The 60948-nt window shown below is 32.0% G+C and overlaps 4 protein-coding genes and 4 pseudogenes across 4 annotated transcripts in view; 5 read left to right on the forward strand and 3 right to left on the reverse strand.

Annotated features, from left to right (window-relative positions):
• Positions 1-294, forward strand: part of LOC120147303 (L-type lectin-domain containing receptor kinase VII.1-like) — a gene marked incomplete at its 5' end in the record, with an annotated part of 2230 nt that extends 1936 nt beyond the window's left edge. The window contains one exon of the mRNA XM_039160710.1: positions 1-294. This exon is cut by the window's left edge and continues 1936 nt beyond it. Coding sequence (XP_039016641.1) covers positions 1-173 — 173 coding nt within the window.
• A 7692-nt stretch (positions 295-7986) lies between these two features.
• Positions 7987-8786, forward strand: LOC120147304 (transcription factor bHLH162-like). Its single transcript, XM_039160711.1, has 3 exons — positions 7987-8146; positions 8256-8582; positions 8691-8786. The coding sequence occupies exons 1-3, from the start codon at positions 8024-8026 to the stop codon at positions 8784-8786; spliced, it is 546 nt and encodes a 181-aa protein (XP_039016642.1). The 5' UTR covers positions 7987-8023.
• A 12526-nt stretch (positions 8787-21312) lies between these two features.
• LOC120147354 (eukaryotic translation initiation factor 3 subunit D-like) lies at positions 21313-24281 on the forward strand. The gene is made up of 2 exons (XM_039160750.1): positions 21313-23115; positions 24076-24281. Exon 1 carries the CDS (start codon positions 21380-21382, stop codon positions 23111-23113), a length of 1734 nt encoding a protein of 577 aa, XP_039016681.1. The 5' UTR covers positions 21313-21379; the 3' UTR covers positions 23114-23115; positions 24076-24281.
• A 5347-nt stretch (positions 24282-29628) lies between these two features.
• LOC120147324 lies at positions 29629-31040 on the forward strand (annotated as a pseudogene).
• A 9926-nt stretch (positions 31041-40966) lies between these two features.
• On the forward strand, positions 40967-41323 carry LOC120147305 (dof zinc finger protein DOF5.3-like). The gene has a single exon (XM_039160712.1). The coding sequence runs from the start codon at positions 40967-40969 to the stop codon at positions 41321-41323; it is 357 nt and encodes a 118-aa protein (XP_039016643.1).
• A 2852-nt stretch (positions 41324-44175) lies between these two features.
• On the reverse strand, positions 44176-45162 carry LOC120147359 (annotated as a pseudogene).
• A 3530-nt stretch (positions 45163-48692) lies between these two features.
• LOC120147361 lies at positions 48693-50567 on the reverse strand (annotated as a pseudogene).
• Positions 50568-51048: 481 nt separating this feature from the next.
• On the reverse strand, positions 51049-55729 carry LOC120147360 (annotated as a pseudogene).
• Between the last annotated feature and the right edge of the window lie 5219 nt (positions 55730-60948).

Below are 60948 nucleotides of genomic sequence, written 5' to 3' on the forward strand. Positions count from 1 at the left end.
AAACCGAAGATATGGAAGCATATTTGTTATCAAAGGTGAAGTCTAGGGATATGTGGGCTAATTACTCTCGAAGCTCCGGGAACGCGTCGCACCCGACACTCGACGATATCCGACAGTCACATTCGTCTTCCATGTCTCTGTCATGGAACAGTGCCATAGTGGAAGGTAGATGATGCATGTTGAGGAAGGGTTGTAAGATTAAAGAGCATCAATCGTTTGTAGTTTTTTTTTTAACTATTAAACTTTTTTTTTTTCATTCTTTCACGTTAGTGTTATGAAAGAGCCTTTTTGGTTATTGAAAATGTTAAAAGCCTTGGACATTTCATTGTACATATGTATGTTAAAGTTTCAAACTTCAAATTCACATTGTAATAAGTTAAAAGGATGAGTTTTAGATTATTATGTCAAGAAAATTGTCTTGTCAGCGCACTGATAATCATTATACTCTCAAGTCTCTAACACCAACATTAAAGATTTCCATATAAACTCTTATGCGAGATTGGAGAGAGATTCCTCAATTCTCTCTTTCGATCTTTCTGCATCGTACATCACCCTCCTCTTCAACTCACTTGAATCTTCAGTCACAATTTTCCATCCAAACCATAAGAGGTGAACTGTCAATAATCCACCATCACCCTTTCTTCATCAATATAGGTTTTAATGAGTGATTAAGAGTTCAATCTACTATCATCAAAGTGATATGGGAAATCTACCTAATTATCTCTACCAAAATAATCTGAACATTCCTCATATGACATTGAGTTAGCTAATATTGCAGGCTATTTGGGTGTCTTCGTACCTACCCGATACCTAGTTCTTTGATTACTTGCACCAGGCAAATGTTTAGCCATTTCGTGCTAAAATATAGTGTCGTTGGATCATTGCAACTCTCTTTGAACCAACAATTAAGCCCAAATTTTGTAATTGGATTTCCCTGAAATCCATTAATTTTTGTATAGAGGATTCATTAAAGCTGCAATTAGCTGCTCTGATGTATTGACATATATGATGAACCGAGATAGTATTATTCATTTCTACCGAAACCCAAATGTAGATAATTCCATAATTCTGCAAAATCAAAGTTCATCTCATTGTTCCATATCCATGACCCTTTGCAACATCTTTGTGTTTTTTCATCTCATTTAAGCCAAATTAGCAAGAGGAGCAAAGGTAACAACACTTTTGTTTTAAGACGTTCTTTAATTGGTTGTAAGTTGTAACTGCAAGCCAGAATGTTAAAGCACCTAAAGCTGCTACTGCAACATTATTACAACCTCTATTCATTTTTCTTTTCGTCAATAACTGTCCGGATTCAAACTTAAAGCTACTGTCTGAATCATTGGCTCATTATTGACAGCAATATTACAAAGCAGGTAGAGAAAATGCAGTCTACGTTTCTAAATATGTGAATATATAGAATTGACTCTCGATCACTATCATCAGTCCGACCTTACCTCATTTCTTAGAGCGGACTTACTCAGAGTGACCTTAGGTTGCTGGTTCGAACCGGCAGGACGGAATTTTCTTTTGTTTTGCATAAAAAAATCACCATTTGCATTAAAACTCACTAAAAACCCATGCAATATCTCCATATCACATTAATACATATGAACCAGATTATTCTGCTCCAATAACTACTTTATTGAGAATAATTAAATGAGACACGTAACAGTTTATTTTATGAAACTAATTATTTGTTTTTTATATTTTATTTTATCATACTTAATTTTAACTTTATTTAATTTAAGAAATAATATATCTCTGAGATTTAAAAAATTAAATTTTAAAATTTTAAGAATGAATAATGTAAGTTTTAAAATGTTAGAAATATGATTACAAAAAAAATATAAATTACCTACATACATTTAGAAAATCTAAATATGTAATTGTACCATTAAAAAGGTTAGATAAACAATTAGATTAGATTTTAGATTTTATTATTTATTAATTAATTAATCTAGATCAAGATTTGTCGAGGGCTTATTATTGAGGCCCTCATTTCAATCCAATTTATTTCATTGCAGTTGTCAGGATTCGAATTTTTCACCTTTGTTTAAATAATTCGATACTTCAACCAACTAGGCCAACTAATTGTTGGTTACAAAATATAATAATCGATACTGGCTCTATCTCTTAAACACAAACACAATTTTAAGAATATTTTTGTCAAGAAAAAAAGATAGTTTGGACACTCAATGAAGAATTTATCGGAAAAAAATACATATACATTTACTATATGAAAGTACAAATTAACATTTGTTAATTCTGAATAAGATAATTGGATAGACTATAAGTTTCATCACTTTCATTTTAATTTTGAACATTTTTTCACTGAATTAAAAAATATAATATTTGGTTACTTTCGTTTTTATTTAATTAAGATTTGATTACTTTCGTTTAAATCTTTGTACATTTTTTTAGACACGAAGCAATTAAATATTTCGAATAATAAACATAAAATTAGAAAGTTTTTGGAATACATTATATATAAAATCATTGTTCAATGACCAATTTGATGTTTTAGTGATCGATTTGTTACTTTTGAATTTTAGTGAGGAAAATGAAAACTTACAAAACATTAGTGACCGTTTGTATAGTTTACCTATTTTAATTTTATTAATTCATTGTGCCACATCAGTCATCCATTAAAGGTCTAACCTCAGTTAATCTTAAATAATCGCATCTTAATTAAATAAAAACGAAAGTAACAAGATATTATATTTTTTAAATTCGGTGAGAAAAAATGTATAAAATTTAAACGAAATAAACAATCTTATACTTTACCCAAATAATTTAAAAAGATAAAAAAAAATTGGAACAAATGAAACAATATTTAAACAGAAAATCCTAAAGTTGCTTGAGATACCTTTTTAGTTGACCTCCGTCAACCACGTGTCGCGTGCAATTTAAATAAAGATACGATTTAAGGAGAGTTCATTTAATGATACTAATTGGTGAAGATATTTCAAAGATACGTACTTAAAAACATCAACAATAAATTATTAATCAGATAAGATTTATTAGTAAATTATTAATCAGATAAGATTAAAGAGTCAAAATCAACCACTTTAAGCATGCTGATTACTTGAACCACTGCTATAAGAGTGATGAGCACTGAAAAATTCATTTTAATTTAGTTTTATTTGGTGTTGTGATTGCCCCCAACATGTTTGACGACACAAGTAAATGTGTGTTTTGGTCTAAATTCTACAAGAAATAATCATGTTCATTTATCTGATTAAGAACGAAATTAAAATTGAACTATAAAAAGTAAATTATTTAGTTTTAAAATAAATAGGTTTAAATTTAACGAAAAATATGCGAGTTATCAAATCCTTATTTTGTGTTTTTTCCAAAATATAACAATTCATTTGTTGGGCTTTATATATCTATTTTTTTTTACTTAACGGTAATTTTGACATGTTACCATAAGGTAACACTATCATTGAGAAAATAAAAAAGTACATCGTTAACATTTCTGTTATTTTTTTAATAGTAGGGTATTAAATTGAAACCTAAATTAAATATTAAGTATAATTTTAGGAAAAAGTTAAATTTAAGTATCAAAACAGGATAAAAGTAATAATTTAAATATTAAATATGTACTTTACCCTATTTAAAAAGATTAAAGAACAATTTTACCAATTTAGAGGACTTACCCGGACACGCCTTCTACTAATTGGATCCCTTTTTACTCATGTTTATTATTTATGTTTTTATTGTGCATCAAAAAAGGTTTTTACTCTTTCCAAAAATTATAAATTTATCTTTTACTTTCTTTAAAAAGGTTTAAATTTATTAAACAAAATAATGATAAAATTATGTTTTCACCCCTAAAAATTTTTAATTCAACCCCGATTCCTATAATATTTGTTAGACAAAAATAAGATCCGAGAAAATAAAAAATAATAAGTTGGAATAAAATAATTGAATCGAACAAAAAATAAGGACGATAAGAGATCCTTTACTCATTAGTAGTCATAAAATCAAATGAGAATAGACGTTGAGATATGTTTACATAGTTTCTTTAAGATATATTCGTCCGCCCCTATGTTTTGGAGAAATGGTAGTCGATTGTCTCTCAGGATACAACAATGAGATGTACACAATAATAACACAACTGTAGTGATTAGCGAATTGTAACTGATCCCTTTTCCTATAACCAAAACTACTTGAGATTAGAGAAAATATTTTTTGTGTGTCTTAACCTTATAGTTTTACACAATTTAGATAGAATATTCACATTGAAGAATATTGGAAAGTTTGAATAATGGAGCATTAAATATACGCCATTAATATATAATATTCTCGTATGAAAATCGAGGAAATATTAATGCATGATATTTTCGTCTTATGAATTAAGGTAACAATTACTTAAAATAATGTCTGATTAAAAAGCAATTAGATTCAACTTAGTTTTCCTTTTTTTTTTTTAATTCTAAACAGGATTTTAAAATATATGATCTAATTTGATAAAGCAATTAGATTCAACTTAGTTTTCCTTTTTTTTAAAAAAAAAATCCAAACATGATTTTAAAAGATATGATCTAATTTGATAAAGGAAAAAAATAATTTTCCATATCGGGCTAAAATATCTCTAAGCCCAATCGAATTGAACACATTACTTTGAGTACCAATTTCTCACTCAATCATTTTGAATAAATGATATATCATTGTAAAAGTCTAATGGAATAGAATATAAAATCATAATTTTATGATTCAAATCTCCACTTTTACCTATTGAAAATATGCCTCAAAGTTTCTAAAAATCTATTTTTTTTCAACAATCATCGCATGAATGAAATTGACGATTTAATCAAAATATTGGCTGATGTGGTAATAAAATCTACGATTGATAGTAGCAAGGGATAGATAGGCATCAACCATATTTCCTTGTGAATGTATATTTACTTAACCAACTGACCAGTAGATGTGAAGTCTTTGAATTGTCTTATCATTTGTGTAAACAATAGTATATCTCACACAACTACATGCGTGACAAGGTTTTTAGTTCTCATGGTTATTTCCATATAACCGTGGACATCTCCTAGTTATGCAAGATCTTAGAGTACTATACATCATTAGTTTCTTTAAAACATCTCCACTTCAGCCTCACATAAGTGATCATCAAAAGCATTGCTTAATCTATCTCGTTTTTCATCACTGTTTATATAATAAGAACGGGCTATGGATAAGATTCTACCACATTTTGCTTAAAAGGTCTACGCAATTAGGTTATCCCTTTTAATCTATATCTTGAGATCTCCAGTCAACTAAGTTAAACTTTTCTTTACATAAAGCATTAAATATTCGTAAGTTTTAGTTTCATTCCTTTCGATGTTTTATCAACTTGATCTTGATTCAACGTTTTAGTTAGCGGATCTGCAATATTATATTTTGATTTTATAAAATAAATAGAGATTAATTTCATTTGAGATAAATTGTTTAATGATATTGTGTTGACGATCCATGTGTCTCGACTTATTATTGTACATCATGGTTTGTGTCCTAGGAATCGTTATTTGATTATCACAATGTATACATATTGTGGGTACAAATTTTGACCATTATGTAATATTTGTCTTCTCTGAAATTGGTAACCAAAACGTAATTTTTTAAATTTAATGAGCTAAAATGTATAAATATATATGGTAAGTGACAATTCTGATGGTTAACTCTAGTTATTACTTGGAAAAATAATCTTATTAACAATGTTCAGATATTAATAAGTATCATTTTAAATAAAATTTTAAATATAAAAATTAAATAATAAAAGTTTAATATTATTTTTATTTACAATATACTATCAAATAATCTGAGACAGAGTCATAATTAAACTATGAGGGGGCAAGTTGCTTAACTTTAAAATAAATGGAGTCTTAAAATGTAATTAAATCATAAAAATTAGTAGATTAAGAGTTTGATTTTATTAATTTTAAAATTAGAAGGTCTTAAATAGTAATAAAATTAGATAAATTTGGGGTCAAGGCTTAATTCCATTAATTTTAAAACTGAGAGTATTCCAAAACAAATTATACCAAAATTTTTTGAAAGGGACAAAAACTTAATTATAATTTCAAAATTTTCAATGGTTTAAAATGTAATTAGAACATAAAAGTTAAGGGGTAATCGCCTCTTCCACTTATAACGTAAATTCGTCCCTGCAAATAATAATATAGTTATAATATATTTTCTTTTGAAACAAAAACATTGTACCAAACTTCTAAGGTCATGGTCAAAATCAAATCAATAGGTGCTCCCAAATGCTGATACTCGTTTCCTTGGAAAGTAATTAGTTAGGTGCGTTGTCAGAAGTTTACTCTAATTAAATTATATATTCATTCTTATGTTTACTATAATAAATTTTACGTCGTAATAAATTTATTAAGTGATTTTGGTAATTAAAAAAATATGTCTTTTGATGTATTGAGTTTGAGCAGCCACGTTTGTAATGTGTGTGCATGGTCAAAGCTAAAACATATTATAAACATATATTATCTTATAATCACCTCGTACTAACAAAAAAATCATATGAAAATTTAGCAAATCATATATCTTATTATTGAATTAAAATTCATAATTATAATCATATACATCATATATAAAATTATCATAAAATATAATATTCAATTAAATAACTAATATATTACATGTATTATAGGCTTTGTATTAACTTTTTTATTCTTAATGATTTAAAATAATAGATCTTGAATTTGTTTTTCATATCAATCGTTACTTGATTTTATCACTTGCCACATGTATATGTAAAAACTTTGGTGTGTATGTATCTTTCTGAATAATTAAAACAGGTCAATGGCAGTCCACTAAGCCCTACAGAGACTCCACCACCGGTTCATACCTAGCAAACCTTCTCCCAGGCCCCAGCTATCTCTTCATTTAATCATTTATATATATTTATAATCTCCGAGAAATAGTAAGATTAATATTCTAATAATTTAATCTATATGAATAAGTTATGAAATATGATTATAAAATTATTAAAATATTAAACGTGCAAAAACATATTCATATGCTGGGTGGATGAGCGTCTTGTATATTGACAAGGGTTAAATCCTTTAACTAATCTTTCCATTATAGTAAGTTATGAATTTAGTGGGTTTATTTTAATTTGGTCATATCTAATTATGTATTAAGTATGCATTGTACGAATTAAGTGATCTCGGTGAGTTGTTGTTATTACTGGAAGTCTGAGATTTAAGCATCATGTATGCGTGAGTATAAACGCTCATTATCAATATAATTGAGAATCTTTGAATAGATGTTACCTTATGTTCATCCTATAATTAAAAAAAATTATTTATATTTTGAAATTTAATATTTTGATCATGTTTTAAACTATAGTTCAATTATGTTAAATTATCTTCTTACGTCAATTTCACGAGTCTCTTATCTATTCTTATTTGATAATACGGGGAGTATGGTAAAATAAATAACAAAAATACATAAGATTTAGAGATAATCGGACTAGAATTGACGACTTCTATCACGTCGAGATTACATTCTACCGTGGAGTTATAAGTTATAACACTTCCCTGTCACATCAAAAAATAGAACTAATCTTAAGTTAAAGGATCGAGAAACGCAGTAGCATTGTTATTCTCAAATAACTAGGAGCCAAACTTTCTTTTCACCGTAATATGAATACGAAAATAATGAAAGAAAATGGATTCAATTGTCAATTGCTCTTATCTAAAACAAGATTCTATCGCTAAAATAAGATTCTAGCCATCTATGCAGGATTCAATCTGAATTTATCGATTAATAGATCGGATATCATAATTATAGTATTTTTTTAATTTTAAAAATATGAAAATTAAAATGAAATAAATAAATATATAACTTACCTATAATATAAGCACTAATATCAAAATATGACCTGTTGACTAGGAACTATTGAGTCAAACGAAAGTAGTATAAAGCATAACATCTGTTACTTGAATGAGAATCCAATATTGTGGTGAGCTGCTTTAATTTGCTTCTCAAAGAAAATACTTGGATATCCATGGACCTCAACAACCCTAATTCCTCAAAATTAGATAGGAAATTCATCGAGAGAAACAGGAGAAATCAAATGAAAGCTCTCTGCTCTAAGCTCAATTCTCTCGTTCCACATCAGAGTTCTAGGGTTTCTCTCTCTCTCTCTCTTAATCTTTCACCTTCAAACTTGCTCCAAAAACGTGCACAAATATTTGCTAAGTCTGGGTTTTTCCTCCCTTTCTTTTCCTATAATGCAGGAAGCGGCATCATCACTGCCTGACCAACTAGATGAAGCTGCGAATTACATAAAAAGTTTGAAGGAAAACTTGAAGAGAATGAAGGAAAAGAGAGACGGCTTAATGGGATTGATCAAAAGTCAAGAAAAGGGTTCAAAATCCCCTCGAATCCAGATTCAAGAAATGGGTTCTTCGTCTTTGGTGATTGCGTTGAACGCCGCCGGGTTCAACAGCCAGTTCATTTTCAATGAAACAATCCGTATTCTACACGATGAAAGGGCTGAGATTGTTAATGCAAGTTTCTCTGTTGTCGATGATGATACTATTCTACACACCATTCATCTTACGGTACACTCATTGTTGTCCTTTAATGACTTTAATTTCATTTACCCTTTTTCTAATGAACTTTTTTTTTATTATTGATTTCTGGGAATTTTTGGGTTCAAAATGGTGTAGATTGGGGAGGGATCACCAGATTATGGAGCTGCCAGGATATCTGACAGATTGAAGAAGTTTGTGCACGATGTTGGTGGATATAATAATCTGAATTAATCGGTGAATAGATCATGTAGTATTGATTAATTAGAAAAAAAGCTCTTAAGAAAGATAGAAATGTGAAACGCCATTGCCGGCTTATAATTAGCATATCATAAAATAATGCTGCTACTCATATTGTTGTTATGAACTACATATTGATTACGATGAATACAAGGTGATATTTATTTAAAACTTTTTATAATCTATTGATAATGCGCATATATCCGGCGGTTACAATTACTTAAACTCAAATTTCTAAAGAGAATAACATTCCTTTTTGCCTTGTTTAATCTATAGCTTGGGTTCAATTTAAACATTTATGTGTATGTTTACCTTATTGGGTTATTAAGAAAACTTCTTTGGGTACTCTTTCTATAGCTATACCTAGTAGATCTATATATAATTCTATTATCATCTTACCTGGGGACGGAGATAGGATTGATCTATGATAGGACAAGTTGTTTAACTTTAAAACAAATAGGGTCTTAAAAGTAAATAAATCATAAAAATTAAGAGATTAATGGTTTAATTTCACTAATTTCAAAATTCAAAGGTCTTAAAAAGTAATAAAACCAGTCAAATTTGGGATCCGTGCTTAATTTTATTAATTTTAAAGATAACAGTGTCCTTAAAAACAATTATACCAAAAAAATTGAGAGGGGTAAGGACCTAAATATTATAGTTTCAAAACTATTAGTGACTTAAAAAATAATTGGACCATCAAAATCTGGGGGACATTGTTCCTCCCATCTATAACGTGACTCCGTTCCTAATCTTACTTATAATTACTGTTGAATATGATAAAGTTTAGAGAATACTTAAAAACTATTGGTCTATCACCATATGAGGTCTTCTTGTTATAGCTCGTAACAAAATTGAGTATTTGTTAACTTTGGATTAGGTAACAAAATTTATTTTAGTGAAACATAACACCTTGTATTTATTGATATTATTCAAGTTCGATCGTTGCTTTATAACGAACTAAATCAATTAATTATTTTTATTTTAAAGATTTTTTTTAATTTTTAGATAATAAAATATTATTGTATTAAAAGTGTTCAGACTCACGATCTCAAAGATTTTATAATAAAAAAATATCGATCAAATTAAGATTTGTACATTTCTTTTCCCAATAAAAGAAAAGAAATATTCATTTTTACTCGTATGTTTCCTTTTTAACCATTTTGTTTGCATCAATATGGAAATACCAATGAACCAACGAAAAGAAACATTCCATGACTGACTCGTTGGAACCGCAATAATTGACTCATGGTTATTGGCAACATCTTTTTGCAAAAGTTACATTCTCGTAGAAAGATGTCTGCAACAAGTTCAATATGAAAGCATGTTTACAAAATTTTCACGGAAATTTCCTTATGTTCTTTGTAGATTAATATACTATGAATATATATATATATATATACTGAGATGGAAGGTGAAGTCAGTTATGGAAGTCGTGTTTCGAGGGAAGAAGCTTGTAGGAAGTTGGTTCATATAAAATAATTTTTCTTTTTTTCTTTTTCTATGAAATTGAAAAGAATAAATTCGTTCATCGTGTTTTGTATGACACAAGATGCATGACGTTTGTCACTTTTATTTGTGTTGCGTGGAATGAACTAGAAACTTTGATGACCATTCTATCTTTTTTTATTTAATAATCTGAAGGAAAAAAGTATAATTTCGTACCTTTTAATTTTTTAATATAATTTATTAAAAGTTGTGCTTCTAACCCACCCCGATCCTATCTATAATTTAAAATACATTTATAAACTGTTTAGACAAGTGGCAAATAGGGCTTAACATAAGAATATTGGCAATATTGGGTTGTTGATGTAACAGTACGCAAGACGTTGTTTCGGAGTATTATTTATAACAAAAAGTACATCAATACAAAATTAAATGAAGTATTATATGTTATACTAATAATTAAATTATTGACTAAGTTTAATGTCACGACTCGTGAGTTAATTATATATCAATTTATTGAAAATTAATCTTAATTTGAATTATTTTTAATGTTATTATGATGGTATTTTGTCTATTTATATTTTTTATATAATCTTTAAATAATTAATTAATTTTTTTAATTTGTCCCTACTTTTTTATTGCACCAATTTTGTCTTGATGTCATTTAACTACATCAATTTTATCCTTTAACCAACTATGCTCGTTACTGTTAGAGTTTGACTAAAATTTAAAGTGACACAAATTAATTAATATATAAATTTGGGAAACTAAAAAAACCTTGTTTGATTAGAAGTGAAAACTTTATTTTTTTTCATTTACGTAGAAAACATACTTTGAGTAGATTTCTAATTTCTAAGTTTCCTTTGCAATCAAATATCTATCACTATAAATAGATACTAAAGATTAGAGTTTAAAATTAGGTTGTCCATGAGGACTCATATTGTATTCTTCTTCTCTTGACATTAGTGAATTTTCTCATCTTCTGCTCGTGGTTTTTCTCGAAAGAGTTTTTAACGTAAAATCTTGGTGTCTGTTTTATTGGGCGATCATTATGCATGACGTTATCTTATAATAGTTACAATGCTAATGTGATAGTTAATGATGTTGATGTGGTGGTCCACTATACTGATATGATAGTCTATGATGCTAACATAGAGTATACATTTGAATGATTATGTGGCATATGGACTAAATTAATTATTTTAACTAAGTTTTAGGACATAATTGATTTTAATTAAAAATACAAAGACTTATTTAATCTCTAAGTAAAAAAAAGAAATTAACTCTAAACAATATTTTTTTTAATAAAATACTTTATTGTAGCATGATCTAAATGTATTATCACTTTAACTCCTACTAAATAGGCATGAATTTTTTTTAGTTAATATTTTTTTTCTTCATTTACCATTTAGAGTAAATGCGGACAATTTAAGCATTTCATTCATCTAGAGTTACTACACACTACAGGAGGGCTGTTGGCCTACGTTTTAAGCACAAGAAGAAACAATTTGGGTTATTAATTATACTGATATTTATAGTATTAAATATTAAAATAACTAATAATATAACATTAAAAAATATTAGTATAAAATAATAAATAGTATTACCAACAATCAGATGATCTAGTGGGATGAGGCATTAGATTCCTTAAGCAAGGTTATGGATTCAAATCCTGACGTTTGCGAATAGAGTAAACTAGGTTGAGACAGTCGTCTTCGCCTCTGTAGTACCCGATATGAAATAGTCGTCAATAGATTAGATAACAGTGATTAATTCAAAAAAAAATAAATAGTGTTAATTATACTAATATTTAATTACTAAAATATGAATATTATTTATATATTATTAAAACATAAATAGGTTTTTTAAATAATATTTAACAATAAAGTATATTAGAAATCATTTAATTATAAATTTATTTAATTGATACAAAATATCAATACATTTTTTATAAGAAATGATTTTTTTTAAAATATTATTGTTTATTAATAAACAAAATATCCACAGATATGAATAGAGTTAAGTTGTATATGCATGATATGAATAGAGTGGATAGGGTAAATAGACAGCTTTGTATTGATTGGGGACTCATTTAATTGGGTGAATCCACGAGATAATGTTCTCGAACTTTTTTATTCACGAGATAATGCACATCCCATATTAATTGCTGAAATGGGGTGAATTCTACAGTGGCATCCGAGCGAGCTTGGAGGTTGCCATGGCATCCGAGCGACCTTGGAGGTCGCCATGGTATCCGGGAGACCTTGGAGGTCGCCATGGTATCCGGGCGACCTTGGAGGTCGCCATGGCATCCGAGCGACCTGTGTGGTGTTTTGCAAAGGAGCAGGTGTTGGTCGCCATGCAATCAAATAGTATTGGAGCATGCTTGGGGGAGTTGTGGGATGCATGTGAGAGTTGTGCATGGGACGTGGGAACTGTGCATGGGCCATGCACGTCGAACGGTGTAGGTCGCCATGGAGTCACGGCGTGGTAGGTAGGTCGCCATGGAGTCTCGGCGACCAAGCTTCGTTGCAGCTAGATTCTAGCTGGGAGATTCCTGCATCCGTAGCTGCATGCGTTGCATCCATAGCTGGGAGATTCCTGCATCCGTAGCTGCATGTGTTGCATCCATAGTTGCGTTATTGCAGCGTTAATTTAGCTGCCAAATGCAGCAAATATTATTGTTCAATTGCAGTCTTTCAATGCTCAATAGTTATACGATGCAATGCTAATATTATTTGTTCAACAGTCAAATTTAATGACTCTGTCTAACGCTCAGTTGTTTATATAAAGGATATGGGGTTTAGGGTAGAAGCACAAGCAGAACCAGAAGCATAAGCATATATAAACTTTGCCGAGAGAAAGAAAAGGAAGAAGAAGAAAAGAAGATAAAGGCTCAAACATAGTTCGTGAGGTAATTTTTTTATTGTTTAATTTAGTTTATTATATGAAATTATTAGTTTGTTAGTTTCGGGTTTAGAGTAAAACTAAAATCTAGTTAATTAGTTTGTTAGTATAAATTATTAGTTTGTTAGTTTAAGTTATATTATATTAGTTTATTAGTTTAAGTTATATATTATATTATATAAAAAATTAGTTAATTAGTTTCTTAGTTTAAGTTATTAAATATAAAAAAATATTAATTAATTTGTTAGTGTCTTTAAACGTATATTAGGTTGTTCGTTGAAGTTGAAGTTATATTATAAAAAAATTAATTAGTGCTTAATTAGTTTGTTATTTTAACTAAGTTATATTATAATAAAAAGAAATAGTTTATTAGTTTAAGGTATATTATAATATATTAGATTATATAAAATTAATTTGTGGGAGCTATTGTTGTTTAAATAAATATTTTGTTTACACATACATGACATTATTTCACAACATTTGCCCACGTACAGATTGATTCGAAGAAAGAAACAAGGCAGGAAAAGAAAGTAAAGGAAGAAGGCATAAAGACGTGAGTAATTTATTATTTTTTGTTGTCCATTTTTTGTTGTTGTGTATGTGTAAATTAGTTAGTTAGTAAGTTTATATTAGATTATATAAACTAATTTGTGCGAGATAATTTTCGTTTTAAAAAATATTGTGTTTAAAAATATTTAGTGTTGTTTTAAAAATATTTTGTTTAATTTACATTGTATGTGTATATTAGTAAGGAGTAAAAATTAATTGAATGAAATAATTCGGACAACGCATTATCTCGCGAAATAATTATTTCGAGAACATTATCTCGACAGTTTTGCCAAAAAAATTTGTTTGATATTTTTAAAAAATAAAAAATATCATCAAACTAATCATTATTATTAGTAATAATTACTAAATGATTAGTATCAAATCTAAATCATTAAATATTTATAATAAATAATTATTAGTGATTATGACTAAATCATATTATTATTAAATTATTAAATATCAAATCATTAGATTAATAGTAATTATCAAATCATTATTAGGTTTATTAGTAAGCAATCAATTAAGTTAAATAATAAATTTTATTTGATCATTAATATAATAGTATATTATATTATATTTAATGATTTATGAAATTATCTTATCTAATTTTTTAATCTAAATTAATTTATTTTTTTATTTGTAGAGAAAATGAGCAACAACTTTTTCACGATTGTCCATTATAATGGACAGATTATGGAAAATGAGGTCGGAGTAGTTTTTCAGTCTGAAAAACCAATAAATATGATGTTCAAAAAAGACATCACATTTATAGAAATGAAGCATAAGATAGAAAGAAAAATTCGAGCTGCAGTTGATGGTTTGAGGTATAGGTTTATGATATGCTCTAACCCAGTCAGATATGCTGCAGTTCCACTTGAAGAAGATGATGATATTGGAACCATGGTTGGATTACATGAGTCAACCAATATAGCAGTTATTGAATTATTTGTTGATGTGCGTAACATATGTGATGTTCCTGGGTCATCAAGAGGTGTGGCTCAAAATCCATCTGAAATGGCTTTATATAGTCAGTTTGAGGAGCCGACATACATGTTCCCGAACAGTTTTATGGCACTATTGGAAAGTGTAAATGAAGTCGGGGGGACATCTGCAGCAGCAGAGTATGAGACGAGAAACATACCGGAATTGGTTGTTGATATTGACGCTGAAAATCGATGGGGAGAAATTCATGATGATTCAAGCGAAGATGAAGAAACTGAAGAACCCGTTTTGGGCGGCGACGAAAATATTTTTGGTGGAGGTGCAATTGATGAAGTTCCGACACCGTATGAAGCTACTCCTCACATGTACGAGATAGACTATGATGCAATGAGGGCACCTGAATTCCCAGACATGCCACATTTACCTCCGTACCAAATGACTGAATCATTCGATAATTCTAGTGAATTTTCAGTTGGGGTGCAATTCAGAGGAAAAAATGAAGCTACACTGGCGATTAAAGAGTACTGCATCAAATGCCATGTTGATGTCCATGTTGCAGAGTCCAACCAGAAAACCCTATACGTAAAGTGTGTAAAATATGGCCCAGAGTGCAAGTGGAAGATCAGAGTGTCGAAAAATCAAAGGCACGATGTTTGGGTCATCACGAGGTACAATGGTTCGCACACATGTTTGCGAAACTCCATCGAACAAGACCACCGACTATTGGACTCCGATGTAATATGTGAATACGTGAAGGCAATGGTTGAAAAGGATCCAAGGATATCTTGTTCAGTGTTAGCTGCATCTATTCGAAGCCAATTTGGATATCAAGTAAAATATGGCAAGGTGTGGAATGCGAAAATGAAGGCAACGAAGTTAACGTATGGAGATTGGGATACATCGTACAATGAGCTACCACATTTGCTACAAGCAATGAAGCGATTTATCCTAGGAACTGTAGTGAAGTCTCAAACCATGCCCGCATATGACGAAGAAGGTCAACTTCTGCCAGAGAAGAAAATATTTCATAGACTATTTTGGGCATTCAAGGCATGTATTGAAGGATTTCCATTTTGCAAACGTATGATCCAAGTAAATGGTACGTGGTTGTGTGGTTAGTATAGGCATGTACTTTTGATGGCAGTTGCTCAAGATGGTGAGCGAAATATCTTCCCAATTGCATTCGCCATTGTTGAGGGAGAGACAACAGAGGCTTGGGATTTCTTTCTGACCAATCTACGTCAATATGTCGTTCGTGAAGATGGAGTTTGCTTGATATCCGATAGAGGAACGGGTATTTTGGCGGCAATTGAACGACCAGGAAGTCGTTGGATACCTCCGTATGCATATCCGACATTTTGTATCCGTCATATTGGCAAGAATAGTATCGACCAGTTTTATAACGCACATATTCGTAGCGAGATAGTCAGCATGGGTAAGTTTTATTTTCAATATTTGTGTATTTTTTACGTGGTTTTTTTTAATTGCGGTTTAACACAATATATTATGGAACAGGATACAAACTACGTCGACCAAATTTTGACAAGAGATTGGAGAATTTGAAGGTATTTTACGATGATCAGCGTGTTTGGAAGTGGGCTTCAAAAATACCGCGGGAAAAATGGTCGCAAGCATACGATGAAGGTCGGAGATACGGACATATGACCACAAACCTTGTTGAGGCCATTAATTCGGTACTAAAAGGTACACGCCATCTCCCAATAGCGAGTGTGGTGAAAGAGACGTACTTTAGACTGGGTAAAGTTTGGTCGGACAAAGGCAAGGAAATTGAGAGTCTCATAAATAAAGGTAAAACTTGGGCTCCTACAGTGGTGGAATCAATGGAAGCAAATGAGCGATTGGCAACATCAATGGTTGTTCATAATTTCGACCGAGTTGGTCATACTTTTGTCGTGTCGTGCATACGTCGTAACGTCGGAGGAGAAGACCAAACATTTAGAGTTGATTTACGACACAAATGGTGTGATTGTGGTCGTTTTCAGGCATGGAAATATCCATGTGCTCATGCAGTCGCTGCATGTATGTATGCTGGTGTAAGCGCATACACTTATGTTGATAAATGCTTCCACCTACGTAGGATATTAAATGTCTACAGCTATGTGTTCAGACAGATCCCGAATGAATCATATTGGCCCAAAAAGGATCATGATGAATGACTACCAAATCCAATGCTTCGCAGAAGTCCAAAGGGTCGACCTGAGTCCACTCGAATTCATACCAGTATGGATTTCCATGCTATAAAGAGAGGTCAAGCAAAGAGATGCGGATTATGTAGGGGTGAAGGCCATTCAAAAAACAATTGTCCTAATTTACCAAGATATAGGCCTCATCATTAGTAATCATATATGTATTTCTATGTATTTATTAATCATTATAAAAATTATTTAATAATGATTTAAATATTTAATGATTTGATGATTTAGTAATGATTTGATAATAATCATTATAGTAATGATTTGATAATAATCATTATAATAATGATTTAGTAATAATCATTATAAAAACGATTTAATAATGATTTAAATATTTAATGATTTGATGATTTAGTAATGATTTGATAATAATCATTATAGTAATGATTTGATAATAATCATTATAATAATGATTTAGTAATAATCATTATAAAAATGATTTAATAATGATTTAAATATTTAATGATTTGATGATTTAGTAATGATTTGATAATAATTATTATAATAATGATTTTATAATAATTATTTAGTTATTATTTAGTAATTATTTATAATAATGATTTAATACTAATGATTTAATAATTATTACTAATAATTATAGAATACTAACAAATGAGTGTACAAGTGTGGATTACTGAGTTTAAATTTATACATAGTCGAATTTATTAATGATTTTTAAATATTTAATGATTTGATACTAATGATTTACTAATTATTATTAATAAGGATTTATTTTTAATATTTAATTATTTGATACTAATGATTTAAAATAGTTGATTTACTAAATATTTAATTATTTGATACTAGTAATGATTTGATACTAAAAATCATTGTTAAGGTTAAAAAACTAGTCTAATTTCAATAAATAATTTGTAATAAATAGCAAACGAGTTTACAATTGTTGTCGATGCCGGGGTGTTGTTGAATGATAATGTCGGGGCGGACGTCTGATACGTTGTGGCCGTTGTGGCTCAGGAGTATTGTACCCATCCCCCTCTTTCATTGGGGGTATTTGAACTGTCATGTGTTCAAAGTCATACGTCGACGAAAACGTAGGAGAATAGATGGGTGCCTCAGGCTGCACAAACTCTGGTATGTATGCCGGGACAGTAGAATCATCAACTGCGTGATGCAACGATTGTGGTGCGCTATTATCCACATCGGTCATTTCCGCTTCAGGTTGTAGAGATGAACTCCCACTCCCACTCGGTAGAGAGTATTCAGCTTTACCAAATATTTTTTTAAACCTCAAAAATTGTCGCCTCTCTACTATTGTTGTGAGGAACGGCTTTCCATTATCCAAAAAATAAGCAAGGTAAGCCGAAGTCTCAAAATTAAAGTCGTCGTCTTGAATGGCGTCAAGAGTTGGCATGAATGAAGCCCTATTGTTCCAAGCATTAATATAGGTTGCATGCTTCTCAACCCAATTAACGCTTTCTTTACGACGACCATCAAATCTGTGCAGGTCGTCATGCGTCTCAACCCAATTCACTGGACGACGACCATCTAAGTTTTGGATGAGGTCATGATCCCATGGACTCCGCGAAATAGGTTGGTGGAAGTGGAATTGCCTCAGCACTCTATCCCCAAATTGGATCTCAACAAAAGCAAAATTGATCAATGGTGTAACAGCAAACCAATATTGAAACCCATCTAAAATATCGTGCGGTATCAACGCAAATAATTCTTCATTCATGTATGGTCTCCAATTAAACTGTAAAATTACAAAAATAATAAAATTGATTTAAATCAAATAATATAGTTAATTTAAATAATAATTAAAAAATACAGATTATGCATACCTCCTTTTTGGCCTTAATGTCGATCTTCAACATGAACTCTTTAATGTTATTGTGCACCAACCCTGTGCCTTCAATTTTATGCCTCCATCTGTATATCAATCAAAACAAAAATAGAGACATTTTGTTCAATAATTTTAATCAAAATAAATATTTTTTAATTAATATTTTATATTAAAATAGAGGATTCATATTACCTTCCGGCAAGTGGAAAGTCAACCGCAGTCCGACTAATCGGTGTCAAAAACGGAAGTCTATGCCAAGCCAATGATTGTAGCAGCAACAGACATCCACCGATTTCTATTGTATTATTATCATTCACGACTAATGACGCCTTGCACATCTCACGATACAAGAACGCCAATATCGCCGAACCCCAGCTATATTGCCTACAATTCTCAAAATTTGTTAAAAAAAGAAGATACTGAGTGTGAACATAACTACCAGATTTATCAGACATCAAAATTCCCCCAATCAATTGTAATATATATGCTCGTGTTGCATATATAATTCCGTGCTCCGTACTATTTGGTTGAAGTTGAAATTCATTCTTCAACCATGACAACCTCACCCGCCACCCTCTACACTCTGGTGGTACGGGCGCTTTCCCAAGAAACAAGTTGCAAAGTTGTTCCACCTTATTAAACTCATGTGACATTACCACCGGCATCCCATTAGTTTGGACCCCGAGTTGCATTGCCACATCCTCCAAAGTTATCGTGCATTTGCCACACGGCAAATGAAACGTGTGCGTTTCTGGTCTCCAACGTTCAATCAACGCACTAATCAAACCTGGGACCAACTTGTAATCTTGCACAAATGTTATATACCAAAATCCAGCCTCTTGCAAATTTTCTTCTATCAGTGGGTGTGGCTTGGGCACTTTATGTAGTCGAAGACGAAGGACTCGCTGCTCGTCCTCCTACAATTAAATATTTCAAAAAAATTATCACAATCATAAAATAATATTCAAATATTTATTAATTATAATTCATTAAACAAATATTTTATTCACCATTATTCCCAAATGACTTGAAATATGCTCATTGTCAAGCCTCAACAGTGGAATTTGGTCAGCTATTGGAATGAATCTGTAAAAAAAATTAAACAACAATATTTAAAAAATCATTTAATATAATCTAATATAAACTAACTAACTAATTTACAACACTAAAATTTAATATAATAACTTATAATATAATAAACTAATAAACTAACAAACTAAACTTTTTAAAATATAAGTTAAACGTAAACGCTAAACCCTTAAACAACTAATAAAATATTCTTTTATATAACTAAAACTAACTAATAAACTATTTTTTCATTATAATATACTACTAATAAACTTACTAACTAATTTTTTATATAATATAAATTCAACAAACAAATATAACTTAACTATTTAACTAACACAAACTAATTAAATAATTTTTTTATATAACTAACTATTAACAAAACAAACTAATTAATTATTTTTTAACTATATAACTATCAAACATATACTAATTAAATAATTTTTAATTTATGTATACTATAACTTAAACTAACAATCATATAACCCTAAACTAACAAACTAATTAACTGCTTTTTGTTTTACCCTAAACCCTAAACTAACAAATTAAACATTTATAATAATAAACTAATTTAAATATAAAAAAATTTACCTTATCTCCCTTTCTTCTTCTTACTTTCCTTTCTCCCTTTCTTTCTTTCTCGGCTGCAGTCTTTTCTCTCTTTCTTCGGCTGCAACCTCGGCAACCAAGCTCTGGCTGCAATCTCTTCTCCCTTTATTTCTTTCTTTTATGTTCTCACGATAATGCACACCCCATATATAATTTAGGTGTCACCGGCTGCCTCAATTATTTCACCAATAATTGTGCAATTGCAGCTATGATAGCAGCTGATTTCACGCAGCAATGGTTCAATAATTGTACCAATAATTCACGGCTCAAATGGTTCACATGCATGCATCAATAGCTGTAGGCATGCAGCGGGGAGCAGGAGGGGAGCACGTGAAGGAATCTCAGTTGTGGCTGCATGTGCATGCATGAGGTCTCGTGAGCTAGGACTACATGGCGACCTACTTGGTCGCCGGGACTACATGGCGACCTACAAGGTCGCCGGGACTACATTGCGACCTACAAGGTCGCCCAGATTGCATGGCGACCTCTCCATTGGCTCTATCTACAAGATCGCCTGGATTGCATGGCGACCTATGGCCATCACTGTAGAATTCACCCCATTTCAACAATTAATCTGGGATGTGCATTATCTCGTGAATAAAAAAGTTCGAGAACATTATCTCGTGAATTCACCCCATTTAATTGGTTGTAAACTGTTTTTTTAGCAGCTTGCTGCTTCCATTTGGATGAAATAGATTGATTATCCAAAAAGAAAATATTTTTCATAAAACAAAATAAAAAAAGTATAAAATTTATTTTCGCGATACAAATCCTATAATTCATGGACAAAGAAAAATGCGTGAAACAAAGCCCAGTAATTACCCTCAAATTTGAGCACTAATTATGATGAAGGCCTAATTTTAGATCCAAATTCAAATTCAAATTCAAATATAACCAATGGCCCAACAGAGAAGGTTAAACTCGTCATTTAAGACTATATATATATCCATGGTCTAGGGTTTTGTTTTCTCTTTCCCACTCGCTTAAAGCTTAAACTCTTTGTATGCACTTCCGCTCCACCGCCGGCAAAATCCACAGATCCATCGACAATGGTAGGAATTTTTGAAGTCGGCGCCGTTCCGTTTAATGCCGACGGCTGGGGTCCGCTGGAATCTTCCACCAACTTGCCAGCCGCCGCTACAACCCTCCCTCTCCACGTTCCTTTTGCTCCCTTCTCCCGCTCCGAAAAGCTCGGTCGAATCGCCGACTTCACCAGGAATTTCGCAAATGCCAACCCATCGAACCGCCCTACTTCAGGAAAGCCCGGCTCAGCCTCCGAGTCGCCCTTCGATTTCTCTCTCGACCTCGATGCTTTCCCTCTTGCAAACCCGGAAGATGATTCCTCTTTCCGATTAGTCGACGCCAAGCCGCCCACTCGGCCTAAATTTGGCCCTAAGTGGCGATTCAACCAAAACCGACCTCAACTCCCTCAACGACGGGACGAAGAAGTCGAGGCCCGTAAAAGAGAGGCTGAGAAGGAACGAGCCCGCCGCGACCGGCTTTATAATCTCAACCGGTCGAACCAGAACCAGCAACGTCGTGAAGCGGCGATTTTCAAATCATCTGTCGATATCCAACCAGAATGGAACATGCTCGATCAAATCCCTTTCTCAACATTCTCCAAATTGTCCTTTACCGTGCCCGAACCAGAAGATTTACTTCTCTGCGGCGCTCTAGAGTATTATGATCGGTCCTTTGATCGAATCACACCGAAGAATGAACGACGACTCGAGAGGTTTAAGAACAGAAACTTCTTTAAAGTCACCACGACTGACGATCCAGTGATCCGAAGGTTAGCCAATGAGGACAAAGCCACTGTTTTTGCCACTGATACGATTTTGGCTACGTTAATGTGTGCATCCAGGTCAGTTTATTCTTGGGATATTGTTATTCAACGTGTTGGGAATAAGTTATTTTTCGATAAAAGAGATGGGTCACAGTTAGATTTTCTGTCTGTCCACGAAACATCTCAGGAACCATTGCCTGAGGCTAAAGATGATATTAACTCTGCTTATTCATTGAGTGTTGAAGCTGCTTATATAAATCAGAACTTTTCACAGCAAGTTTTGCTTAGTGATGGGGATAAGGTATCTTTTGATGAGCCGAACCCATTTGCCAATGAAGGTGATGAGGTGGCTTCTGTGGCATATAGGTATAGAAGGTGGAAGCTTGATAATGATATGTATTTGGTTGCTCGATGCGAGGTTCAGAGCGTTGTTGAGGTTAATAATCAAAAGTCTTTCCTTACTTTGAATGCACTGAATGAGTTCGATCCCAAGTATTCTGGTGTTGATTGGAGGCAAAAGTTGGAGACACAAAGGGGGGCTGTTTTGGCCACTGAGTTGAAGAACAATGCAAATAAGTTGGCTAAATGGACTGCTCAGTCAATTTTAGCTAGTGCTGATTTGATGAAATTGGGATATGTTTCTAGGGTGCATCCTAGGGATCATTTTAACCATGTGATATTGGGTGTTGTTGGCTATAAGCCAAAGGATTTTGCTGCACAAATTAATTTGAACACTGCGAATATGTGGGGGATTGTGAAATCTATTGTGGATTTGTGTATGAAGTTGAATGAGGGGAAATACGTGCTTGTGAAGGATCCATCGAAGCCTCAAGTGAGAATTTATGAGGTTCCAGCTGATGCTTTTGAGAATGACTATGTGGAGGAACCATTGCCAGAAGAAGAACAGGTACAGCCACCGGCTGAGGATGCTGAAGGTGGGGAGGCCAATGGCACTACAAATGATGTTGAAGAAAAAGAGATTGAGGCACAAACTTAATGGTAATGATTCTTTTGGAGATTTATCAAAATGAGTATATTCCTATGCATTATGTGGTAAGAGCTTCTCAAAGCTTTTCACGCAATGATAAGTATGTCAATTAATTACCCTTGCTTTATGTTATAACTTATGTATCTACTTGTATGAACCAATTATGTTCGTAGCTTCATGCAAATTATACTAGTTCCGCACAAGCATTTATAAGATGTTTTTCTTTTCTGCTACGGAAATTGACTGAAATCATAGGAGAGCACATTCTATGATTACTTTGTATATCTTGCTACCATAGTCTTCCAGAATAATGGTCAACTTTTCTTTCTTCTATTTTACCATTACTCATAAAATTTGAAAAGCTAAACTAAAATACTGCCCTTAAGCTTTTAACACCTTTAAATAAGTCCTATATTTTTAGTATAACTTGTATTCTAATATACCCTGAACTTTTAATATATACCTAAATAAGCTCCTAACTTTTAATGTAGTTTTAAATAGATCCTTAACATAAATCAACCTTCCCCTTGAAATAAGTGTTTTCTTAGGTACAAATCAAAGGACTAGTGGCTTATATGTAAGTGAAGGGGATTATATAAATAAAGCAGTAAAGTTTTAATGGCTTTTTCAATATTTTGTTCAATGCTTTTCCTAATAACATTTTTGTTGAACTTGAAATGTTTATAGAAGGATTTATTTAACAAAACAAAGGCTTTCTTAGGAGGTCTTTGTTGAACTTGAAATGCAATGTATTTATTTCGTTTAGACTTTAGATTTGAAATCTTGATTTGCTTGGTTAGTTGGGAAAGACAAGGTATGGCATGCAAATTTCTGGTAGAATTATACTGATGCAGTCATTGGTTTGTATATAAGTTGTTGATTGGCATACTTATCATGTTGTGTGGATGCTTTAATCTTGATTTCTTGCTATGTTAATTGTCTGATGCTATATTGGGCGTTGATTGCCACAGATTATTTGAGAAGTATCCCACAGCAATCTCAAAGTAGTCCCCTATATCCTGCGATCTGCAAGCTGACTTTGTTAGGGAGGTTTTGTAAGTGCATTTATTTTAACTTTCAAAGTGAAACCAAAGCATGCTCAGAATTGATTCTTTGCCTTTGTGACATTCGTTTTACTTTTTATTTCTATGGTCTACCAGATTTACCAGTTTCTGCATTTTTGTTTGTGATTTTTTAGTTGCAATATACAGATGAAATTACCATCACAATTAAATTTACTTATCATAGTGTACAAAGGATTCAAGTTGGAATAATTGTGGACAGGGTTTGCATACAGTCCAATATCTAATCGCTCAAAACCTAAGGGTTTTAACTTTTGTCAATAACTTATGTACTTCTGTCGTTAATTTAAAGTTAATATAAAACGATTTTAATCTAAAAAGTTGTACAAATTTATAAAATTATTTGTTGCAATTGAAAAATCATATTTTGGGATTTAAGGTTTATAATAAAAAATGTAGTGAATATGATAATTTTTTTTGTTGTAATTGAAAATATTATTCTATTTAATCTTAAAAGTTATACTCCTAGCAAGTTCTTTGTTTACAATCGACTCCTGTCATCTTATATTAACGAGTTGTATTTTAAAATTTTCTCAATAAAGTCGAGGTTTTATTATCTTATGCTTCTTGATGTGATATTTTTGCTCTAGAACATCCAATTTTGGGCTTCTTCGATTTGGGCTCATTGTTACCGCATTCTTTTAGTAAATATATTTTGATATTCGAATTTGGTTTGAAAGTTTGATTTGATATTTAATTTTTTGTTCTACTTAAATATTTGAATTCAGGCTTTAAAGTCCAATTTGATACTATTTAAATTTGATTTTAAGGTTTAATTTGGTATTATAAGTTCTTTTTTATTATTTAAATCGTGAAATCGGGTTTGGAAATGGTTTAAACTAAAAAGTCAAGTTTTAGTACCTAAATGATAAAAAAAAAATAAGTTTTGTATCAAATTTGATTAAAAAAAAGTAAATAGACATCAAATTGAATAGAAGATTGAAAATGTATATTTAGCCTATTTGTTTCGATTTTGGAAAAAAATATTTTTATTTTTTTGAATAGCTTGAGATTATTACAAGATAATATTTGTTCATAATTTTTTTAATATATTGATAACATATAAACTCTCTGTAAATATAATTGTTCAAACTAAATACTTTAAAAAAAATAATCTTATCTTTTATTGCTAGGTGACGTTTAGAAAAGTTTTATTATGACTGGCTTGTTGAGGCAGTTAAGCCCTGTAGCGGTAGCTGTTTTATTTGGGAGGAAGAGGGGAAAACAGGCCATGAATAATTTTCTAACTTGTTCTTCTATGTTATTGGCCAACTTAAAATGGCATGAAACATAGGAATTAAGCAACCCAGAAAGTTAGATTATATTAATACAATTTATCATCATAAATTTAGAAACATTGAAACAATTAACGTCATCTGAATATTATTTATAAAACTACTTTTTGTTACGAATATATCATATAATAATCCATTTATGCTAAATAAGGAAAACAGAGTAAAATACTTTTCAACACTGCACACCAACCCAACCCTTCTGAGTCATAGAGTTGTTAACTTGACAAAGCCTTTAACTTTTGTAGAACCCATTAAGAGAAACTATTGATAACTAAGTGTTGTTCTTTATCAAGGTAATGGGTTAGGAAAAAAAAATGCTTACAGAGTGTGAATTTATTGTCAATTGACCAATAAAATTCTGAATAAATATTACTTTGTAACCGTAATCACCTCATACTAATTATATAAAAAAAAACTTTTATTTAAAAACTTTCTATAATTAGGATACCAAGAAAATCTTTTTCTTTTGAGAAAAAAATTCTATAATTAGTAGTAATGCCAATAACAATCGAGGAAGTTAAACATAACCTAACACTGCCTACTACCATCATATTCAGGGGCGGACCCAGGAGGTTGCTAGGGGTAGCCCGGGCAACCCCTCAAATTATGAGGAATATTGATCAAATGATATTATTTTAGTATTTTTATATATATATTTTGTGATTTTTAGGTAGAATTCCTATATTTCAGATAAATTCTTATAAAAAAAAATTTTATACAACAAAATTGTCTACTTAGTGTTAATTTTTCTAATTTTTTTTAATTAATACAAGTGTCACCTTTAATATTGTGCAACCCCTAAAAAAATTTATAAGAATTTTTTTGTGCAACCCCTGAATTTTTATCCTGGGTTCGCCTGATCATATTCCAATTCCTCAACTGAAGACCATATTTACCTATTAGTCAATGGTTGAACTAAAATTATAATGACATCAATTTTACCATAAAAATATTAATTATATTCAAATTGATAAATTTAAACTCATTTTTTTAATAATGAAACTTTAAAAGTGTATTTTTTATATTCGATTTGAATATAAAATAATATTGAATTGAAGCTTGCTTGCATCATAATAATCTACGGGTTGTCCAAAATCTATAGCAAAAACCCACATTGTTACTTGACAAAAGTTGTAACGGTAAACTATACGTTTAATACATAAATTATATTTTTATTTTGTTCTAGTATTTAAACTTTATTTTTTTTAAATCATTCTTAATGTGTAGTTTAAGTTTCATTTTGATACTTCACCGTTAAAAACTTAACGGTCGTGTAACCATAAGATCATTGAAAGATACAAAAAAAATGTCGTATCAGTAATTATGCTATTTTTTAATAACAGAATTTCAAATTAAAACTTAAACTAAACATTAGATATGATTTTTAAAACAAATTGAGTACCAAACAGAACAAAATATTAGTCCGAGTTGTAAATTAAATAACATTAATTAATGCATGCGATAGTAATAAAAGGAAATTCCTGGATAAAAACTACGCATATATTGTATAAAATGATGTATTCAAATACTATTATTTGTTTACATTTATTCAATTTGAATGTGTGAATATAAAATTTTATATGAAAAAATATTTTAACTTTAAATTTTATTGTATCTTTTTAATTATTTTTTTATATTTGATGTGAGCTCTGATTATGTTTAAAATTAAATCAGTTTAAACTCTTAAAAAGGTCGATTTCTCTTCAATATATTTTATTGTATCTTTTTAATTAAACTTTTATTTAAATAAATATTTATCATTATTTGATTCAATAAATATAGATAATATAATATTTTTTTGTCTGAAGAAACTGTTAAAATATCCTCGAAAACGTACAATATTCTCATCCAAAAGCCGAGCTCTGATTCTATCATTTTACCCTAAATGTCTTAACTTTTTCTTCCTTTGATGTCCAAAGTTCAAAAAGCTATCTTTTTCCACTCCATGATTGCCAAACCAAAGGAACAACGTTCATGATTTTAATGTCTTATATATATTATATTATACTATATTATTTACGATAAACTATTTAGTTTCCTTTGATCACTCATCCTTCAAAAATTAATAGAACTGTCGACGTGGTATTTTTTTTATTTTTAATGATGGCTTGATATTATCTTATTATGACACATCAATAGTTTTATAAGTTTTTTAATGAAAGGTGACCAAAATGAAATCAAAACATAACATTGGACATGGTTTTAAAAAAATAGTTGAGTGACCGAAACATAATAAAAGTAATTGTTAGAATAGTAAATATGCAATTTACCCTGTCATTTAATAAAATTGTATCAAAATTTTATATATATAAAAAGAAAGGGTCCCACGATTACAAACAATTAAAAGCTAAATTTAATCAATCAATATAATTGAGGTTATGAACCCTATTTTCAAATACCAAATTAACTTATAATTCAGGTTGGTTCAGATTTATTTTAGTTGTCATGCTCAAGTCCCATAAGACTCAAGTTACTTTAAGTCTTGTTAGGTGGATTTAGGTTTGGTGATGGTCCTCGTGGACAAGGGATAGATTTAGAGGGGTGGTCACACCTTTCTAAAAAATTTAAATTTGTTTGTAATTTTTATTAAAATTCTGTTTTGGTTTTATTTTAAAATTTTATATATGTGTCTCGTTTAACATAAAATTTTGTGTCAGTCTATACTTATGGAATTGGGTAAAATTGAACTTATACTTATTTTAAATTCGATCCAATTTTTATATATTTTCATCTCAAATATATTTTTAAAAAATTGATGTCTAATTAGAGATTTATTGGCTTTGATCAAAATGAAACGTGACAGAGTCGAGAAATGATGATAAATCATTTTTTTTTAATTTGAATGAAGAGCTATATACGATAGTTGCGAGAGATATGAATGTTATAAATAAGAATAGACAAAGGAGGCGAGAGTGATCGCTATTTTAAAAAATTTCAAATAAATATATTTTATTTTCAATTAACAATATATTTTCGCTCTTTTCAAATTTTATATATAAATTTATGTATTCTTAAACTTTTAAAAATTCGCCCATTCCTGATTACAAGGAGTCCTTCTCCCTTTTATTTGCATTCCTACCTTCCATAACTGGGCGCTGATGCAATAGGTTCATGGGAGGTTGGTGAATGTGCAGGTGGCTCGAAGATTGGTGGCATCGGATGAGATTTTCCATGTATCCCTTTGTTTTAGCCTCAATGTACTCTATTGTCAGGGCTATATGTACTAATATCAATAATATAAATATTTGGTATAGTATTTATCATTTTTTAATAGATTGAGATTATTGCACTATAATATTTATTTAGAAATTTTTTATTAATTAATAATATATATTTTACAAATATAATTATTTAAATCAATTTTTTAAAAAAGTATTATTTTTTATCACTGATACATTTTATGAATTTAACATTTACTGTTTAATTAAGAAAAAGATATAAAATTAATATTTTTGAGATTTCTATTGTATTAATAAATTTGTGATAATGATAAACACTTCATCACTTTTAATCTGGATAGAGGATTACACCATTTAATTGTCATATTGAGTGTTGATCATTTTCTTAGAGATATTTAAATGTTCTTTTGGAACTCTCATTCTAGAAGCCTTTTATGCTCTCGAAAGGTCCATATATTCAATTAGACGTTTTTGGAGGTTAGCCGAAGGCATAGAATGGCAAATTTTAAAAAATGAAATATATTCAATTAAAAGTTCTGAATTTATATTTATTTATGAATATTATATTAATTACGATTTAAAATAAATATGAAATATTTAAACATCAATTATTGAATCATTTTAATAGTTTAAGTGATTTAATATGAATCAAACTACTTAATAAGTTAAATAGATAATTATTATCTTTAAAAGTAACAGGTTCAATATCAAAATTTGTAAAATATTAAACTTTCATTATCAAATAATTAAAAATATTTAAAACAAGTAATATATATAATCAATTTAAATTAATAAAAATAAACAAATTATTTGAAATCACTGCACATAAATCTTAATTGCAAGAAGAAGCCTAATCCTAATCCCATATGCCCACACTGCCCCCACAATCGATTATAGTATAAGATTTTCATGAACAAAAACCGCAGGGAATCACCGCTTAACCCCTATATATACAGTCCTTACAACTCACCAATTTCACCAGCTTTCACCTTTCTTCCTCATAGCTTCAGCAAAAACATGGCTTTTGCAGAGGCAGCCAAAGCTGCTTTGCTTTTGCAGCTTTCACTCTTCTTCCTCAGTTGCTTCACTATATCTTCTCAGATAGTGCCCAATGGCATTTCGCCTGTAATGCCACCTGCTCACCCACCGACCCACCGCCATCACCACCCTCATCCCCAACGCCTCCACCCGTTTACCCATCACCACCCACAGTACCAACCAAGCCACCAACTTATGCTCCTCCGCCAAAAGCGCCAACCAAGCCACCAGTTTACCCTCCACCACCCAAGCCACCACTTTACCCTGCTCCACCCAAGGCGCCAACCAAGCCACCAGTTTACTCTCCTCCACCCAAGACACTACCCAAGCCACCAGTTTACCCTCCTCCACCCAAGGCTCCAACCAAGCCACCAACTTACGCTCCACCCAAGCCACCAACATATCTTCCACCGAAGCCACCAAGTTACCCCAAGCCTTCAAGGAGCTTTGTGGCAGTTCAGGGCGTTGTTTTTTGCAAGTCGTGCAAATACAACGGATCCGACACCCTGTTGGGAGCAAAACCAATTCTGAGTCAGTTTCAAACACCATTCCTTATAGTTAAACACACAAGAAAACTTGATTTCATTCATTTGCATCAAGAATCATTTCCGCTAATATTTCCCATCTAATAGTACAGCCATTTTAAAGCATGCATGTGTATTTCTCTGTTTGTTTCTTGGGTTTTTAACTTCAAAGAAAATAGCTTGGCGTTTAATAGATTAAAAGAAGCAAACTTTACCCTTTTTTCAACGTGTTAGAGCTCATATTTCTAGGTGTCTGCTGCAAATCATTGCTGGCATGCATTATCCATAGGAAAACAGCCTTAACCCATTCCAGAGTTAAACTGAGCACTTTGGCTTTGTCGTTTTTGCAGATGCCACAGTAAAGATGACATGCAAGAACACCAAGTACAAGCAAGTGGCCACTGCTAGCACCGACAAGAACGGCTATTTCTTCCTGCAAGCACCGAAGACCATCACCAGCTTCGGCGCTCACAAATGCACGGTTTCTCTTTTATCGTCGCCGTTGGCTTCGTGCAGCAAACCAACCGATCTCCACAGCGAATCAAGGGAGCTGCTTTAAGGCCTGAGAAGACGTATACTGCAAACAAGCTCTCGTTTGTTCTCTTTCCGTTGGGCCGTTTGCTTTTGAACCCAATGTTACTAGAAAAAACTAGCTTAAGATCCCACTGTTTTCCATTGTTGTTCTGCATGTTTTACTACTGCTTTTACAAGTTAGCTTATTGTTGTATTGAATGTCGTTTTGTTTCAGTGTATTACTCTGTGGGAAGATAGATTTACCAGAGAATAATTAATGGATATGGATTTCATCTTAAACTATATATTCTTGTTTTTCTAACAATGGCAATAATATCAATTAATTACAATGACCAAAACAAGGGAAAATGTAGATATTGGGTTATTTATCCATCCATCATGGGGAGAAGTGTATGTTGTCTAGCTAGTGGTAGACATAGGCTTTTTTTATTTAGTTATATATATTTCAAAAATTATAAAGTATATAAAAAATGAAATTAGGGTTAGGCTTTTGAACTCCTTTCTGGCTAAACGGGATTGATTGCTTATGATTTGTTCGTTTTGTGCCATCCTTGATATTGCAATGATGGGCTTTGGATACGGCGAGTTCCCATATTTCCGGCAAACTTAGGGAAATAATATTATTTAAAGAAAATAAAATATGAATGATAAGAAATTATTTTCAAGAGTAAAGTAAATGTTATATTAATTAATAAAATCATCTGTAGTTCTAGATGATTTTATTCTTATTACTTTTAATCTCGGGTTAATTACCTCGTTCATAGATGAACTATACTCAATTATCAGTTTTATACATAATGTTTAACAATTCATTTATACATGATGTTTTCTACCGTTAACGGGTTCACCCATTTCCATCACTTAAAAATATTTTTTAAGTGCCACATGTCATTTTGTCAGGGTTCCACGTCACTTTTCGTGACGGAAATGAGTGAACCCATTAACGGTAGAAAACACCATATATGAAATCGAGAATTTTTAAACATTATGTATGAAATTGAAAATTAATTATACTTTATGTATGAATTGGGTAATTAACTCTTTAATCTATTAGGATCAAAATATAAATACTAAAATGTAAATTTTGAAAATTGTCTTTTTAAGTGAAATGATAAGTTTAGGGAAATTAATAATATTAAGGTTTAGACTACAATTTATAAAATTTTGAAATATCTAATCATATAGACTTAAAATAAAACTTTTAGAAAGTTTAAATAAATTATGCGTCTAGCTTAATATAAAATAACGTCAATTTATTTTTAATTTATCTTTGACCTTGTTAGAGCACGTGGCAGTTATCGGATGAGTTTAATTCGATTATAATGCCATTTTACATCACATGAATTAAATTAAAAGAAAATTAAAATTATAAGAATTAAAATAAAAAATTTAAACATTTTAATAAAATTACACAAATCAAATTCTTTTACAAAGGCGGAAAACAAGCTAGACTAAAGGGAACCATGGCCTCCCTAAAATTTAAAAAAAATTAATTTTGACCTTTAAATATTTTAAAAAAAAAATCAATTTGACCCTTCTAAAATTTTTAGATATTCAAGTTAAATTTTAAAGCTTTTAATATTCTTAATTAAACCTCTTCCCATAATTTTTAAAAATTCTCGTTAAACCTCTCAAAAATTTAAAAATTAGTTAGACCATAATTTTTTGGAAAAAATATAAACTAAACCCTTCAAAAGTTTAAGAAATCTTAATTTAAACCTTTAATTTTTTTTAATTTTAAGTTGGTTATCCCAAACTCTATCACTAAATTTCGCCATTGTTCTTACAAATAATAATATATATTTTACAAAATAATTAATGGTTTATGTCAATGGATTTAAAAAAGGAAATAAAAATTCAAAAACGATGATTATACAACTTTGGCTTATTTTTTATTTTTTTATCCAAATATCACCCTAAAAATTAATTATTAAAATAACATTAATTGTTGATTAATTCTCGATCTAGCATTCATTTTTGCCACATAAGCAAATACACGTTTTGTAGGAAGTATCTTATGCTAATGTGATAGAAAACGCATCTTTTGCTGATCTCGTTTAGGTTGGACTGAATGAAAGAAAAAAAGTGGTCAAATAAAAAGTGGTCAAAATATAAAAAATAAGTATGTGAATTTTATCCAAAAGAACAAATGCACGCGGTGTGTCGATGACACTTAATTACACGAATATAAAAGCGAACATGAGTCAAATTGGGGGACGACGACATTCTGTATTAACCTTATCTTTAATCATTCAATAAATGAATGCTTAAATATTATATTTAAATACTTGAAAACATACATATCTAAATAATGAGCTAATACATATACATCGCCGTCCGATCCGATTTATGCAATTACGTGTCTTTGACACGTGCCGCACAAGTTTATTCCTTTTAGATAAAATTCATATAATTTTCTTTCATACTTTATACTCTTATTTTTTTTTCTTTCATTCTAATCCAACTTGACCGAAGTCAGTAAAAGGAGATTCTTACAAAACGTGTCTTCTGCCACATCAACAACAAACGTTTTATGTAGAACATGCCTTCATCAAGTAGGATGTTATTTGTACAAAGCGTGTTCTATAGAGGGCGCTATTTTACAACATAACAAAATAAATATTAAATCGAAAATTAATAAACAATGAAGATTATTTTGAAAAATAACTTTTTGAAGGTGATAGTTGATAAAAAAAAGTCTTTATTTTCACACGTAGATCTAAGAAATTATAACATTTATTACAGTTTAATTGAGAGCCATGGGATTATCGTGATGTACAGTACAAAATCACATTCAATGTGTAGAGGTTCACATAAACTATACTAAGTGCCAACATTACAAATTCTCACCCACGTGACTCTTCACCCTCCTTTGACCCACTAATATTTATTATTTTTTATTTATCAATTTATATCTTGGATTTTCTCTTGTCTATTTTAGTAATATAACCTTTTAAATATTTATCTTAAAAATATACTGTGGTTCATCACACGAAAAATACAGAGAAAAAGAGTAATTTCAGTGCAATTCAAATTGAGAAGCAACTCAGGTCCGTGAGACCGTGACCCTATTTATTGTACCGTATTCTCATTTCAGTTCCTTTCAAAAAGGTTACATAAAGGCAAGTAAAATAGTTAAATTTCACTTAATCCTTTAATTTTAAATAAAATATCAATTGACTTTAAGTTTATATAAATATTAATTTAATCCTTAAATTCAATCAAATTAATAACATTGACCGCTACTTATAGCCACTTACGAACCAGCCTAGTAGAGAGGTGTTATATTAAACTAATCATAATCACATTATTATTTTACATTATAAAGTGAACTTCCTCAACGATGTTGCCTTCTTCCATTTATTTCCTATGCTCTACAGCTTTAGACGGAGAGTATGGCAATGACACATTGAATAACTGACTCTTGTTCCGGCCACTACAATACGCCCCACTGCCAAATCAAACAAGCAGACACATAATCAAATCAAATGTTAAGAGGGTAAAATAATTTTATATTAAAAATTAAATTTTTATTACTATTTAAATTTAAAAATTGAAAGGGACAAACGTCTTATTTAATTAATATTTAAATTAAATATCTAAAATACTATTATACCACCAAAATTAAAGGACACAATATTTCAACCATTTTTTAATATTTTAATTTCCACATCATCTTTCTCTTTTAAGTATTTTTATTAATTTTATTCAACCAAATAGAGGGTGACTTGTCACCCCAAATGAAGATAAAATAAAAGAAACTATTATTGTTACAGGCGTAAATTGAACCTATAAGTCTTTTGCATGAGGTACAAGACACCTAACCATTAAGTTAGACTAATCATTTGAGTTAGTTTACAATATTTTGTATTTAACTTATATAAATGTATCATCACAAAATCAATATTTTATGATGATTATGAAATTCGAATATGAAACACTTTAAATTATTGATCGAAAGTTTAACCACTTAACTATAGGGCAAATATGATTTTATGATACTGAACTTATTTTCAATTTTGTTTCTTTTGATGATGTTGGAATATTTTTATATATTATTGAGGTACTGAAGATGAGAAAAGATTTGTCATGTTGGATACTTTCGAAAGGAACGAAGAGAAACCATTGCTTCAATTGTAATGTTGTAGAGTTTTTTTTTTTTTTTGAGAAAATAACCTCAGTGACCGAAAATGTCTTATAATATACGATTTTAACTAATTTTTTTGGATTTATCATGACCAACAAATCGCAATTCGATCTTAAATTCACAACGCGAACTCTAATTTTTCAACTCAGTTTCCAAATTCGCAACGCGATTTTACGATAGTCCAAGTTCGCGTTGCGATTTTCCAAATTTATGTTAGTTCAAATTCGTTGCGATAGTCCAAGTTCACGTTGCGATAGTTTAAGTTCGAGTTGCGATTTTCCAAATTCGTTGCGATAGTCCAAGTTCGCGTTGCGATTTTCTAAAATTCGTTGCCATAGTCCAAGTTTGCGACTAGTGATATTGCATTTGTTTCTTAAGAATTTTCTCTAAAAAGATAGTATCCGCGCAGACGTGTCGAAGACACGTATTACCACGACCGGGACGGACGGCGGCGGTGCGCGAAGTCCCCTTGTTCTCTCCACTCAACAAGGAAGTGGGAAATCCAAGCCTTAAATACTCATTCCCATAGTGTTTCCAATACTATGTGGGTTGAGCATTGCCAACTTGGGAATCTTTATACTATCACAACACATTCTTATTGTTTCAAACTAAGATCTTACAAATGGCTTGGGAATCTTATACACTATCGCAACATATTCTTATTGTTCAAACTCCACGTGAATTTGGAATAGTTAAAATGTAAACTTATTTTGGATTTTTCACTATCGCAACACTTTTTCACTATCGCAACAACACGTTTTTCAAACTCTCGCAAACATTTTAACTATCGCAACACATTTTTCAAAATCGCGTTGCGAATCTGGATATTCGCGTTGCGAATTTGAAAACTGAGTTGAAAAATTAGAGTTCGCGTTGCGATTTTGTTGGTCATTTTGACAAATCCAAAAAAGTTGATTAAAACGTATATTATAAGGCATTTTCGGTCACTAGGTTATTTTTTCTTTTTTTTTTCCTTCGTTATGTTTGGATGCTAGGAAATTGATTTTTTTTACCTAAATATCACTCAATCAAATATTCACTAAAATTCACATTGTTCATAATTTTTGATCTAACACTCATTATGTACTGTGATAAGACACGTTCTACATCGCCTGTTTTGCTCCGGTGATATCATACTCAATAAGACGCATTTATTTACGTGAAAGTTCATCAGAACGCGCATTTAGATCAAAATACTTATCACGTTTTTCTCTAACGCACACGAATCATCCCATTCTTATTCTCAAAATTATAAGAGGGCTAGAGTCTTAATGAACTTTTGACATCTTCAAACTCCACAAAATTTAGAGATAATCTCTCTGAACGAAATATCTCGAATATAATATTCTTCAAAAAAGTTGTAATTAACTCATGATTCTTATAGGTTCATATGACCTAAACAAATTTTAATAAAATCATGTTTAGTCAATTCAATTTTTTTTATATATAAAGAAACCTAATTCTCATCTACTTGGTTTGGGTTATTTTTAAGGGTATATTACATGTTTAGCACATCAATTATTACTTTATTCTGTTTTGGTCACTCAATTATTTAAAAAATCATACTTAATGTTTAATTTTTGTTCATTTGATCACCACCATTAAAATCTAACTGAATATATTCTTTTTATTTTCTTAATGATACTATGGTATTATCTTATGGTGACATGTTAGATTAACGTTAATTTTTAACGATAAATGATCAAAATAAAACCAAAACTAAAATTAGATGTGAGATGTGATCTTATTAAAAAATAGTGAATGACCAAACGAAATAAAAGATAATTGGGTACTACACGTATGGTTTACCCTATTTTTAACTGCCAAACCGGTTGAACCAATAAACTGATTTCCTCGTTTAGTTACTTTTAGGTGACGTTTGGTTCGCTGGAATCCCTTGGAATTAGGGGGAATTGGAATCCAATTCCATCACTTTCCCATGTTTGGTTCAAGTTTTCAAAGGGGGAATTGAAATCCAATTTCATCAAGGGAGAGAAAGTAAATTACATCCATAACATGATAGAATTGAAATATTTGGAGGAGGGAATGTGAAATTTGACCATACTACCCTCATCAATATTTTGGTATTCGGGTCGGATTTTTTTAAAAAATTTCGGGATTGGGTCGGATTTTTTTAAAAAAAATACGGGTTCGGATTTGGGTCGGGTCGGGTTTTTTAAGTTTGATATTCGGGTCGGGTTTTTTTAAGTTTGATAATCGGGTCGGTCGGGTTTTTTTTAAAAAATTTGGGATCGGATCGGGTTTTTTTTAAGTTTGATATTCGAGTCGGGTCGGGTCGGGTTTTTTTAAGTGTGATATTCGGGTCTGATTTTTTTAAGTGTGATATTTGGGTCGGTTCGGGTTTAGGGTGAAAATATCCGACCCGACCCGAAAATAATTTTACCTTATATATTTAAGAATAATTACAATAATACCCCTTTATATATAATTTTTTTCAATCAAGTCACTGTTTTTATTGAATAAAAATAAGTTTTTTATTATTTCGGGTCGGGTTAGGTTTCTAATTCATATATTCGGGTCGGGTGAAACTTTATTTTGGTCGAGTCGAGTCGGGTCTCGGGTGGAGGTTCCCTTGTTATCGGGTCGGGTCGGGTGGACCAAAAACCCGACCCAACCTGACCCATGGTCATCCCTAATTGGGATGATATTAACTTATAATATTTATTAGTATGATTTTTATAATTTATTGAAATGAATAATCAATCAATAAAATGAAAATTTAATATTTTTTAAATTTTATAATATATTACTACATGTAAGTTATAAAAAAACTAAAATTAAGCAAAAAACAAAAAGGGTAATTCTGTCATTTTACATTATTGAAATCAAATTCATGACATGTCTGCGAACCAAATAAAATATAAAATTGAATTCAATTCAATTTCCTGCCAACCAAACAGGTTTAGATTCTAATTCCAATTCTTTCACGATTTTAATTCCCTCATAAACATTTAGCGAACCAAATACCACCAAAGAGATTTCGGCTCCAGTTGTGTCGAGTAAAGTCTCAGACTTTCCTTCCCGATGTCTGTATCTCAAATTCAAGATCTAAAGAGATCCAAAAAGAAGCTCAATGGAAAAGAAACAGTGAGCAGGATTGGATTTTTAATATATAATTATGAGCATGTATTATTATTATATTATATAAAATATGACATAAATTAAATAATTAATTATGTTATAAAGTATTAAAATATTAAAAGTATCATGAAAATAAAAGTGTAGATACTATTAATATTATATTTATAATTTGACGAGAAACAGATTATAAATACATACAATAATTGTTTCTTAAATTATATATAAATGAGTGATCTTATATTTCTCATCAGAGAGTTTATGATTCCGTAAATCTAATTTATTTTTATTTTTTATGATTTATCATGATTAGATACCGATTGTTTTATATTATTATGATTTGGTTATATCATCAGCCCAAACAGTTTTACTTGGAGCTTTAGCTCCTGGCGTCACGTCGGTTCAATTCCCTTCTCAACGATTGATATTTGCAGCCATCTTTAGGCAGTTACTGATAACATCGAGTTTTGATTTTTTTGTGGTTTGGGTTTCAGGGTCCAACATGGAACACACTAAAATCAACGTTTTGATGTTGGGTCTTTCCCTTGCTGTTATGTGGGGTTTAGCTTTCTCCCTACTGCCTCTTCATTGATTCTTCATGTTGCTTCCTCGTCTCATCGCCTCGCCCTCTTCTTGCTTCTTAACTCGTACTGTTTCTTGATTCTTTAGCTAAATTTTGATCCATTCATTATGATTTTGGAGATACTAAATGTGTTATCCATGTTTTGATCATTACTTGAAAGTAACCCATGAGACTCTGTATGATTATAAAATTTTAGATAGCGATGACAATTACAATAGAAAATATAAATAAAATATTTAAAACATACGAAAATTTGAAATTTCTATCCCCTAGCTGGATCTGAGAGCATACTTATTAAGCTATGTTGAATTTGAAATTTCATAAGCTTGATGGATTTATAGCTTACAACATTTGTATGCCTGTTGTCATATGATCTGTTACATTATATTGAAGTTAGGGTTGAACCTGCAGTTGCTTACACAACATGGTTTAGATAACAGGGGAAAGTTGGGGGGTCCGGAATTTCATTTCGATCGTGTTCGAAATATGTTGATTCTCGAATGCTTGCTTAGTTCTTTTCCCAGATTTAGAACAATAAAGTCGAGGGAAGACGGCTATCAAATGGCCTGTTTTTCTTATGACGATCTCTATGCAAGCAAGTAATTATATGCATTGCATCTAATCTTTGTTTCTAGTAGTAAACTGTTACTCTGCATAGACCTTAATTTGGTTGATTGGATTATGTATGCAGGTTTCTTGAACAGACTGGTTTGGTTCCGTCGAACATTAGATGCGAGAGACGGACTCAATACCGAATGATCGTACGAGATGATCAACCAGAATCAACGTAACAGAAGGAACTGATTCTTTTGTTCTTAACATTTGAATACCATTCTTGGGTTTTATTCATTTATTATTGTGGTTAAATTTATCATTTCTGCCTTAATTGGTATGCATCTAAGATTAAACAAAGGGTTATATTTATTGAGGACAGAGATTGAGATTCTGCCAGATATTGAATTGATTGTAATGTAAAAATGTTGAAGTGGTGATTTTACATGGAAAAGCAGATACCTTTAATAACATTAGTTTATACAAACAGGGGTGAACAAAATTCAATCCGATTTGAAAAAAGTTGATTTTTTTAATTTGAATTATTTGAATCAAGTCGATTTGAATTTTAATTTGATTTCTAGTTCAGTTCGAGTTTAGATTTTTCAATTGAAAAATCAAAAATCCAAATTTGATAGCGTTACAATTCAGTCCCTAATTTCTTTTTATTTCTTCACTTCCTTCATTTGAAGTTTATTTTCTTTTATCAAGTTTGAACCATACACTCCTATATTGTATAATGCATATGTAGCTTCAATTCATCTTTTTGAAAATTAAACTTTTATTTAGTCTTTCATTTTTACATGGTTTCTATATTTCTTCGATTACTTATTCGTTTTAAGTCTATTTTTTTATAAAATTTAAATCAAATGTTTCACTAATACTATAGAGTATGTATCTAACTTCACTTATTATTACTAACAACAAATTTATTCTTTTTGTAATTTAGTCCTATTTTATTTAATTTGGTAGTCTTTTTGTAAAAAAATAAAAATTTCCCATCATTTCCTTTGATCATTTATACTCCCATCAATAATTTATTCTGAAAAACATATTATTAAAAAAATAACATATACAACAACAACAAAACCCTATTCTCATATGCAATAGGGTAAGGGGAGGTAGGGTAGTAGGCTGCCCCCAACGCCAGGTTGAGAGCAGCTTCCGTGGAAGACCTGCGGCAATCAGAAAATTAAAAATAAAGATAAAAGTAATGCATGTATAAATAAATAAATAATATTGAACAGTCTTCATATGCGTGTCTGTAATGAGAATTAATCCCTCAAAAAATCCCCGACAAAATTTAAAAAGAGGAAACATGAGGAGAATGATATATTACAAATTGAAATCAATATATATCATAATATTATAAAACAATACAATTAAGTTTAAAGAGAAATCAAAAAAGTTCTATTCAACTCAAAAAAATTAAATAAAATTTAAATCATAAATTAAACTTTTTCAACTCTACTGAATCAATTTTTAACTCGACTGGACCAAATACTTGTCTATAAACACAATATGCAAATTCATGACTAAAAATTAATCGATTGTGTCACATTGTCTAAATTAACGCCCACTTTTTTTTATTAATTTGAGATAAATACGAGACAATATCTATTTAAAGACATCTATTAACAATTGTACATTCATACGTAAATGGTATGTGATTTTCTCTCCTCTTTGTGAAACTTTTGTTAAGTTATTAAGCGGATCTTTCCATTATTTTGGTGCCATCTTTTTCCTTTAGTGGGTTGGTAAGGTAAAGTGATATATAGGCATGCAAACAAGATAAAGATCGTCCCCAATATAGATTTCAGATTAAAGATATGCAGCCACCGCATGATCGGAGGTTGAAACCGTTGCCGGCGGCGGCTGGCGAGAGTAACCAACAGCAGTTACCTCAAAAGTGTCCTCGTTGTGACTCGGTGAACACAAAGTTTTGTTACTACAACAATTATAGCCTCTCTCAACCTCGTTATTTCTGCAAGGGTTGCAGGAGGTACTGGACTCAAGGTGGAACCCTGAAGAACGTGCCCGTTGGCGGGTGGTTGCCGGAAAGGAAACGCTCGAAGGTCCCTTCTTCCGGTGAAAATTCAGGTTCGTTTCAGCCGCAGATTCAAGTACAAACACCACAACAAGAAGCTCAAAAACAAACTGTTGTCTCTTCTTCAGGGGATCATTGAATCCCGGTGGTGGGTTCTTGTCGTCTTTGCCGGCAATTCAGTCAATTCCTCTTGGCGGTGGTTCTTCAAATTTGGGTCTTTTGCAGGGATATGGCGTCCCTTCTTCATTTGAGTACAAGTACAACATCATCAACCGATTCAGCAAACACAGTTATCTCCATTAATATACCCATTGGAGAGGGAAATTCTTGGCATCAAAGTGTCATCAACAATAGTAACTCTGAAGCAGCTTTATGGAGTATCAACAACAACACCGATGGCAACACCGGAAACCGGTAAGACCACCGGACAGGTTTTTGAATCCGAATCAATGGTCTGATCTTTCTGGTTATGGTCCTCCATAATGTTTCTTCTTCTCCCTTCAATTGTCTGTTTAGCTGAGCTGCTGCAATTCTATGCTTGGTTTTAATCTAGTTCAACTCGTTGTCTTATGCAAAACCAGAACAATGATAGTAAACGGGGTCCATAGATGAAACAAAAAGCTTATTTGTTTGCATAGTACTTACGGGATCCAAAAATTTATAAATGATGTTTAAAATTTTAATTTTTTTTTAAAAAAAATAACGAGGGTGTAAAAAAAAATTATTTCCTTTTTTCTTTAACATATTATATTAAATTTTACTTTTTTTTTCTAAATAATGGAGATGCACTTGACCCCTAGGGGTTTAGTGCATCTTCCCCTGTTTAGGGATGAAATTTTAATCTAGTTTAGTGCAGTTAAAACATTTTGAGTTAGTTAATTTGATTTCTAACTTAAATTTTATTTAATTTTTTAGTCGAATCGGTTTAAGTTGTTTGAGTTTTTTAAAATTTAATTATAAATATTTATAATTTTATGGTACTAATTGATTTCAATTTAAATTAATTTCATAACAATATATAATTCTTCATATTTTTCATATGTAATATACATATCATGTAGAGTTAAAGAACTAAAAAATCAATTCATAATTATTAAAAAATCGAATTATTCGAGTTATATTTTACAACTCAAACTTCATTTAAAAAAGTTTCGAGCCGAACTTATGAAATTACGAATTAAGTTAAATCAAATTGAAGTTTTTAACATCAAATTGAATTAAAAAATTTAATTCTTTTAAATCAAATCGTGTTTTATTTATCCCTAAATTGAAGTGAGATGTCATTGTAGAAGTTGTGAAGGAAAGATAGATTGGTTGTTATGCATGGTGGGGCGACTGAGTGACAATTGCAATTGCCGACCTTCGTCATCCCATCACTTTACCCATACCTTATAGGTAAATTTGAAGCACTCAAAGACGGCAATATATGAGTTGGGATTCTTTTTCTGCAACTGTTGATGGAAATAAACTTGAGTTGAAGTGCTTGAAATATTTTGGGTGGACAATTTGGATATGTCAATTATGGCAATTACCGCATGATTATTTGCTTCATCACCTACAAGAAAATACGTGTGGGTGTCTTGGAATTGTCAAGATATGATATCGTCAATCTTTCATATTGGATTTGGTGGAGCCATATAATATTATGTTAATTTTTGCCATACATTCATTGTGAGTGAAGATAATATTATAATATTTTTATGAACATTTTTTTCATTATTTAAAAGAAATATAAATATGATGAAATTTATAATTATAAAGTAAATTAAATATTACCAAGATTACATTATTTACTATTTTGTTTATTTATCTTAATTTAATTCAAAGATAACTCTATGTATTCTACATATTTTTTTTTAGGAATTTAGAGGTCTATTAATAGACATTGACCTATGTAATATTCATTCATCAATCAAATATAAAAATTATTTTCAAAGTTTGTTTGAGAATTTAACCCTTATTTTTTTTCCAGATCATCCATCATAAACATCAAGGGTTTAGACTATTTACCTGTGCATTTTCTTATCATTTGGTATATGTTTCCGCTAGTTCTTAATTTAACGCAGGGTTTCCTTTCAATCTTTATGTTTTACGAACTCTGTAAAATCTTTCTAAAACTTTAGAATTTTTTATTTTTTTTATTTTAAATTTGTATTGTATGTTGCTATTTTTTTTTTAAAAGAAATGAACCTTATTGAAAACTCTTTCATATCTGAATTCAAGTCGAAGTTCGAACCCAAGCGGACGAAGAAAAAGAGTGCTCAAATAATTTATTAATACCAAAAAATCAGTATATAAGTAAGGCCGATGACTGTATCGATTTGGATTTTTTAAGCTTTATGATGTCGTATGGGTTTTTATTATCATTGGATAAATTGGATTATGCTGTCTATCTATAGTTCATTATTTTGTGATGCTTAATGGTGAGGTACAGGTCCAATTACTATTTTTCTTTGGATCGATGGGCATTGGAAGTTTAATGCAAAGGTGAGCTCAACCACAAGCAGTAAAAAAACCACACTTAATGCAATGGGAGACAATTGGGACACCCGGTCGGCAAGTACCACTACCGGCGCTGGCGGCTACGCTGTTTTAAAGCATACCAATTACAGTAAATCAATGGCACTTTGCAATTGAATAACATTCATTATACCAAAACCAGAAAATGGGAAAAAAAAATAGTTCATATCTGATCTTTAACTGAGGACAACGACATATACCCAAAAACAAGTACATGTCACGCAACTTATATATTCATACAACATAGAAGCCAAATTACTAAACAAATGAAGCAAAAGGAACTAAGCCTATGCTATATTCTTTATTCTTCAACAAGCTTCATATGTTGATGGTGATTGATGAAAAAGAGGACGATAACTTCAAGCGATGAGGATGAAGAGGATCTGACGTCTCTCTCGGCGCAATATCTGAATATTATTGCAGTAGACGTGAACACTCGGATCCCATCTTCTCCCTTGTATGCTTCAACAACACTTAAATATAGAGATGTATAAGTTCGCTTTTTCTTCTAGATCAGAGAAGTGACCGAGGACCCAATGTTTGCTTGACCATGACAGGCACCACCAACGGTTTCATATGAACCGGTTCGCTCTGGCTGAGCTTGGAATGGTACATTCCATTCCATTCTTCTTTTCGATTCTTCGACTTCGATGTCTTTCATCGTTAGCTCACTTTCGGTCATGTGAAGATCTAAAAGGAGATAAGGCTACGCCACAACTGATGAACTTGTGTTGGTGAAGAGTAGAAGCTAACAATGATGCATTGGTGGTGATGTGGAGGATGCAAAGATATTAGGGTACCATTCATCTGATACAGCCCCAGAAGAAAACCCTAATCCAAGAGCATTCATTTGAGATTGGAAATCGTGGTATGGGAGATTCATATCAGAAGGGTTACTATCGTAAAACAAAGGGTTGTTGATATGGTGACTTGAGGTTGAAAAAACATCGACTCGAGGTTGAGATATTTGAGGGTTAGGATTCGCACCACCGACAATAATGGCGGGAGAAGGCCTCTTGTGACGCCTGTTTCTGCGACATCCTCCGCCGACGGGAATGTTCCTTAGAGTGCCTCCGTTGGTCCAATAACGCTTACAAGCCTTGCAAAAGTGTCTAGGCTGAGACAAACTGTAGTTGTTGTAGTAGCAGAACTTAGTGTTGGATGAATCACACCGAGGACACTTTAGGGCTTGTTGTTGTAGTTGGCTCGGTTTCTCCATTAGCTTACTTGTTGAACTATCAAGTGTGTTTCTCATCAATACGATTCTACAAAAATAAAATAAGAGAAAAGAAAGTGGATTAGGTGTTCTCAGGGTAAAATAACAACACAACATACAAATTCCCTCACAAAAAGCAAAGCAACAAAAATGGGGTCATCACCCATGTTTTATATTATGATTTGATTGAGAGAGAGAAAAACCATTGGCCAAGCATTAGTAGTTGAAGAGATTACAACCATATGTCGAACGAGGGATCGGGTAGGGTCGGTGGCTCCATAAAAATTTCAAATATTTTTTTATATTTTTGATTGACTTTTTTTTTCATCGTATGAAATTTTATAAATTCAACGTCCCTTAAAAAAATTTAAATTCATTCATTAACATAAAATTTTGTGTTCGTCCCTGATTACAAGAATCTTCTCTCAAATACAAAAGAGTCTTTGTTAATAAAAAATTAGTTATTTAATTTATTGATCAATTAATTCAAATTAAGTACCGTGAAAATTATTATTAATGTAATTTTTTAAATTAATTTATTATATTCATAATATTATGATTTTAACAAATTATTTATAAAAAAAAAAAAATGTGATTTAAAGAGTTGTGTATGGAGTGCAAATATTCAAAATTAAAGAACTAGACAAGAAGGTAAAGCAAAAGGGACGGATTAATCTTTTGGGAAGTTCAAGAAAGAAAGAATATAAAATGAGATTTTTCTTTCTTTTTGCATATCATTTTTGTAACCTTAACATTCCTTTATAGAGGAGAGGGATTCCCTAGTGGCTAGTGCTCCTTCCCCCAATGCAAGAGGCAAATCCCCTCTACTTTACTTTATTTCATAATTATTATATATATTAATTAATATTTCCATTATTTTGTATTATAAGGTATTAAAAAAAGTTTATAACCTACCCCAAATTTGTAAACATATAGGAAACACAAAATTAATTTATATGCTTTGTAGGTGTAGTAGAGTGGCCTTTGATAATATATTAAAATTAAAATATTTATATTTGAAATATTTATATTTGAAATGTGAATTAAAAATCTTAATTTCTCAAGTAAAACATGTTACTATTTTGGAAAGAACATAAATTTGGCTACTTTTTCATTTTATATAGTTCATATAGATAACATCATGGATTAATAAATAAATTTAATTACAAATTATAAGATGAAAAGTGTAAATTTATCATTAATCATATAATTTATATTTAGATTATTGAATTTAATTTTAATTTTGATCATGAATATTTAATTTAATCAAATTACATTATTTAATTTTTATTATTAATTGATCCATCAAGTGGTCTCAGTGATTAAGAGGAATGTTGATTTCTCAAGGTCTTGGATTCGAGCAACTGTGTCTACGGGATGTGTCTGTGTTGTCAATGATTAAGAAACATTTGAACATATGCGACTTTCTAATCACTCAAACTATTAAAAAAAAACATTATTATAAAATAATTCAGTTATACTAACACCATTAAACAAATTTAACAAAAAAATTAAAACTGACATTTTTTACTTAACATATTTTTATATTAATTAAATAAAATTTAATTAATTTTTTTTTAATTTTATCAAATGTTTTGTTTAAATAAAATTTAAAAAAAAAACTAATTTTTTCTATAAATTCTGATCACGATATTTAATTTAATCAAATTATGCCACTTAACTTTCATTATTAATTGAATCCATCAGTGACCTCAATAGTTAAGGAAAATGTTGATTTCTAGAGGTCCTAGATTCGAGCAACTATGTTTACAGGGTATGTCCGTATTGTCAATGATTAAGCAAAATTTTCAACATATATTACCTTATAATTATCCAAAATTATTAATAAAACAACTCATTTATACTAAAACCATTAAACAATTTAAAAAAATAAAATCGACATTTTTACTTAACATATTTTTATATATAATTATCAAATAAAATTTAATTGATAATTTAAATATTTTTTAGAATTTTATCCAATGTTTTATTTAAATAAAATTTTAAAAAACTAAAATTTTCTATAAATTTAAATTCTAATAGAAACTATTTAGATTTAATATTCTAAAATATAAGTTATCTCATCAATCTTTACCATATTGTTTCTTCAAATAAAACAATTAAAAACTAAAAACAAGAATAACAAAAAGCATAATTCCATGCAATAGTAAAGCACACACAAAAAATAATAAAGAATTGTCAAAGTTGGAAAAAAAAAACATGTGGGGGCAGCCACGCATCTATGATTTATCCCACCCACTGATTATCCAAAGCAGCTCATCGATTCACGTCTCTTATATATAATTGAATCAAGTTCAAATCTAATTAAAAAATAATTAATCTATTTAAATTTATTGATCTAATATAAAATAAATTTGATATTTATGTTTAAAACATAAGTTGAAATATATATTTAAATTAAAATTTTTAATATTAAATGATCTCAGTTGTGATAAAAAAATATTACTTTTTTTAAAATATTCAAATTCAAATAATAGGCTGAGATTTTTCATTTTCTTCGAAGACCATAAATGGTACATTTATAACGTGGAGAACTAATAAAAGAGAGAGAAGGAGAATATAGCCGTATTGGGGTTTTTTCCCTCTCTAAAGACATAGGGGGGAGTTTGGTCCTACAGCTACAGCACACTATGAGTTGATCATTGCCCCCACCATTTACTAATTGCTAAACATGAAAGAAACCAACCACACCTACAATGTGCAGCAAATATCTCACATTCCCACTCTCCTTTTTCTAGGTTATTATATATTTACTTGTTTGGACGCACCACACCATTAGCTTTGAGTTCAGTAACGAAAGACGATCAACGATATCAATGGTATAATAAAATATTTTTCTTCTTAGAGGTTTTAGGTTTGAGAAACTGCATTTATAGTGTGTGTATTACTAATGATTAAAAAAAAATTCTAAACAGATACTATATTATAATCACCCTAAATTATTCACACTAAAAAATAACAGCAGAAAAATACCCTCTTATCCTTTGTCTTAAGGTGTTAATTGGAAAGTTATCAACTTCGTTTGAGAATTTTTTGCAATACCATTGGATTTTCAAATGAAAACTGATTAGTTTCATGATGGTAAATCATTTTAATAGTTATTGGACTAATTTGTAAGATAAATGAAAGTTAGAACATTCATGGATATTATCCCTGATCATAAATTAGTGGAATTTCATTGATGTTGGAGTATATGTACCACCAACCTTTATTTTAGAATTTTGGTAATTGAAACTTAGTCAAAATTATGTATTTTATAAGGTTTAGTAAGGAAATACCAAGTCCCTCTTTATTCTAGCCTAAACCAAAATTTTTTAGGGAAAATAACTCCCTCTAAGTAAGGAATACCAAGTCCCTCTTTATTCTAGCCTAAACCAAAATTTTTAGGGAAAATAACACTCCCTCTAAGTACTAAAGTCTAACTTTCAATAAGGGAGGGCAACAAAGATATTTGAAGAGGAACCCAATTGAGCTAGTGTAACTTGAAATATTTGTTGTCATTAGAGGAAAAATGTGCATGTAGAAAGCAGTAGTATATGGATTCTTGTCCAGGGACAATATTCCACTTGATGATTGATCAATCCATCATGTACCCTGCTGTACTTTCATTTGTCTGCTTTTATTTTGTGGACGGTGATGATGAATGTTCAAAAAGGTTGATATTAGGCCATGTCTAACTTGGGAACATATAACTTTGAAATGAGCTAATTGCAGTCGTTTTTATTTTCACTAATCGACGAATTCAAGCTTCGAGATCATATCGATAAATCCCATGGATCAGCCTATGATTGGGCAACTTAGGTAAATATAACTTTAAAAAGTTAGAATTGTTGAAAACAGATAAATGATTGACTTCCTTGGTCATTCTTGATTCCAAGGAGCTTCATGGCTAGCTCCCAGGTCACGATTGCAGCTGCATTAGCCGGAAGTGCTCTCACTATTGTAGGACCCAAACCTGCATAGCATTCTCTATTCCGGCCCTCCTGTAAATCTGTGAGGCGAAGAGTGTCGATATCATTTCGAGCTTTACAGAATCTCATGATGCTGCCCTGTGCCTTCTGGTACTAGGAGAGGCTAATTCCATAACTACAAAAAAATGAGAGAATTGGATCGACGTCTTACCGAATTTAGAACTTGAAAAGGATTCGTCGGAGCACTCTTATCCGGACTAGTCTGGATAATGGTCTTTGCCACATCCAAAGGTAAAACAGCTGACCAGAACTGGAAATAAAAGACCATATAGTAACTTAGAAGTAAAAATTCGGAATGCAAGGATTTTAGAATGCTTACAGCAACACCACCAAGACCACCAGTCAAAATTCCGATTCCGATATCAGTCAAGTAGGGTCCAATGCATCATTGTTCAGCCGTAGGTGCATGTAATGACGGACATATTCATACACACTAAAAAGACTGCATTGCCAACGGATTCTCCCACAATGTCGCAGTTCCACCACGGAACATGCCTGCAACCTGAAATGCTTCCGTTAGCTTAAACCAGCGATGCATTAAGTCTTTGAAAAGCAAGTATTTTCTCACCCCATCACTTTTTATGGTCTTCAGTGCACAATGGAGAGGACTAGGATAGCTATTGGACTTTGGAACCAACGAATCAGTGCCTTGAACTTGCATCCTACACTGGCGAAGCCCACAGTTACATGGAAATCAGAGAGCAAATCATGGCACGTATAAATACAGAACCGTTACCTTCACCAGCTCCGATGGACATAGAACAAACTGATAATAGCTCCACCGAAAGCAGCCGATGGAATTATTACTCGAGGCTGCGGCTCACTACTCCGAATTCCTCCCTTCATTAGCCAAAAGAATTAAAAATCAGTACATGCTTTCCGATCTTATTTCGTCAGTAAAGTTCCATGGATAATGTATGATCATCACCTTCGATTTCAATCAATACGAACCTGCGAAACTTTTTCGTCTGCGAATAATGACGAAAACAAGCGAACTTTCGAAAGCCACACCAATGAAAGATGATGTTGCCCCTTTATAAAGCCCTTTAACCTGCCAAAGGTAGAGGCAACAGACATATGTAATAGACGCTAAGAATTTTAGGATTTGATTACTACTACAACAAAGAATCAATGAATTAGTACAAAATGAGGTATTCTGCAACAGAATGTTGAAATCTGGGAAATCACCATAAACAATATAAGTGAGAAATGTTCAAGAAACATACCCCTTCAGTTGAAAGTATCCTAGCAGTACAATGCAAGCCATTTCTGTATTTAATACATTCAACTTCAGTATTGTGTTTCTGCAACTGCACCTACAAATAAAATTTGCAATCAAAAAACAAAGCATAGATCTTCAAAAGCTTGTCCAGACCCATGTCTGAAAAAAAGCTTTATCCTTTCAAGGAAAAAAAAGAGAATTTTATTATACCTTGACAGTATCGAAGGGGTGACCGACGACGACGGTAGCAACACCGGCGAGCAAGCCGGCGACGTACTCTTTGTAACCGGAAGATTTGGTGGAAGGCTCCCCCATGGGTTGTAAAAATCCTACTTTAGTTTGGAAGTAAAATGGACATTCGAGATTGGTCCAATCCCTGTCGGATCGTTGACTACGAGAGCAACATAGATCTTGTTGATTTAAGACAACTTGGGTAACTGAATAGGGATTAAGGAAATTTTAGCCCTTGAATTTGGTAATTTTTTTCATTTGGGTCCTTAGTTAATGCTTAAAGATATCACTGAAACTGAAAAACAATTCATCAATTTATATTTTTTGAGTATCACTTTAATTTTATTACTAGACGTCGATCAATGTTGTTCACTTTAGTTTTAAATGCTTCAAGAATCTTTGCTTTATAAATTATATAATTCACGGATTTTTATAATTTTACGAAAGTGGAATTGTGGTATTAACAAAAGAAACAGATAAGATTAATTATATTAAAAGATTTTTCGGATTTGGGACTTGGACGAATAACTCAACCCTGAGAGGCCAAGACTGCAGCCAACATAGTTCAACAACATTCTCCATGTCAGGCATTCGGAATCCGATTTTATTCGAGAAATGTAATTACAAATGAGTAGGGGGTTCATTAATACTTCCCCTAAACCCCATTGTTCATATGATCCGTCGGCGAACTCCGGCAAAACCAGAGTCTTCATATCGTGGTAGTTCGAAACTTGGTTCTGCATATTCCAGGGAATGATTTCGTTTTTCTCTTTTCGATACATATGACACAAGAAAGACTGCAAAGGTCTAACTTACTAGGAAGAATCTGATTAGGGAGTCTTTCCGGTTTGCCGAGTTGAGATGTTCCCTTCAACAATTCGTTCCTTTCAGCTATGAATTTAGCGAACCGAGAACCCTTCCCCTCTTTGCTGTCGTTACCTTCTACTGGCAGCTGGGGAAGGTCAAGCCGGGGGCCTGGCTTGGGAGATAACGGAGGCATCAATGTCCATACTGAGGAAAGGTGTTCGTTTGGTTGGTCAAGATGTTGCAGAGGCGAAAAGTCTTTCATGACTGTTGACGAAAAACAAAATAATTTACGAATTTTAGTAAAGGATTTACATAATCGAAACTGAATTTAGCAGCAATATAAGTAGAAGAAGATCGAACACGGTAACCATCGATATCCTAATTAACTAACCTCTCGCAAACTGAAAGATCGGCATCAAAACTGCACTTGTGATGCTGAAGTTCAAGTGTGGTATAACTTTTCCTCCACCATGCCTGGCATTGCTGTATCAAGAATATATCTCGTTAAGAACAGTTCGATCAGCAAGCACAGACGAGCTTAATAACCAAAAAAAAAAAAAGAAACGAGGATTACTCGAATAAACACAATAAAATGGTGTCACAATCATGTATACACATGAGCATCAATTATGTACTCCATCCATATGGCCACAACAACAAAAGCGACAAGATCACAAGAATATGCAGAAGCACATTTCTGACTAACCAATATGATGTCAAAGCGATATGAGACACATAATCAAAATAGCAACGAATTATCGATAAGTGACCAACCCATTTCTGCACAATTGCTATTCAACATACCTTGTAACAAGTCCAATCAAACGACCATCTGAGTTGACAACAGAACCACCACTTCCACCAGGATGAACAGCAGCAGTTGTTTCGAGCATTGCTGGATATTGAAACCCCTGGTAGAAAATTTGTAATATAAGGGCATCTCTGCTTTGACTACTTTTGAAACCACTCCGGAGCAAACAGAAGGAGAGAAGCCTGCAAAATACAGATAAAAGATTTCAAATTTAAGAAATCATGAGAAGTATTGATAAACTATTTATTCAGTTGAAAGTACACAAAACAATCCCAAGGGACTCAGTCCATCAAAATCATTTCACTAAGAAAATTCCGTGCTCCTATATGAATCAAAGAAAAACTGCAGTGATCAGATAGTTAAGAAATTTTCAGGGGATAAGAGTCACTGGACAATTTGACACATATTTGAATGGCATATAGTGAAAAGAACTCGAGCAAAGAGTGATGTAAACACAGTAGATTCAGATGCATCTAAATAACCACAAACAAATAGATAAATGGACAACAGCTTTACCACATCTTGGTGCCAGCAGTCCATGTCCAATTACGTATGCCTTTGATCCTACGGATGGCTGATTAAAATCCACCATAATAGGGCTAAGCTTATCGGGAATATTATCAAGTTGAAGCAGCGCAACATCCAATGGTCCCTTGCAAATATATACTACCTTGGCATTGCACCAAATCCAAGGGTCCAGATGATCAAGTCGAACTCGTATACGTCTATGGCCAAGGAAAAGTGAATTCACCTTGTACCCTTTCTGATCATCAGCCAGTGGAAATGGTACTAAGCTACTTTTCTGGTACCTGTCAAATACTCCCCCCTCAGGAGATGCAGATCCTTCAGGTAGTAAAAACGGTGCCTCGTTATTTGACCCACTTCTTACAATTGTTTTCCCAAATCGCCAAGGTTCCAACAGGTGAGCATTTGTGAGTATTAGGCCTTGATCATTGAGCACAACACCTGATGCCCATACACCATCATCAATGGTAATAAGACATATAGAAGTCATTGCCTTCTCAATCAGTAATGAAGGACACGGAGAGTTAAGATGATCATGATTGTAACAGCAGAGTCCATTTGAACCGTTGCTTTTAGACAGTAATCCATTTCCTACATTATTTAAGCTTCCGCTGTTGATATGAATCCCCTTTTCTGCAATTTGTGGCTCCTTCAGCAGCAAGTCACCGCAAGAACTTGCAATGGCTTCCCACGGAATCACTAGCTGTTACCCAAGGCTACACTTCGCTGTGATGCATTACCATTGAGAAAGCTTAAAGAATATGAATATGAAAAATATGTGGAAGTTACCTGAATCTCTCAGCATCACTGTTCTTTGCCTCAAAGGTCGGTCAACATACCAACTAGCGTGTTCTGATCACTAAAAACTGGAGCACCTTCCATTCCTGGAAAAAACGTCAGTCATAATTAGGAGTTTAAGACTTTGTGGTATAAAAAAGATCATAGGCAACAAAACGGAGGAATATCCTCACCAGGTAGACATCGAATCAGCCATCAGCAATGCTCTGTCGGTTGATTTAGGAGGATAGCAATTGGCAACGGATCCACTGACATGCTGGTTCAAGTGGCTACATCAGTTAAGCATAAAACTCCCGAAAGAATGTAAGCAGGCAAAATGATTAATAATATCATGTCGAGAGAGAGAGATAAAATTACTGATAGTTTCATAGAAAAGTTAAATTCCCAAAAAAGATTAGTTCTATTTCATGTTCCGCAAGAATCAGTTGAGTGATCTAAGCAATTGGATTAATCAAAACTAATTTTGGCAAACAAGTCGGTTATTATCAATGTTTAACTTGTTACAATGTAAAAGTCATTTATACAGGACGAAGCATTACCTGTTAAAGAAGTGAACGGGAGAGAGGATTCCAAAAGGAGATCCTATTGCCAGAATAAATTCTCCCATTTTATTCAGAGGTGATATCCCAATTTTAGGTAGGTCCTGGTTCATGATAATCCACAACATTAAAGGCCATATCAACCAGAAAATCGAAATATGTTCATTTGCCACAGTGGTTGCCATTGAAAAATTAACAGTACACATTAACTAAGGTAAGAGTATAATGAAAAAATGTTTACATTTAAATGGAAGCCAACCCCAAGGATAGCAATTCTAGTTGTTGACCTGGCCATTTGACTAGGATTGCTATATTTCCCCATCACCTGCTTCTCGCGCTCCATTAAAAAGTTGTGATCATACTCAATCTGAAATAAAGCTAAAGCATCATATCTTGTTGGATATCCGTCAAGAATTAATAAAGGAAAAATGTTTCATCGAACATGATCAAGAAATAAAAGGAAAAGTCCAGGATCTACGGTAAACGCAAACTAACAACATTTTATTGACTATCTTAAGTAAATAAATCTGTCAAGAAACTTATGCCTGCATGCAACAGAACATCGACCAACACAACGAAAGAAAATCAGTGTTCTAAAGCATAAATGCTTTGGTGTCCAGAATTTCTCAAAGCAGCATACATAGCCACTAAAACTACTAACACTTCTAATGGTCTCTAGAACATTAGCCCAACAAGAGTAAAAAAGATAACTGTAGTTCACACAGAGCTTCTATGAAGCAAGCCCGACCAAAGGAATACAATAAACAGAGTTTGTTTCATACTTGCCTGCGTCTGAGTACCGTTCATTTCAGGCTGATGAGTTGAAACCAATGACCAACCGAACTCCCATCCATTCTCTTGTGAGCCTGAAGAAGCTTGAACAAGGGATTGAAGCGCGAGAGATGATGTAGGTACATCAACCTTCAATCCATTTATCAGTCAAATATCATGTATATAGTATGAAATCAAATTCTCAAGTGCTACAAGTGTTTTAGCCATACTAACAACTTATAAATGCTCACCATTTTCATTAGCCGTGCAGCATGCCAACGACAAGCTCCTTTATCCGAATCAAACACCCATGTTTTCCTACAAAATGAAACTATTTCATTCAAATAACCTGAAATTTTAATCAAACAAATTGTCATACCAAATTAATCAACAGCCATTGCCTATCTTATACCTCAACCATTATATCAATCTCAGCTCCAGGAATCAACTCAGGCAGACTCTGCATCAAAAACAAAAAGTCAGCACAGTATAAGCTCAAGATCCCAATTAAAAAGTCAACGTTGCTACCTGAGAAGGTTTTCCCTATGTTGAATTGTGAGAAAAGGCTCAATGACTGATGCAACTGTCATAACTAACATCGAATTCCGACCATCATCAGTGTCCCAAAAGCGCTTAGCCACCTCAGTGTTATAAAGGGTGTCGGGTAAGAACATGCCTGAAGCTGACAGTGTCGTTTTGCCAGAACTAAAATACCCAAAAAAAGAAGGATCAAATTCAACAAATTGAAAAAACAATGACAAAAATAAAATACAACAAAAAATAAAACTCACTGGTATTGGTGAAAGGCATGATTCCTCATCTTCAGACCTTTGGGTCCTGCACAATTAAAAAAACACATAAATTTAAACACCCAGATGAACAAAATATACAAGGAAACAGAGAATTGCAGAGGAAAATGAGCTTACAGGGCCTTGGACTCTGACCAAAACAGAGAAATTCCGGGCGAAATCGACAGTTTCAGGTAGACCCATTTGGATTAATAAAATATAAGAAGAAAATTCAGATTAATTCGATGAGATACAATTATAGGTTTTGGAGGATTGGGACTGTGGGGAGACCATTAAAAACGAAGAACCAGAAGGAGACCTTGGGCCTGATATTTTTGACTTCACGAGCTTGAAAAAAAAACTTTTAAAATCATAGTGTGTAAAATGAAAGATTTTGTTTATATTGATTATTTATTGCATTTTCTAATTAAATAGTTTTTTAAAATAAAACTTTTCTAATTATATATTTAATTATAAAAGTGTGAACTTATTAAATATTTTTATTATTTTAATATTTAAATACTATTATATGTAGTATGACAATGATTTTATATTAGGAGACGAATTTATAAATTGAAATTTGATGATAAATTTTAATAGAAAATAAAATATCTAAAATATATAAGAATTTAAAATTTTTAGAAGACGACCGCTTTCATCCTTTCACTCGGTCCATCCCTAACTATATATATTTATATAATATTTAATATTTTTATAAATATTATATATTACAATTATATTATAAATTTTAAATTAAATCAAATCAAATATACTAAAAGTGCATCACATTCAATAAAAACCAAAAATTTTAAATATAAGTATGACAAAACGATTTTGTTGAATTTTCTTTCTTTTTTCGTTTCTTCTCAACATGAAGACTAAACATTAATTAATTCGTTATCATTATTGTAGACACTTATTTTCGTTCGGATATGTTTTTTTCCATATATATATATATATATATATATATTTATAGTAATATAATATAATTTTTTTGAATTTTTATATATAATAGATTATTATTAATATTATTATTATTATTATATTATTATTAATACTATTAATTTTGTTTTACGATGTCCAGCCCGAACTGCTCAGATTCGTACGTGTAACCGCATAAGCCTATGCTTGCCATCTGTCTCACCTGCTCAGTTGTTTCGAAGGTGCCAACAACAGAGAAAACAAAATCAGATTTTTTAGCCACATAAAGAGGCCAGCAAGGCAGTTATGGGAGAGAAGGCCATTTTCTGTTAGTGGGGGAAGAATCCACCGCCGAAATCAAAGGAGAAGTAGTTGGTTTCCTCCTGATTTTTTCCAAATTTTCGGTAGTAAAGTGGAAGTCATGATATAAAAGGTGATCCAATGGCCTTATGAAAGGGGGGAAATGATTTTTTAAAAGGGAGAGAGTGATAAAATACACAGGAGGCATGGGTTCTTGCTCTTTGCCTCCTTTCTCTTCCTTCCATGGTTCCCACTTTCCACTTTCCACTTTCCAGCATCAAATGGAAAGCCAGACCCCTGATTTCATGGTGACCTTCGTCATCAGTTCACTAGGTTTCATCACCCTTTGTAAACCAGTTCTCGGCTTCATCAAATGGGTGTGGGTCATGTTCCTCAAACCACCAAGTCCTCATTTCATCCTATATTCAATTTCCAACACTTACGTAGATATATTTCTACAAACAAATACCTACATTCTCACTATAGTTGAAGCATGTAGAGGAGGTTATGTTGGTGCGAGGCTTTGAAACAGGGCGTGTCCGCGACCACCGGGAGGAGACTTTCGCTGTCACCGCGAAATCGGCTATTGTTTGAGGGAGTGACATTGAGAACCAATCTAGTATTCCACGACACAAAAGCTTGGTTATCTTCTTCACATTCTGATGTAGATGCAACCTCTGATTTGAAAAAGACGAAAGTAGAACCATCTCTGAAAGTAGATACACACCGGAGCCATTGCCGAGGGCCTTTTGATTTTTGTAATTACCTTTGCTGTTCTTTTTATCATTCTTGAAGGTCCACAGAGTGCAATATTCAAGACATGGTTGCTCTCCATTTCAATCGTGGCGATAATCGTGCCCGGTACTGGTTACATCGGACCTTCCATGAATCCCGCTAATGCCTCGGTATCTTTGAATGTGTGGCAACCCGAGGTCGTGCATGGATGGCACAACAACATATCAAGAGTGATCCATCAAGTAGGGGGTTGTTGAGACTTTCTGGGAGCTACTGCTTTTGTAACCGATAATGCAGGAGAGCTGTACAGTTTGGTGCTCGCGTGGGGCTGCTGGGGCTGACGAGGACGCAAACGGCACCGAGGATTTTCTTCGAGCACCTGGAGTTCAAACCCCTGTTATTTGAAGTTTTCAAACCTTAGAGGATTCCATTGGTCTAACTTTTGGTGCAGGAACGGCTTTCCTTCTTCGCAGATCAATTGGTAGATCATTTGTTGTTTCTAAGTTAAAAGATTATCCTCAGTTTCGTGACTCCCGTTCCAGTTGTAGAATATATGCTGGCCTCCTGGTTAGGAATGATGGTATCTGCCTCTCAATTTACTACCATTTTCTGCTATTTCTTCCCAAGAATTTCAGCTTGCTATTTATATGTATTTCAGTTTTTGGTGGTTTTGTCATGCTTCGGATTTAACACTGGGAATGATGTTTGTTACAGCCAATAACCCTAGCTTTAGTTCAACTCTAAGGATATTATGATAACTCTAGCTTTAGTTCAACTCTTAAGGATATTATGATGTGATACATGATGGAGTGATTTTTCAACTGCACGTTGGATCTTCATATGCCAACTTTTGAACCTGAATCTCCACTGTGGGTTTTATATTGCCTTCCATTTGGCATCTTTTTTGAATAAACTGAGTTCAGCTTGTAAACATTTCAATAATGGCAGTAGACCAATGCTATTTAATTGTTTGAATGTGCAATGTTCAATTAATTAAAAATCTTTGTTTACTTTAAATTGGTACCCTAACTTGATTTTTTCTCTTGACAGCCTTCAATTAACTTTAATTTAATCATTAATCTCTTCAATATTTTTTATTTAATATTTTTCATCTTATTTTACTTTATTCTATTATTTAACAGTAATTTGATATTTTAGGACAATTCCAGTCATCAAAGGTGAGTGATTCGAATGGAATAATTTAATTTTAACTTAAATTCTAATTTTCGCAATTAAAGGCAACCGATAAATTAATTGGTACCGAAAGGGCGGTTCAAGGGTGCTAATCTTTCCTTGACCGTAACCGACTCCCGAACCCGACACGTTTCTGGTACAACGCAGATCAGGTAAGATGGTGTCCGATCTACCTAATATCGCTTTAAAATGATCGGTGACGACTCCAATCCATTTCCCTAAGTCGAAGCCCAATTCCGTAGCCTAACCGAAAGAGGGTTGTGACAATTATTATTATAACATTAAAAATAAAAAAAACTTAAATACATTTAATCGCAATTACCTTTAATTTAAGGAGTTGGAAGTTTTGAAAATAATCTACATAATCATATGTCTGACATTATCAATTAAGAATCACAATTAATATGAATGAATAGATATATCCTAAAAGAACTACACTTTATCTTCTATGTGATCATCTCTCTTTCATAGAAAACCCAACCAACGATCAGCCTCTTATTTACCACAATTCTTTACTCAAACTAAAAAAAGGAACCATCAAACAAGATAAACTTGTTTCCATCAATATAATTTATAATAATCTAGTAACTAAGCAGGGATTCATCTTTGGCGGATGAGGATCTTAACGAGGTAAAACCGAAAAGATTGGAGAAATGGATGGGTTTTCTCAGGGTTCTTAATCTAATAGTGTAGATGGGGTTGGTGACGAAAACGATTCTGAAGTGCATAATCCTAGGGTGTATCAACTGCACTTGGTGTTGGCAGCAAGACATGGCAGTGTGAGTGGTGTAAATGGAAAGAATGGCCGAAACAGCCGCCTCTCTAAGTTGGTGGATTGTCTCCGTAACGTAGAGGAGAAGGATGATAAGGTAAAGTGGAATTTTAGGTGCTGATCTTATGTAGTCTGCCATGCTAAACAACAGCAACTTCATAGCTAAATTGTGTTCACTTGTCTAGTCCAAAATATTGCTCTAACCATTGGAATTAACTGATCATTAATGTAATTATGGATTACCATTGGACCACCTTTATCCTTTTAGTTATAGTATATTTTTAGTGTCATGTTGTCATTTTCATTGGGCCCTTCTAATTAATAACATCCACTTTTGTTATTTGTTCTCACCTCAATATTTCATTCCTTTAAACACAAAATTAAATTTATTCCACATGAAACTCAAATTTCATTAATTCCATTACATACTTCAAACAATAACCCTTTCATTTATTCCCTTTATTTAGCAGCCGGCGGGACCTTCTTACTACTAAACTTAAACAAGACGATATTTACATGCAACCCCACCTTCTTGTTCGGTAGAAAGCAACCTTCTTCAAGAGCTCTCTAGCCTCCTCCCCCTCCGCCATTCAGCGGTGGTGCTTGCTCCTGGTCTCCCCGCTGTAAAGCCTGCCATCACCACAAAGGATCCCGTCAAAATCAAACTTTCATCTTACTAGGGTAATTAAGAACAAACAGATAAGCTTATAAAAAATTATCGATTCATTTTCTTAGCTACCAAACAGAGCTTAATAAGAAAATATCAAAATTTATCCATGCGTGCAAATGGATGGGGGTGGTGGGGGGAGGAATCTGTACGGACCAGTCATAAACAGTTGGAGAGTTGGGTTGAGCTGGCTTGTCGAAAACAGCAGCACCGATACCTTTGGTAGCAGGGTTGCTACCCGGGTGGAACACGCTCCTCCACACGTTCTCCCTACGCGCTGACACCGGCGTCGTTGGCGTCGTGGGTGTCGTCGGAGTCGACGGCATCGCCATAGACGAACCTTCAACTGATGAAAAAAGATACAGTTCCAAAACTGTGACAAACTAAGACTTGAAAATATCATCAAACGATCAAATGAAAAGGCTAATCTTTTTTAACCTTTGGTCGACAAGGGCTGAGTGGTGGTGATCTTCCGGAGCCGGCCAAGGCCACGCTCCGGCTGAGGGCCGGCGACTACGTCATCCCAGAGCTTCTCTAGCAGTACCAGTTTTTGTTTATCCTTGTGATGCTTTTGGGATGTCTTCTTGTCATTATATAGAGGAAGATGCAGCTGCAAAATATCCTTCCCTGTTCCTAGTAAGATGAAACTAGTTTTTACTGCTTCCAATCTTTTGTGATATTTAGACAAAAATTAATTAAATGTACGACATAAACTGAAATTTTACATGTAATTTTTATTTATTGTAAAGTTTAAATTTAAAATATTGATATAGATCGTGATTATTAGAGTCAAGTTAATTTTTTTTAGATAATTGAATTGATGAGTTTTATGTTATAACTCAAATTTTATTTATTTATTTTTCAAATCTAATTATTTAAGTTTATGTTTAAATTTAATTGTAGATATTTATAATGTTAAGATACTAATTGATCTCAATTTAAACGGCTTTCTAAA

This window comes from Hibiscus syriacus, unplaced genomic scaffold, assembly GCF_006381635.1.
Source record: "Hibiscus syriacus cultivar Baekdansim isolate YM2019G1 unplaced genomic scaffold, ASM638163v2 tig00110937_pilon, whole genome shotgun sequence".
Classification (NCBI taxonomy): domain Eukaryota; kingdom Viridiplantae; phylum Streptophyta; class Magnoliopsida; order Malvales; family Malvaceae; genus Hibiscus; species Hibiscus syriacus.

Coding starts and splice junctions, on each gene's coding strand:
- LOC120147304 (XM_039160711.1), top strand. CDS start 8,024: ATGGACCTCAACAACCCTAATTCCTCAAAATTAGATAGGAAATTCATC. Junction 8,147..8,255: donor TTCCACATCAGAGTTCTAGG/GTTTCTCTCTCT, acceptor CCTATAATGCAG/GAAGCGGCATCATCACTGCC. Junction 8,583..8,690: donor TACACACCATTCATCTTACG/GTACACTCATTG, acceptor AAAATGGTGTAG/ATTGGGGAGGGATCACCAGA.
- LOC120147354 (XM_039160750.1), top strand. CDS start 21,380: ATGGTAGGAATTTTTGAAGTCGGCGCCGTTCCGTTTAATGCCGACGGC.
- LOC120147305 (XM_039160712.1), top strand. CDS start 40,967: ATGCAGCCACCGCATGATCGGAGGTTGAAACCGTTGCCGGCGGCGGCT.